This window comes from Bos javanicus, chromosome 7 (assembly GCF_032452875.1).
Source record: "Bos javanicus breed banteng chromosome 7, ARS-OSU_banteng_1.0, whole genome shotgun sequence".
NCBI lineage: Eukaryota > Metazoa > Chordata > Mammalia > Artiodactyla > Bovidae > Bos > Bos javanicus.
In genome coordinates this window covers 98241032-98313120 of record NC_083874.1, presented here as the reverse complement: position 1 = coordinate 98313120, position 72089 = coordinate 98241032, and positions in this window count along the sequence as shown.

The window sequence follows — 72089 nt, the reverse complement described above, 5'->3', positions numbered from 1 at the left end:
AACTGTGGTGTTGGAGAAGACTCTTGAGAGTCCCTTGGACTGCAAGGAGATCCAACCAGTCCATCCTAAAGGAGATCAGTCCTGGGTGTTCATTGGAGGGACTGAGGCTGAAGCTCCAACACTCCAAAGTGTTTACTCCAACACTTTGTCCACCTGACGCAAAGAACCGACTCATTGGAAAAGACCTTGATGCTGGGAAAGATTGAAGGCGGGAGGAGAGGGGGACGACAGAGACTGAGGTGGTTGGATGGCATCACCGATGTGATGGACATGAGTTTGAGTAAGCTCCAGGAGTTGGTGAAGGACAGGGAGGTCTGGCGTGCTGCAGTCCATTGGGTCGCAGAGTCGGACACAACTGAGTGACTGAACTGTGGCCAGATGAGAGAGCTAAGGGAGAGGGGTGGATGAATGGAAGTTGCTGAGGTAGACAGGATCTGAAATAATACGTGGAATAAAATACCCACATATGGGAATTAGTGCAACTGTAATATATGCATTTATATACTACAGATATTTTAAAGCTGTTCACCAAAATTTTAGTAGGAATTATTTCGAGAAAGTATAATTCTAGACAGTTTATAATATCTTCTGAGCTCCTTTTTTTTTTTAACCAATGAATGTACATACTTTTTATAACAATACTATTGAAGCACAAGCAAAATCATTGGTCTGAATATATACTCCTAGAAAACTTGCAAAGAGGATCTAATGTAAGTAGTACCATAAATGAGAGAAATTCAGTGAATTAATTTTGAAAAAAATCTTTATTTTTTTTAAACAGGACTAAACTCTTAAGTTCCTTTATTTCTTGCCTCAGATGCTATTTAAACATAGGTTTATTATCCAGGAACATAAACTGTGTAATTATAAACTGTTTATAAATTATATATACCCCTGAAATTCAAATAAGGAACTATGGTCAGAATTCATGCCTGAATTACTGAACACTTGACCAGGAAAGACATTCCTGTGTAATCAACCTATGCTCTAAAATTAAAAGAGAAATTATATCATGGTAAGCATCTTGAATGGCACAATTACCTATGGCATCATTAACCAAAAAGTGTTTTATAGGTTCCAGAGTACACTGGTTACACAGGATGTTAACAGTTACTTCTTACAATGAGTTTATGGCCAAACAATGAAATACAATTCTTTTAACCATAAGACTTCTTCCTTGAAATATTAATAATGAGCATTTAAATCTGTATGAGGGAGATGTAATATGTAGAATTTCCAAAATTGTTTTATAATAGGGCCTGCTGTTAAATTATCATCTTGCATTGTTGTTTTGGAGAGGTATAATTTAAAAAATCCTTCTGGAATAGGTAGTTCATCTCTGTATATGTACATGCACGTAGACTTCAATAAACCTATAGCTTCGGACTTGACACAAATAGGAAGCAGCTTTAAAACAATTCGTATGTCCTAGACATTTCACTCATTCATTCAATCATTCAGCAACTATTTTCTGAGAGCCCACTCTATGCAAGTCCTATTCTACATTCCAGAGACACAGTATTGAATGAATCAAATCCCTAATCTTGGGGAGCTTACACTCAAATTGGAGAGTCAGACTTTAAGTCAATGCTAAGGCTCAAGGCAATGCTTGACAGTTTGTCTAAAATTTGCACCTATAATTCTACCAGGATGGCCATTGTATACCTATTAATTTATATTTTCATTCATGTATGTGTGTGTATTGTTGTTTACTTGCTAAGTTGTGTCCAACTCTTTTGTGACCCCATGGACTGTAGTCCACCAGGCAACTCTGTCCGTGGGATTTTCCAGGTGAGAATACTGGAGTGGGTTGCCATTTCTTTCTCCAAGTGATCGTTCCAACCCAGGCATCTAACCCATGTCTCCTTTGTGTGGAAAAGACCTGCATATTTTATACTCCACTTTAAAAATTAAAAACAGGTTAACAAAAGTATAGGATCTAACAGTCAAATTATACTGCCTTAAATTCTGTCACCTTCTAAGGCTGTAAGTTCAAGTAGTTCATGCAACATCTTTCTGTCTCAGTGTTACCCACTGTAAAACAGGAATGACAACATTATTCATATTCCGTTAATATGAAAATAAGAAAATTATAAACATAAATTTGGAACAATGTTTTATACACAGTATATGTTTAATATATGCTAATAAATACCAAGATATATTCATTTGATTACAATATTAAAGCTTTTGGTGAATGTTTTAAGTGACCAGTTGCATTATATTACTGTTATATCAGTGGATGATTAGATTATTCCTATGCATTTATTATTATGAAAAGCACCAGAATAAAACTTTTCTCTGTATAAATAGTTATTTTCTTTTTAATTATTGTTAAAGATATACTATTAGAAAGAAAGCTGTGGTTCAAAGTATATGAGGGTTTTTACATATTAAAAAGTATTTATTAAATTTTTTATTTTATTAATTTATTAAAAGTATTTATTAATACTTTTAGGGAAGTATTAATAAAATTGCCTTCTATTAAGGTTGTACAAATTTCTCTTTCCCCAAAACTTCAAGAGCAGATTCTTTTCACAATACTATATTTTAATCTTCAAACTCTTGCTAGATAAAAAATTTTGTTGCTTTCAGTTCAGTTCAGTCGCTCAGTCGTGTCCAACTCTTTGCAACCCCAAGAAACACAGCATGCCAGGCCTCCCTGTCCATCACCAACTCCCTGAGTTTACCCAAACTCATGTCCATTGAGTCGGTGATGCCATCCAACCATCTCATCTTCTGTCGTCCCCTTCTCCTCCTGCCCTCAATGTTTCCCAGCATCAGAGTCTTTTCCAATGAGTCAGCTCTTCGCATCAGGTGGCCAAACTATTGGAGTTTCAGCTTCAACATCAGTCCTTCCAATGAACACCCAGGACTGACCTCCTTTAGGATGGACTGGTTGGATCTCCTTGCAGTCCAAGGGACTCTCAAGAGTCTTCTCCAACATCACAGCTTAAAAGCATCAATTCTTCAGCACTCAGCTTTCTTTATAGTTCAACTCTCACATCCATACATGACTACTGGAAACTACTGTTGTTTTCGCTTGCATTTTTTATTTCAAGCAATATTGAACATTTGTCTGTCATCAGTCACTTGGGTTTCTCTGTTAAACAGCTAATCTATGTCAGGCCTTGGGCAAAAATTGGAACATGAAGCAGACCAAAGATCTAGCATCCCTGGCTCTTAATCTTTTCTTTATTGACTTTTGTGAGCTCTTCACACAGTCTTCAGCATCTAACACATTTGACTTAGAGTTGTGTTTAGTAAACAGTTGCTGAGTGATCATATAAAATATTTTCTGTCATGTTTGCTATAAATTTTTTAATTTGTCTTTTTTCTTTTAAATTTTTGAAAATGATTCTTTGATCACTTTGAAATCCTCTTGTTTAAAAATCATTATTTTATAATATTTGTTATCTTAAGGTAATACTTAATACTGTATAGAATCCTTGAAATTTAGGCAGAAAGGCATAAAAAGACCATTATATGTGAATATACATATTTGTTTAGATACATATGCTCCTGGGTATACATATCTACAGTAAAAAAACGTAAAGATACTATAATTCAATGGTTTGTGGAAATTAAAATATTAAAAAGAATACTATTAAAAGGAGCAAACTGTTAAAAAGGCATTCATTTGTATGAATTTACCCCATTTTCTAGGTTTTTGGTGTAACAAGATGGTTCGTTTTTCTCAGGTTTCACCAGGTACTTAAAATCTTTAATCCTGTGTTTATTAATATTTAATGCCAATAACTGATGAGCATGTTAATGTAGGAAAAATACTGAGCTGTCACAGATACACTGGATCAGTTGCATTTTAATACAGCACTTGTTTTCATATGTTTAAATGATCTAAATTTAGTGGCTTTTTCTATTTCTTTAATTCATTCCACTTTTGAGAAGCTTTTTTTCCTTTAAACTGAGAAACTAAACTTTTGTATTATAATTAGAAAAAATATTAATCTTTATTAACTATTTTGTACATATTTATAGTATTCCAATAAAAAATGGAAGAAATTTAAAATGATCTGTCATATTAAAATACTTATTAGCCAAGTAGAATAGAATATTCTTTAAAATAACAAGATGATTTTGTTGAAGAAAAGGTTTTCTTTCTACATTGTTCCTTCCTTTCTTCCTCCTTCCCTCTCTCTCTCCTTCCCATTTTTTTGTGCTGGTTTATTTCAAATATGTTTTTACGTTGCCTTGATATGTGTATTTGAGCAAATAACTCCACTGGATATAACTCCTTTAAAAAAAAGGAAGGAGACTTCATCTCAACAAAAATCAGGCTTTTTATACACTTACACTGCTTCTTACTTGGCTCACTCATTTTCAAAAGAAGAAAATGGTAATAGGATAAGATAACTTAGGGAATTAAATTGGATATAATTCATGCAAAGTAGCCTTTAATCAGGGAAAAATTTATAAGCACTAGAATTAGGTTTCCATAAACAGTCAGGCATATATATTTACTATGAATACTTCATATTTATGTTTATAAAAAACATTAAAAATTATCTAAGAATCATACATAAATGATAAGAAAACCTATCATTACTTTACTACTATCATCACTGTTATTATTCTACTGAGCACCTGACTTTTTACTACGACTTGAAACGATTAACCTGTGAATATATTCATAAATCCTTTATCTTTTTATTTTAGGAAGATGAAGGTTCTATCATCTGTTACCACAAATGGACAAATATCAGAAACAAACTGATGTTTGTGATATCAGCCTTAGGAAGCATTACTATGAACAAAGCTAGTAGAAGTAATGGAATTCCAGATGAGCTATTTCAAATCCTAGAAGATGATGATTCTATAGTTGTGCACTCAATATGCCTGCAAATATAGACAACTCAGCAGTGGCCACAGGACCAGAAAAGATCAGTTTTTATTCCAATCCCAAAGAGGGGCAATGACAAAGAATGCTCAAACTACCACACAATTGAACTCATTTCACATGCTAGAAAGGTAATGCTCAAAATCCTTTAAGCTAGGCATCAACAGTATGTGAACAGAGAACTTCCAGATGTACAAACTGGATTTAGAAAAGACAGAACTGAATATCAAATTGCCAACATCTGTTGAATCATAGAAAAAGCAAGGAAATTCCAGAAAAACATCCACTTCTGTTTCACTGACTATGCTAAAGCTTTTGACTGTGTAGGTCAAAGAGATGGGAATACCAGACCATCTAATCCACCTCCTGAGAAACCTTTATGCAGGTCAATAAGCAAGAGAACCAGACATGGAATAATGGAGTGGTTAAAAATTGGGAAAGGAATATGTCAAAGCTGTATACTGTCACTTTGCTTATTTAACTTATATGCAAAGCACAATGTGAAATGCCAGCCTGGATGAAGCACAAAATGGAATTAAGATTGCCGGGAAAAATATAAATAACCTGACGTGCAGAAAATACCACTCTAATGGCAGAAAGCGAAGAGGAACTGAAGAGCTTTTTGACGAAGGTGAAAGAGCAGAGAGAAATAGCTGGCCTAAAATTCATTAAAAAAACTAAGATCATGGCATCTGGTCCCATCATTTCATGGCAAAAAGAAGGGGAAAATGTAGAAACAGTGACAGACTTTATTTTCTTGGGCTCCAAAATCAATGTGGACAGTGACTGCAGTCACAAAATTAAAAGACGCTTACACCTTGTAAGAAAAGCTATGACAAACCTAGACAGCATATTTAAATCAAAGACATCACTTTGCCAACAAAGGTCTGTATATTAAAAGCTATGGTTTTTCCAGTAGTTATGTACAGATATGAGAGTTAGACCAAGAAGAAGGCTGAGCACCAAAGAACTGATGCTTTCAAACTGTGGTGTTGGAGAAGAATCTTGAGACTCCCTTGGACTGCAAGGAGATCAAACCAATCAAACCTAAAAAAAAAAAAAAATCAACCCTGAATATTCTTTGGAAGGACTGATGCTGAAGCTCCAATACTTTAGCCACCTGATGCAAAGAGCTGACTCTTTGGAAAAGACCCTAATACTGGAAAAGAGGCTAAAGACAGGAGGCGAAGGGGTCGACAGAGGATGAGATGGTTACATGACATCACCACTCGATAGGTGTAGTTTGAACTAACTCGGGAAGATACTGAAGGACAGGGGAGCCTAGCATACTGCAGTCCATGGGGTCACAAAGAGTTGAACATGACTTAGCAACTCAGCAACAACATCTTAATTCATATAATGGATGCTTCAGACATCACTATTTGTAAGCTGTGTTCATTTTTTAAGACATATTTTGAGGAAATATATGAAAGTTTCTCCATGCCTATAAAATTTTCAAAAAGGATGGAAAATGTAATTTCATCTTTTACTGTCTTTTTTTATATCCTCCAGTAAAAGTTCATTAAATTTCAGAAGGTAGTAAGTTTGATATTGGTATTCCAAGCCACACATATTCTCCTTTTTTCTCAAAACTTCTAAAAGTATAGCTGAAATTTCCTAAATGAATTCTGATACATCCTCCTTTAAACGTGTATAAATTGACAGCGTATAAGAAAGTTTAGGTTGGAGAATAAATTCTAACAGTGCAATAACAACAAAAAAACACTGGTTAAGAAGTGCAGGGAACTTGTTTTGGAGGAGGTCATCAAGAAGACATGACTCCTGGATGACCCACGAGCTAGACATGGGCCACCGAGGTTCCTCACCCCACTCCTGACCTTGAACTTTGCATTCTGCTCACTGTCTCTGTGCTAGGACACAGCCTAAGATAGTCGTGCATTGTTGAGACCATCGGGATGATGTAAGTGACTGAACCCAGAGAGGCCTCCACATAAACTTTCTTAAGATTCTGGAAAGAAAGGTGCAGGGATCTACTCATCTTGTGATCACCCAAGACAAGTGTCATGTCTAAGTTCCTTGGTTTACCATCCCTGTCACCTCAAGGGATTTGCCTCTCTGTTCGGTTTCTCCTTGCCTGCCAGTGTGTGGGGGCTGGTTTATAATTTCACCCAGGAAGTTCCTGAGGTTGCAAACAAACAGCTTAACATCAGATCTTAATGAGAACTATAGCAAATGCTTCATATCTGATGGGAAAAGAAAATAGGCTGCATAATACAACCTTACCTAGTACCCGTAAAGACTGTTATTCCTTGAATATGTATGGATCGTAATTCATGGAAGGTATCTCTAAACATAGAAATAAAAACCTAATGATGAGACATAGATAAGAGGAAGATTATTTTTAAATCACTGCTCGTATATTTATGTTATATTTTAAAAGTTAAGAGATATTTAGTTCAAAATGGCACACTTTGAACGTACATTTAATTCTGCTACCTCCCCAAATCTCATCTATATGCCACTGCATCTAAACATCAGAACATCAAAACACAAGCATTCTGGTTGGAAAATGGGCAGAAGACCTGAATAGACATTTTTCCAAAGAGGAAATGCAGATGGCCAACAGGCACATGGAAAGATACTCAGCAGCACAAATTATCTGGGAAATGCAAACCGAAACCACAATGAGACATCGCTTCACATGTCAGAATGGCTATCATCAAAAAGGCCACAAATAGAAATGCAAAGGGAACACTTGTATGCGGTTGAGGCAGCCACTGTGTAATACAGTATGGAGGTTTCTCAGAAAACTAAAAATAGAACTATCATATGACCCAGCAATTCCACTCCTGCATATATATCTGAAAGAAACTAAAACACTAATTTGGAAATACATATGTATTGCATTGTTCATAGCAGCATTATTTATAATTGCCAAAATATGGATGCAACCTGTCTCTCAACAAGTGAAAAACAGATTAAGAAGATGAATGTGTGGGATATATATATATATATATATATATATATATGCATACACACACACACTGGGATACTATTCAGTCATAAAATGAATGAAATTTTGCCATTTGCAACAATGTGGATGGATTTCAAGAGCATTATGGTAAATAAGACAGAGAAAAAAGACCACATGAGATCATGTATGTGTGATACCTAAAAAATACCACAAACTAGTTAATAACAACAAGAAACAAACTTACAGATATAGAAAACAAATTACTGGTAACCAGAGGAGAGAGAGAAATGGGGAGGAGCAAAATAAAGGTAAACCATTAATATTATGTATAAAATATGTTGGGGCTTCTCTGGTAGCTCAGCTGGTAAAGAATCCGCCTGCAATGCAGGAGACCCCAGTTCAATTCCTGGGTTGGGACGATCCCCTGGAGAAGGGATAGGCTACCCACTCCAATATTCTTGGGCTTCCCTTGTGGTTCAGACAGTAAAGAATCCATCTGTACTGCTGGAGACATGGGTTCGATCCCTGGATTGGGAAGATCTCCTGAAGGAGGGCATAGCAACCTGCTGCTGTATACTTGCCTAGAGAATATTCATGGACAGAGGAGCCTGGAGTCCTTGGGGTCACAAAGAGCTGGACACAACTGAGAAACTAAGCATAGCACAGCACATAAAATATGCTACGAGGATACATTGTACAACACAGGGAATGTAGCCATTATTTTATAGTAACTGTAAAATGATTATGTCCTTCAAAAATTGTGAATCACTATATTACACAACTGTAACTTATATAATATGCTATAATACATCAACAATACTTCAATAAAAATAAGTAAAAATCAAAACTACCTTGACACACGTTTTCCCTTGACTCAGAGCCTACAGGCAGTTCTGTTCAAATAAGAGACTATTTGACAAATTGCAAAGGTTACAACAATACTTCATACTCATCACTCTTCAGTTCAGTTCAGTTCAGTCCCTCAGTCGTGTCCAACTCTTTGCAACCCCATGAATTGCAGCATGCCAGGCCTCCCTGTCCATCACCAACTCCTGGAAGTCACTCAAACTCATGTCCATCGAGTCAGTGGTGCCATCCAGCCATCTCATCCTCTGTCGTCCCCTTCTCCTCCTGCCCTCAATCTCTCCCAGCATCAGAGTCTTTTCCAATAAGTCAACTCTTTGCATGAGGTGGCCAAAGTACTGGAGTTTCAGCTTTAGCATCATTCCTTCAAAAGAATACCCAGGGCTGATCTCCTTTAGAATGGACTAGTTGGATCTCCTTGCTGTCCAAGGGACTCTCAAGAGTCTTCTCCAGCATCACAGTTCAAAAGCATCAATTCTTCAGCATTCAGCTTTCTTCACAGTCCAACTCTCACATCCATACATGACCACTGGAAAAACCATAGCTTTGACTAGATGGACCTTTTTTGACAAAGTAATGTCTCTGTTTTTGAATATGCTATCTAGGTTGGTCATAACTTTCCTTCCAAGGAGTAAGGGTCTTTTAATTTCATGGCTGCAGTCACCATCTGCTGTGATTTTGGAGCCCCCAAAAATAATGTCTAACACTGTTTCCACTGTTTCATCACTCTTAGTCATTATTTAAAAATATAAACAAATAATCAAGAATTATCAAATATTTGGAGTAAAGCTCTAACAGAAAAAAAAAAGGGGGGGGGACTAAGATAGATTTAAAAGAAACAGATAATGCAAATAAGAGAATTTTAAAATGCAAATCTTTATTCTCAAAAATGCAATCTCCAAAAAGAAACAATTATGTAATTAAATTAGAGATATTAGGCATTTTAAATTTGACTGCTAAAGGAAAAAAAAAAAAACACTAAACTGGGCACAAGTGGAGAGTAAATTAGTAATCTGGAAGTTTAATCAAAAACAAAGCATTGGACAAATGCATGATAGTAATTATATGTTTTATTTGACTTTTTCTCAGATTAATTTATGAAATTGACATTTTCAGTACACTTTACTAAATAAGAAACCTGGGTACAGACAGTTTTTTTAGCTTGCCTAAAGTCACCCAGTTAACCAAATGTTAAAATGAGAATTTGAAACTTAATGTTGTTCCTCCGAAGATTACCTTCTTAACTACCTCACTATTCTGCTTTTTATTAATGAAGCAAAAAACAGATTCAGAGAAATCAAAAATCTATTGTATTATAAGCTCCATAAAGAATAGAAGGAATGAACCACTTAAACACAACAAAATAAAATTTGTCATTGCTAAAGAGAAATCCCAAAATATCTCATGTATTGAGCCTTTCAAGAACCAATCAAGACTGTTTTTTTTTTCCCCCTGAAAAAGACACATCTAAATCTTCCTGATGAAATTTCAAACCTCCAAGAAAATGAGAGAATTTTAAATCACAAAGAGAAGTGAAAAAAATTTGCTGCATTGGAAGTAAAAGTCGTTTAAAACACTAGAAACTGATACCACTTGAATACTATTAGCAAGGGTTACTAATCTAGGATGACTGGGAGGTTGAGCAGAACTCCTGAAAATCTCATAGGACTGCAAAACCAAATCAGTGCACATCCCCCAGGGAGGTAGAGACCATGGCACGTGTCTGGTCTATTTGCATTTTTGAGGTAGTAGGAATACCAAAGGACTAAACTTTAAGAATAACAGTGAACCAGAAACAGTTAAACTCTACAAAGAATGAAACTTCAATCCTCAGTGAATTCAAGGTGATCTCTTAATCCTAACTACCTGACAGAATCAAAAGTAAATTATTTCCAGTGAATAACATCATTCTGAGCTTCAAAATTAACTCTACAATTTTCACCTATAATGTCCAATATTCAATAAAAGAAATAATCAGTAATAAAAAAGCACAAGGATCACTAAAACTGCAAGAGAAAAATGATAATAAAAACATACTCACAGGAGAGCTGGAGATTAGATTTGTTAGACACATAATGAAACCTCCTAACTATAATTAATTTCTTCAGGAATGCAAATAAGGTGTAGAATTAAGATAAATGACTAAAAGCTATATTAAAAAAAAATAAGTGGAGATGGAGATATACTTAAGATATACTTAAGTATATCTATACTTAAGATATACTTAAGGAATCTCCACACTGTTCTCCATAGTGGCTGTACTTGTTTGCATTCTCACCAACAGTGTAAGAGGGTTCCCTTTTCTCCACACCTTCTCCAGCATTTATTGCTTGTAGACTTTTGGATCACAGCCATTCTGACTGGCTTGAAATGGAACCTCATAGTCTTTTTGATTTGCATTTCTCTGATAATGAGTGATGTTGAGCATCTTTTCATGTGTTTGTTAGCCATCTGTATGTCTTCTTTGGAGAAATGTCTATTTAGTTCTTTGGCCCATTTTTTGATTGGGTCATTTATTTTTCTGGAGTTGAGCTGTAGGAGTTGCTTGTATATTTTTGAGATTAGTTGTTTGTCAGTTGCTTCATTTGCTATTATTTTCTCCCATTCTGATGGCTGCCTTTTCACCTTGCTAATAGTTTCCTTTGATGTGCAGAAGCTTTTAAATTTAATTAGGTCCCATTTGTTTATTTTTGCTTTCATTTCCAATATTCTGGGAGGTGGGTCATAGAGGATCCTGCTGTGATGTATGTCAGAGAGTGTTTTGCCTATGTTCTCCTCTAGGAGTTTTATGATTTCTGGTCTTACATTTAGATCTTTAATTCATTTTGAGTTTATTTTTGTGTATGGTGTTAGAAAGTGTTCTAGTTTCATTCTTTTACAAGTGGTTGACCAGATTTCCCAGCACCACTTGTTAAAGAGATTGTCTTTAATCCATTGTATATTCTTGCCTCCTTTGTCAAAGATAAGGTGTCCATATGTGCGTGGATTTATCTCTGGGCTTTCTATTTTGTTCCATTGATCTATATTTCTGTCTTTGTGCCAATACCATACTCTCTTGATAACTGTGGCTTTGTAGTAGAGCCTGAAGTCAGGTAGGTTGATTCCTCCAGTTCCATTCTTCTTTCTCAAGATAGTTTTGGCTATTCGAGGTTTTTTGTATTTCCATACAAATTGTGAAATTATTTGTTCTAGCTCTGTGAAGAATACTGTTGGTAGCTTGATAGGGATTGCATTGAATCTATAAATTGCTTTGGGTAGTATACTCATTTTCACTATATTGATTCTTCCAATCCATGAACATGGTATATTTCTCCATCTATTAGTGTCCTCTTTGATTTCTTTCACCAGTGTTTTATAGTTTTCTATGTATAGGTCTTTAGTTTCTCTAGGTAAATATATTTCTAAGTATTTTATTCTTTGCGTTGCAATGGTGAATGGAATTGTTTCCTTGATCCAGCAATCCCACTGCTGGGCATACACACTGAGGAAACCAGAAGGGAAAGAGACACGTGTACCCCAATGTTCATTGCAGCACTGTTTATAATAGCCAGGACATGGAAGCAACCTAGATGTCCATCAGCAGATGAATGGATAAGAAAGCTGTGGTACATATACACAATGGAGTATTACTCAGCCATTAAAATGAATACATTTGAATCAGTTCTAATGAGGTAGATGAAACTGGAACCTATTATACAGAGTGAAGTAAGCCAGAAAGAAAAACACCAACACAGTATACTAACGCATATATATGGAATTTAGAAAGCTGCTAACAATAACCCTGTGTACGAGACAGCAAGAGACACTGATGTATAGAACAGTCTTATGGACTCTGTTGCAGAGGGAGAGGGTGGGATGATTTGGGAGAACGGCATTGAAACATGTATAATATCATGTATGAAATGAGTTGCCAGTCCAGGTTGGATGCACGATACTGGATGCTTGGGGCTAGTGCACAGGGACAACCCAGAGGGATGGTATGGGGAGGGAGGAGGGAGGAGGGTTCAGGATGGGGAACACATGTATACCTGTGGCGGATTCATTTTGATATTTGGCAAAACTAATACAATTTGTAAAGTTTAAAAATAAAATAAAAAATTTAAAAAAAGATATGCTTATATAGATATACTTAAGTACATCTATACTTAAGATATACTTATGTATATCTATACTTAAGATCTATTATGTATCTATTACGTATACGTATAGATATACGTAAGTATATCTTAAGTATAGATATACAATAGATATACGTAAGTATATCTTAAGTATAGATATCTATACATATCTATACTTAAGATATACTTAAGAACTTAGTTCAGTTCAGTTGCTCAGTCATGTCCAACTCTTTGTGACCCCATGGACTGCAGCATGCCAGGACTCCCTGTCCATCACCAACTCCCAGAGTTTATTCAAACTCATGCCAATTGAGTCAGTGATGCCATCCAACCATCTCATCCTCTGCTGTTCCCTTCTCCTCCTGCCCTCAATCCTTCCCAGCATGAGGGTCTTTTCAAATGAGTCAGCTCTTCTCATCAGGTGGCCAAACTATTGGAGTTTCAGCTTCAAGATCAGTGCTTCCAATGAACACCCAGGACTGATCTCCTTTAGGATGGACTGGTTGGATCTCCTTGCAGTCCAAGGGACTCTCATGAGTCTTCTCCAACACCACAGCTCAAAAGCATCAGTTCTTCAGCGCTCAGCTTTTTTTATGGTCCAACTCTCATATCCATACATGACTATCAAAAAAACACTTGGCTTTGACTAGACAGACTTTTTTGGCAAAGTAATGTCTCTGCTTTTTAATATGCTGTCTATGTTTGTCATAGCTTTTCTTCCAAGGAGCATGTCTTTTATTTTCATGGCTGCAGTCACCATCTGCAGTGATTTTGGAGTGCAAGAAAATAAAGTTTCCACTGTTTTCCCTTCTATTTGCCATGAAGTGATGGGACCGGATGCCATGATCTTACATTTTTAAATGTTGGGTTCTAAGCCAACTTTTTCACTTTCCTTTTTCAAGTTTCATCAAGAGGCTCTTTAGTTCTTCTTCACTTTCTGCCATAAGGGTGGTGTCATCTGCATATCTGAGGTTATCTGTATTTCTCCCAGGAATCTTGTTTCCAGCTTGTGCTTCATCCAGCCCAACATTTCCCATGATGTATTCTGCATAAAAGGTAAATAAGCAGAGTGACAATATACAGCCTTGACATACTCCTTTCCCAATTTGGAACCAGTCCATTGTTCCACGTCCAGCACTAATTGTTGCTTCCTGACCTGCGTACAGATTTCTCAGGAGGCAGATCAGGTGGTCTGGTGTTTCCATCTCTTTAAGAATTGTCCATAGTTAGGGGCTTATAAGTAACTATATATTAATATTTTCAGAAAATCTCAACCTTAATCTTGCACTCATTAAAGCTTTTTAAGTTATATTATTAAAATTTATCTTCCTTTTTCCTTTCTTTATATTCTTTAAATAGTATTTTCTATTATTTTCATTATTTTCTATTACATTATTTTTCTATATCACTTTCAAATAGTCTATGGCCAGACACTCTTTCTGTACTTTTTTAAACCTTATTTGTATTTATCGTTTGGACTAACAAAAACTTCATTTTGTTTATTTCTATGATAATTTTTCTATGATTATTTTTTGTTTGGTTGTTTATTATGATTATTTTTGTTTCTATGATTATTTTTGTTTGGTTGTTTACTTTTCTGTTGAGATGTTTTCAAGGTCACTAAGCACTTTTGTTTATCACATCACATTTTTGGCAGCAGAAACCCTATCCTGACCTTAATTTGAACACGTATGTTATAGATAGAATTTCACTGGTTCTTTTTCTAACTTATTTGGAGCCTATTTGAAAATTTTCTTCAGAGCTACAGTCATAAGGCTTAATTTTGTAGGTCTAGATAGCATTTTTCCTGTTTCGCCTAGGGGTTTAAGCAGTCACGGTTATGGATTTGGTCTGAAACTTGTTTGTGCTTCTCTTATTTTGTTAAGGGAACTGGCCAGAGTGGACTCACGTGGATGCCCTCAGGTTCTGCTTTGTTTCTCGATCAAGGGTTAGCTATTGAGACTTCATTTCAAATAGAAATGATCAATCCAAGGGACTTTGAGAAATTTTCTCTGTCTTTCCTACCATCCAGGGGAGGGAAAATGAATAGGCAAAGCTTATTGGTTTTGACCAATACTGTTATTTTTTTTTTAATTAAAAAAAAAAAAGACCAATACTGTTATAAATCATCAGAAAAAGAGGCGAATATCATATCAGATTACCTATTACCACCATAGTTTACATATCTACCCCTGTTCCTTTCTATTTTTGTATTTTGTTCTGAATGATCATTATCTAGATCATCTCGTAGGTTCTCACTAGTCAGGTAAAGCAAATGGCTAGTTTTTCTCCCCAGTGTTTGATGAAAGATGATTTCCCTACAGTAGCGATAAAGAGCTCTTAATCTAGAGTGACCGTCTGCACTTCTTCACCCCTGCCAGTTAACACCAAACTCTCTCATTAAGTTCCCCTTCAGTCCCTGTAGTTATAAGGACCCTCTTTTGATGGTGTTAATGGAATCTTATCTGAGATAGCTTGTTCTCCTTCAGGTCAGCTTCTCTCTACAGTGTGTACTCTTCACTCTTTCCCATGGTTAAGTGCTTTACCCTAGCTATATGCCTACAGTTTTTTGTCTACCCTTGATTTTCTTCCCTAATTTGAGGAGCTGGAGGGGGACTGCACAGAACTTTAAAAATGTGGTCAGAATCCCTTATGGTTAAGCCCAGGCACACTTATCAGTGGGATTGGGGAGCTGACTAAGCTACAGTAAGTGTCATCACCAGGATGCTGGTGAAGGTAAATAGCAGAGGAAGTGGTGGTCCTTTTGGGAGGAGACCTGGGATAGTAATAGGGAGGCAGTCAGCAGTGGTGGTATTTTTCATGATGGTTGTCATGAGAGCCGTGTTGATATTATGAGCAATAGTAAGTGGCTATAATTGCAATGATGAGGGCAATTATGGTAGCTTGGGGGGTGTTGGTAATGGCAGAGGTGGTAGGTGTGGGGTGATAATGATGGAATGAGCCTCCTGAAAAATCTTTCCCTTCACCAGTGAATTTATACCTACCCTGCCTGAAACCTTTTCCCTATTTCTGCCATCACAAGTTATTAGGATTAAGAGACGCATCAACTTCTCTTTAAAAGATAAACCTTTACCATCTAACTTGGCTGTTACAACTACAGAGGAAAAGATGTACTCCTGGATTTTATGTGGAACCTGGAAGGTATTCGTTTATGAAAACAAGGATATATATGAGATAAACATATGAAATAATAAATCCATTTTCTCAGCTATAGTATTGGAGTATAAGGATTCTAATAATGCCTCTCCTCTGAATGTGAGGGCTGCATGAGAAATATCACCTGTCAAACATACAGTAGCACTGCCATGTAACTTTTAACATTTTTTTCCCTCGTTTACTCTCTTTTCCTTTAACTTTGTGAGCCAACCTGGTACGCAAACTGTTATTTCAGTTTGAAAATCTTACTTCTACAGAAAAATCAGTTCCAGGTTTTAAGGTTTACTAATTAACTTACAAAACACAACATGATCACAGAAAGGAAAGTGAGATGTGGCTTCAACAACTGGGTAGGAGATCTGTCCAAATGTCAGGGGAGTGACTCGAGGACAACTTCCCTCTCCACTCATATTTTATGGTTTTACAATTGCTCAAGAAGAAGCAGAAGAAAGATCTGTTTTATTTTGTTTTGACCATAGTAGGGAGCATGATGCTTACTACAACAGTCAACACAGATGCGACTAAGAATGCTCAGGTTAGAAGTCACAGCATCACAAAAACACAAGTTTCCTCTAATGAGTAGCTAGGATCACACATTTAGCAGAGAATACTGAGAGAGACAGACATCTTCAAAACAATCTGCAACAACAAAATGTACTAAAGGGGCACTTGTAAGAGTTGCAAATCTAAAAGCTAAGGTGTTTCTTGAAATAGAAAAAGACAAGTTTGGTCTCCACTTCCAATCAGTTCTCCACCCTAATACTAGAGAAATCATCCCCAAAGAAACATTTGATCATTTCACCTTTCTGCTTTTGAATTCTTCTGATGGACACTCAGTACCCTTAGAATAAAGGTAATACCCTTTAAGGTCCAGAATCATTTTGTCCCGACCTACCATCATGATTCCCACCCTCATTTCACACCATGTTTCCCTGTGCTGACTCCACTTCAACCATCTCAAGTTTATTTCATTCCTTCTCAAACCATTTCCTCACTGCTTGGAGTATTATTCTCCTCCAATGATCCTCTTCCATACCCCAGTGAACCAGATCATTTCTTCAGGGAAGCCTTCCCCTAACTTCCTAACCTTGGCCAAATTAGCCTTTTTCATGACTTTTTTTCACATTTATTCACAATGGTAATTTTATATTTGTTTAGAAGATGAGTTGAATGATGTATCATCTTGCAAATTAAAATTTAAGCTCTAAGAGCACAGGGACTGTGGCTCTTTTGTTCCCTTCATTTATGCTTCCAGTACTTTGCCCAGTGCCAATACCTACTAGGTTGATAAACTCTATCATCTGTTAAAACTGATCCTTCCCTATCAAATCAGGTGAGATGAAACCAAAAGTCACATCAGAAGTTATTAAAAGCTAGAGAAAAGAGCAAACAAAATACCTTAGTCATAAGAGCTAAAGTTTCTCACCATGTCCTTATTGAGGAAAGAATTAGTACGTTAGTATATTAGTTCATGCTATAAACTTTGAGAGTTCTTCTGGGATAAAGCTTCCATTTGTTTAAAATTTGGAGGACTTGTTGCTAGACCCACTCTATCCAAGTATTTCCATTAAAGTACCTGAAATTGGTAGATCCTGCATATTTCAGTATTACTGTTGAGTTTCTTTTCTAAAAAAGAGAAAAATAAGGTGCATAATACGCCTTTCTCAAGCAATAGTTCTTAACAGATGGTCTATATCTGTGTTTGATTGACAGCATGGCTTTTCTTGGTGCAATACCATGACAGAATTGCTGCTGCATATACCCACTCACAGTGTTGTGTGCTTTTTTCCAAGAGAAACTGTGGTTTGCATTCTCATGGCCTGCTTTCACACCAGCTTGCCCACCCATCTCACCCGAAGCTATGACCAATACTCTAAAAATCAGAAATAGACCACACAGAATGACTTCACAGCCTATTCCTGGGAAGAATGAAGATTCGAGTACATATTGAATCCAGGCTGATAATATATGAATGAGAGACACTTTATAACACCCCGTCTGATATCCATGCATCACTCACTCTAGCTGGTGGAAATCATCAGTCTGATCAGTTTGCATTTCTAATTGTCATTATTCATGTGACTCCACACGGATGTTCATATCTTATTCCTTTCCACTATGCCCAGGCCACTGAGAACTTAACTTCTGCTCTGTTTCTGAGAGGCCTGCCCTAGTGTTCTGCATTGGAAATGGGTTATGGTGCAAGGAAGGTTCAGAACATATAGTATCACTGTTTATATGTCAGGATCAGATGCAGTAGCTGGTTCACTAGGAAGGGTTTGGCAGGAGGAATCAATGGTAATGGGAATCTAACTGCTGGCACTAGAAATATATATTGTGATCTAATAGTTAAAACTATGAAGCCCTAAACTTTTAGGACATGACTGTGGAAACTGGTCGTTATCAGCTCCATCTTCAACCAAAGGCAGATGCACCACTCCCTGTGAAAATCACCTATATCTCAGCTCCTAGGCTTCAGGGGAATCCACCCATTCTCTGCCTCTGGTATCCTATCAATTTGTTGAGTCATTGTGTCTCCAATTTCAGTACCTCATCTTGGAATTTATACCAGTGTCTGTGAATGCGGAAAGATCCATCAGTTGCACTATTCACTGGGATTTCAATCTGAACTCAGCTTCTGATGCTGCCTTCTGAACTACCCTAGATGCCCTGTCCTAGATTTCACCGGCCAGGTTCACAGCCCCCATGTGGCTCTTAGTTGTCTGCCTTGCTGGGTTCCAGGTCTTGAGCTTCACCTTTTTGGAAAGGGGATTTGAAAAAATATTAAGGACAGGTTTACAGTTCTCTTGGCCTGGTAGATGTCAGTGGAGAGAGAAAGCAGTGGGCGTCCAAAGGGTTCACGTATCTTGGCCAAGGATGCCAAATTTAAGAATCATGCTGTGTAGCTGCTTTTTTAAGTTTCCTCTGTCAGTACTCAGCTCACAGGAATCAGGTCATATCTAGACCAGTCAAACCTGAGATTATAGTCCCCAGCAGCAGATTATACACAGTTTCACTTCTCTTTCCAATTTATTCCCAATGCTCACAGAAGCAACATCTAAAAAGATGCTTACCTTATTATTTACATATATAAGAAAACACCTAAAATTATAATACATTGAGCTAGTAAAAGTGAAAAAGGAGAGTGGTAAGATCACAGTCTTGTGTTTTTTTTCTTTTTAATTTGATCTCAAATGTTTGCTCTCAGAAAGCAATTTCTGACTATTTCAATTCTAGTGCAAGTGTTTTAACAAAAGCTCTGAAAAAGCTTTAAGAAGTTGGGATCAATACTGAGATTATACAGCATGACCTATAAGCAATCCCTGCCTTTTGCAATCAAAAGCTGATGGTAAAAGCCACAGAAAGAGTTTACACTTAACTGATTTTTCTACAAGAGAAAAAACAGAGTGTCTACGATAGAGGTGAACCGTAAAAGAGTTGGGAAACATTAGACTAGTTTTTCTTCTTCAAGATGTTGATTTCCAAATTCTCACTTGAAATATATTGGCGACAAAGTCAGCAAGGATTTAGATGGTACCTGGTGAACTGTAAAGTTTTTTACCTAGGAGTTGTTGCTGTTTAGTTGCTAAGTCATGTCTGACTCTTTTGCAACCCCATGGACTGTAGCCTGCCAGGTTTCTATGTCCATGGGATTTCCCAGGCAAGAATACAGTAGTGGGTTGCCATTTCCTTATCCAGGGGATCTTCTCCACCCAGGGATCAAACCTGTGTCTTCTGAAGCCCTTATCTTGGAATAGTTTTCTTTATTCAATATTTATATTAAACTCATGATGGCTATAGATATTGGGTAGAAATGTCCTCTCAGTGTGACAACTCATCTTTTGTAATAATATAGAAAGTCTATTGCTATTGCTAAGTCAACTTCAGTCGTGTCCGACTCTGTGTGACCCCATAGACGGCAGCCCACCAGGCTCCCCCATCCCTGGGATTCTCCAGGCAAGAGCACTGGAGTGGGTTGCCATTTCCTTCTCCAATGCATGAAAGTGAAAAGTGAAAGTGAAGTCGCTCAGTCATGTTTGACCCTCAGTGATCCCATGGACTGCAGCCTTCCGGGCTCCTCCATCCATGGGATTTTCCAGGCTAGAGTACTGGAGTAGGGTGCCATTGCCTTCTCCGATAGAAAGTCTAGTTCCTCGTAAAGAAAAAAGTATTCCTGTGTACACTTCTAAGAAGCATATAAGCAAAGATATCATAATGGTTACATGTATTAGGCTCCAGCAGCCAGACATCAAGTCCCACAGCAGCTTGGAAGAGCCTTCAGCAAACTTACACATGAGCTTCTATGTCCTGGACAACCGCTCCTCTGTTCCCATGCCTGGCCTCCTCACGTCCCCCACCAGCAAGCTTTCTTCAAATATCCAGGCCACCATTTATTTTCCAGGGGTAGGAACATTTAAAAACAAGAGGAACTGAAGGAATATGTGTTTAAGAATACAGACTAATTCATGGCATCACAGAAGAGCTGAACCACCAGGCCACAGGAAACAGGAACCAGAGCAAATGCAGTGGCAGACGTTCATATCATCCCATTAGCTTGCTGCCTTGGGATGGCTTAGCTGGGGCTACAGCCTCTCCTTGTATCCTTAGAGGGTGTAAGAACTGTGTTTGATAGATGAAAAAACCACCCTGGAGTAGGAAATAAAGAGGGTCTCCCAGTGGAAGAGATGTTGGTGTGGCACACATTGTCTAATACACTGCTCTATGATGCAAAGAGTATTTTTCAAAGGTAAAAACTGGCCAGTACTTACCCTATACATGCTCAGTGTGATACCTGTAACTCCAGTCTGTAAAAGCAAACTTTCTCCTCCAAAGTTGATTCCCAGAAAACGAGATAATTGCAAATATTACCCTACTACATGTAGCACTGTTGTTTAAAAGTGTTTATTCTAGTATTCTGATGATGCTATAGTAAAATTTATAAATAAAAATAGAAAATACTTCAATATGTAGTCAAATAAAATACTTAACAAGATGACACACATCCAATTTATCACCTATCAGGGACACTATATTTGGAGGAAAAATATACTTAACCATGGTCTTAAAGTTCTGTTTCTCTACTCTTCTTGTCTTGTGTTTCTTTTACTCTCCATTTAAATTTTTGTTCATTCTTATAAAGTGAATTGAGTACCTAAATCATCCATTTTGATAAATAAAAAATGGGATATATTTGTGATCTTATCTTTTTTATTGTTGCTAGTCATTCTCATAATCTAACAGTTATATAAAAAAAATTATTTTTAGCAAATTATAAATACCACTGCTTCTCTATGTATTGAAGTTAAAAATGTAAGTTAGTTTAAAACATAAGGATTTTTCTTGTTTCATAAAAATTGTCTTTGTTTTCTTTGCTTTTATGCACATCTGCCAGCAGTCTTTTTCTGACATATTTAAGAGACACAGTCATAATTTAGCAGGCATTCTGGAAATACATTTTTATCATTTCAATTCTATTTAACATAAAAAATACAAATTAAATATAAACTAAATACATTCAAAGCAGCTCCTTCATAAGACATTTTCATTTTCATCAATCTATACTATAACTTGCTAATTACTTAAAAAAAATTTTAAAGATGTACCCTAATGATAATGTATTTTTCTAGATGTCTAGTTTATTAAGCAACTTTTTTGCTATTACCTTGGTGCAACAATAATTGTGGTTTTGCATTGTTGAAATTTGCTCTTTGATATTGGAATACATTCTTAAATAAATGCAGTTATGTTATACATCACTTTAATACACAATCCTTGCTTTATGTTCTTTTGCTAATGATATTATTTGATGTTTATCTTATATTTATTACAGACTAGGGAAATGATATTAGACAGAAAGCAAATTTGAGCAATTTTTTATTCAAGTTCAAAATGAGTTGCAAAGCAGCAGAGACAACTCAACATCAACAATGCATTTGGTCCAGGAACTTCTAACAAACATATGGTGTGGTGGTGGTTCAAGAAGTTTAGTAAAGGAGACAAGAGCCTTGAAGACGAGAGTGCAGTGGCCAGCCATTGGAAGTTGGACAGCAACCAACTGACAGGATCATCAAAGCTGATCCTCTTACAACTCCAAGAGAAGTTGCCGAAGAATCCATCATCAACCAACCATTCTATGGTCACTCAGCATTTAAAGCAAATTGGAAAGGTGAAAAAGCTTGATAAGTGGGTGCCTCAAGAGTTGACCACAAATCAAGGGAAGTGTCGTTTTGAAGTGCCCTCTTCTCTTTGAGTTCTATACAACAGTAACAAAACATTTCTCAATCTGATTGTGATGTGTGACAAAATGGATTTTATACCATAACTGGTGATGACCAGCTCAGTGGCTGGACTGAGAAGAAGCTCCAAAGCACTTCCAAAAGCCAAATTGGCACCAAAAAAAAAAGGTCATAGTCACTGTTTGGTAGTCTGCTGCCATTCTGATCCATTACAACTTTCTGAATCCTGAAGAAGCCATTACATCTGAGAAGTATGCTCAGCAACTCAATGAGACGCACCAAGACTGCAAGGCTTGCAGCTGGCATTGTCCACAAAAAGGGCCCAATTCTTCTCCACGACAATGCCTGACCACATGTCACACAACAAACACTTCAAAAGTTTAACAAACTGGGCTACAAAGTTTTGCCTCACCACATTCACCTGATCTCCTGCCAACTGACTACTACTTTTCCAAGAATCTTGACAACTTTTTGCAGGGAAAATACTTCCACAAGCAGCAGGAGGCAGAAAATGCTTTCCAAGAGTTCCTCAAATCCTGAAGCAAGGATTTTTACACTACAGGAATAAGCAAACTTATTTCTCAGTGGCAAAACTGTGTTAATTGTAGTGGTTCCTATTTTGATTAATCAAGATATGTTTGAGCCTAGTTATAATGATTTAAAATTCGTGATCCAAAACCACAAGTATGTTTGCACCAACCTAATAAATACTAAACAGTTCCAAGTAGTTTGTTATTATTATGCCTTGTCCTGGATCAAATTTTTACTTCCATTCTTTGAAACTGGTATGTTCCAATGAGATTTTTTTTTTTTTTTAGCGCCAGAGTTTTGGAGATAACTTTGGTTGAAAAAAAAATAAGGAAAGACAGAAAGATAAAAGACATTTTGTGCATTTTGTGGCAATGGCTTATATTTACATATCACTTCATTGTATTAAAAAAAAAATGTCCAAAATGCTATTGAAATGGCAACCCACTCCAGTGTTCTTCCCTGGAGAATCCCAGGGATGGCAGAGCCTGGTGGGCTGCCGTCTATGGGGTCGCACAGAGTCGGACACGACTGAAGCGACTTAGAAGCAGCAGCAGCAGACAGCATGAGTTCTAACATGCTGTTCCTAACAACAGCAAACTTAAAGTTGGATATCTATTGCCTCTGTGCATGTTAAGTCGCTTCAGTCTTGTCCAGCTCTTTTTGATCCTATGGACTGTGGCCTGCCAGGCTCCTCTGTCCTTGGAATTCTCCAGGCAAGAATACTGGAATGGGTTGCCATGCCATTTTCCAGGGGATCTTTCTGATTCAGGGATTGAATCCACATCTCTTACATCTCCTGCATTGGCAGGCGGTTTCTTTACCATTATTGCCACCTGTCGTTTAAATAAGAAACAGTTTGATTTTTAGGGTCTATTTCTATAAAATGACTTGCCAAATAAATGTTGGTTGTAAGATGATCTCATTAGATTTTTTTTTTCAGATAAATAATGGCTCAGCTGAAATAATGGCAAAAGTCTTGACTGTCATTTCAGTGCATCAGTACTATACACACATGTCATATAAAGATTTCAACTGGACACTAGGTCAATGCAGAGAAAGATCTGGAAGAAATTATAGGTTTTTGACAAAAGAAAATGGTTCCAGAAATTGGAAGTGGCAGGGTCCATGCAAACAAGAATAGAAAAAGAGAGAAGAGACCCGGAAAATTTATAGCAGGGAAGGGTTAAAATAAGACTTAGGAATAAGACTGTTCTATACATCAGTGTCTCTTTTGCTGTCTCGTACACCGGGTTATTGTTACTCTGTGGGAGAGGGAGAGGGTGGGAAGATTTGGGAGAATGGCATTGAAACATGTAAAATATCATGTAAGAAACGAGTTGCCAGTCCAGGTTCGATGCACGATACTGGATGCTTGGGGCTAGTGCACTGGGACGACCCAGAGGGATGGTATGGGGAGGGAGGAGGGAGGAGGGTTCAGGATGGGGAACACATGTATACCTGTGGCGGATTCATTTTGATATTTGGCAAAACTAATACAATTATGTAAAGTTTAAAAATAAAATAAAATTAGAAAAAAAAAAAAAGACTTAGGAATATAAGTAACACCAGATCCATAACAGAGGAGCATAGAGGCCAAGGTGGGAACCATTTAGGCCCTATATGTATATGAAACTGAGGGAGAGGAATACTGAGTGCTCCCTGAAGGACACATTTCTGTGTAGGTTACTACTCTTACTGCCGTGTATATTTCAATGTAGATCTGATTCTCTCTGCCCTAGGGTAATGGAAGCTAGGACTCAGAAGAAAAACTACTTTGAGAGAATATTCTGCCGAAAGAAAAGAACAGACTACAGAGTGGATTTTCTTTAAAGTGGAAATGCTTACCAGTCTCAGACGAACCACCAACATAACCTTAGTTGGTTGCTTCCTACTCCACTCTTTTACATTCATCTCAAATGATTATTTCATGGGTTTATCTCTGTCCTCATATTTCTGATACCTCCTCTCTCTGGCTTTGCTCCCTTGTCCACACTGAGAAAATAAAAACAATCAGGAAAGAACTCCTAAAAGTTGCCACCACCACACCTCTTCCCCTGTATCTTCCTTTCCTTTTATGGACGTCGTCTGTCCTAACTAGAGCCAACAGAAACACCACATTTCTTGTTTTACAGCAAACTCCTTGAAAAAGTCTATTTTCACTGTTGACTTGTTTCACTTCCACTTTTTTTTTTTCCTGAACCCATTCCAGTCAGATTTTTTAAGTCACCAGTGACCTTTGAGTCATTTTGAGTCAGACTTCAAAGATCATTTACTTGATCTTTCAGCAGCCTTTCACACAGATGTTTAATTTCCACTAAGCAGGATCTTTAGTTTGCTAGGTTTTTAGCAGACACATTTGCCTGGTTCTTCCTACTTCTCCAGCCCTTTCTCAGTCTCTTCTGCTATTTCTTTGACTCATTAGAGTTTCCCAAGAGGGCTGGGGTGGGGGGTAGGGGGGCGTCCCTTGATGGTCTTGTTGCTTTCAACACCAACTATGTATTAAATGGGCTTCCCTAGTGGCTAAGTCAGTAAAGAAACAACCAGCAATGAGGGAAACCTGGTTTCGATCCCTGGGCTGAGAAGATTTCCCTCCAGGAGGGAATGGCAACCCACTCCAGTATTCTTGCCTGGAGAATCCCCACAGACACAGGAGCCTGGCAGGCTACAGTCCATGGGGTCACAAAGAGATGGACATGACTGAGTGATTAAGCACAGCACTGCATACCTAGAAATCTAATTGTCTCTGGGTCAAACTTAAATTAAAAAATTTACCGTTAACAATTCCTGTTAACTGAAAAAGGTTATTAATTTAGGCACTCATTTATTCACTCATTTATTCAGCAAAGAGATATTTATTGAAGGCATATTATGTGTCAACACTAAAATTCACCGAAAATCACTGTCTTAGAGGGGAAGAAGACAAAATTTGACAATATGATAAATAAAATAAATAAGAAATAAAAGTGGAGCAGAGGGAAGAAATATTAATTCTGCATAAAGTAAAGCATTTAAAGCAGACCATTATTATTGGCATCTAAAATGGCTTGGGTGAAACCGTAGGTGATTACACTGAAAAATAAGATAAAGGCCACGTCAAGTTCTTTGAAACACAAAGAATTAAAAACTGTTCTAAAAGTTATTAAAGGAGTCAATGTGGTTGATGGTATATCATAGACGCATTTTAGAAAGGTAAAATGCTCTGGGGTATGACGGACACATTGAGGCAAGAGAAAGTGTTAAGGCAGGGGGAACCATTACAGTTAAAAAGAGAATAATGTGGAAGGTATAAATTAAGGCAATGCACTAATTGGCTTAGATATGATCACCAACCCCCATTCATATAGATATAGGCACTGACTTATTGTCATCCACTCTGTCACTATTTTTTAGGAAATTCAGCATCAGTTAAGTGATTCATATGACACCCAGCACCTCTTGGACTTTTGAACTCTTCATCTCCAAAATTTTATATCCTCAGCTATGCAAGTCCAAGGTCTGTATTTACCTGCTAACTGGGCTTCCTCTGATTTATTTTTTCACTCTTGGAACACCACCACTGGGCTCCTTGATTTCCTCCATGAGCAGTATTTCCATAGTCAATGCTTTAATCTCCTCAAAGCCATCAATCCAATGACTTCATACAGAGAGTTCTGTTCCTATAAACCTCTTTAAAACATCCTTCACTCTTTCATACACAAATTCCAAACTTGCACGAGATCAATTTTCTTACTCTTCCAAGGCTGGTTCTGAGCACTTCCTGAATAAAACATGCATATACACTGATTATTTACCACTTAAATACATCAGTCCATTTAGCAAATATGTTTTGGATGCCTCCTATATGCTGGATTCTGCTCTAGGCTTGGGGGATTCAGAGATGAGCAAGACAAAAGCCTTGTCTCACTAGCTTTTCCATTCTAATGAATGAAATCCATAAACAAAAGAGAGAAAGGAAACATTTACATCAAGCAACTTCAGTTGGCAGTAAACATCAAAAATCCACATCAAGGTAAATGGATAGAGATCAGGTTGGAAAGTCAATTGCATTGGATGTTGGGGGAAGTCTTTCTTAGGTGATGAAACCAGAGCTAACAATTGAAAGGTGGAAAGAAAGAGCAAGCATGATGTAGAACCAAGAAAAGAGTCAGCCTGCACTTGGCTCCTGCTTCGTTCAGGGTTGAAGGTCACAGGCTTCAAGGCCTTCCAATGGCCTTCGAGGCCTAGAGCAAGGAAGGTCCCTGTCACCTCTCTGGCCTCAGCTTCTTTTACTCACCTGTTGGCTCACTCTGTTCCAGCCACGCAGGCCTGCTGGACGGACAGAGAGCAGGCAGGCTGCCTGGTGAAGGTGTCCACAGGCTCTGAAATGGCTCTTGTCTCTCCCTAGAGCACGGTTCTTCCTGGCTAACACCCTCAGTGAGCCTACTCACAACCAGAATCGTGCTGGGCACGTAGTCTCTGTTGACTATTGATTTTTTTTTTTTTTAACTAGCTGAATTTTTATTTTGGTTTCCACCTAGTTTCATGGGGAAGTTTACATAGGCCTTTTAAGGAGTCCCCAGCCCTATTTCCGTGACAACAGAGGCAGGCACAGGGGACTTGCTTTGCCCACATACTTTCTAATTAAAAACTAAAATCAGCAAACACTTTACCAGAAAATATAAAACACACCTCTGGTGTGCTTTTAGTCTGCAGACCTAATTTTGAGGTTTCTGATTTAAGGACTCAGCCTTTGGAAAACCACGGTCAGTCCCAACAATTTCTGCTTTTGTGTTGTATCACATTGCTCTCTTATAGCAGTGAATATAGGATCTATGTACTGTTGGAAGGGAAGTGATGGAAAAGAAGAAAATACAGGAAGAAAAGAGTGGGAAAAAAAAACAAATTGAAATGGTTTTCTCTCTCAAAATATGAGTGTAGATTTTACAAACTGTTTCAAGCACCGAAAGGTTTCTCTGAAAGTTCTTTGAAATGTTTGTGTATCAGCAAAAGACTGGTAAAGGGACTTTGTATTTCATCAGGAAAATTTAAACTCTCTGATTCATATTCTTTTTTCACTAAGAGAAGTGTAGTTAGAGCAGTGCTTCTCCAACTTTATGTACAGTGAATTACCCGGGGATCTTGTTAAAAAGCAGAATTTAAGCACTTAAGGTGTGGTGCCTGTGGTTTCACATTTCTAACACACTCTCAGGAAATGCTGATGCTGCTGGTGCTAGGACTATAATTCAAATTTGGCTCAGACTATGTTTCACTTAAAAGAGTCTATACAGTTGTTCTATATAACGTATTTTGATGTGTGCAGGTTAAAGCATTTCGCAGAGGTTAAAACTTATTTCACAGAGTAATAAGAAAATTAAAAAGTTCAATAATTTTATTTGGTTTATTGCTTTATTCAGGGAATGAGTTATCAGTACAGCACATCTAGAATCTTAGTTAATGGTCCTTAGTATTACACACTAGATTATTCACTTCTAAATTTTTAACAATACCTAGAATTTGAATTTTTGCTGTATATTTTTAAGAAAAAAATTTCATGTGTATTTTTAAGAGAAAGTGTTTAAATCTTGTATTAATAAAAATTGATTAGTAACATTTCCTCTCTCATACATACAGAGACACAATTTTTAATGGAAGAAAGAACATAAATCGTCTTTAAGTAACTTGAAATCATCTATAGTATTTTAACTTTATACATTTAAATGTTAGTAAAGTATCTGGACTCATCACTTCATGGCAAATAGATGGGGAAACAGTGGAAACAGTGTCAGACTTTATTTTGGGGGGCTCCAAAATCACTGCAGATGGTGACTGCAGCCATGAAATTAAAAGACACTTACTCCTTGGAAGAAAAGCTATGACCAACCTAGACAGCATATTAAAAAGCAAAGATAATACTTTGCCAACAAAAGTCCATCTAGTCAAAGCTATGGTTTTTCCAGTAGTCATGTATGGATGTGAGAGTTGGACTATAAAGAAAGCTGAGTGCTGAAGAATTGATGCTTTTGAACTGTGGTGTTGGAGAAGACTCTTGAGAGTCCCTTGGACTGCAAGGAGGTCCAACCAGTCCATTCTGAAGGAGATCAGCCCTGGGTGTTCTTTGGAAGGAATGATGCTGAAGCTGAAACTCCGGTACTTTGGCCACCTCATGCGAAGAGTTGACTCATTGGAAAAGACTCTGATGCTGGGAGGGATTGGGGGCAGGAGGAGAAGGGGACGACAGAGGATGAGATGGCTGGATGGCATCACTGACTCGATGGACGTGAGTTTGAGTGAACTCTGGGAGTTGGTGATAGACAGGGAAGCCTGGCATGCTGCAGTTCATGGGGTTGCAGAGAGTTGGACATGACTGAGCAACTGAACTGAACTGAAAGTAGAATATGAAAATTGAAATGAAAGAAATAGGCCTCTTAAATGAGTTTTTTAAAATTACATTTGTTTCAACATATTGACAAAGTTATCAAAGAGATATTGAAATAAAATTTACCTCAAAGAAATTTCATGAATATGTGATTATATTATATAAACTCATTAATGCAGAAACTTCAGAACACAAATATCTGGTTTAAAGAAAAGTGTTTCAATCAGCCCTTTATTCTGTTTAATTAATTCCATAAGAGAGACTATTTTTTCCCCTTTACTCTCCCCTTCTTACATGACCCTGGAGATACAGAATTTACTTCCATAAGGACTGACCTCCAAGTATACTTGGGGAAAAAAAAACCGTTATCACTATGCAAGAAAATATTTTAAAATTAAATGCAACTTGAACAAATCTTTACCATCAAAACACTATGTATCATTAGTAAGTTGCTAGAACAAAGTAGGAAATATGAATTTTTCCAATGTTAAAACCATAGTACTCTTTTCTGTAAACTCCCTTGGCAATCTCAAGTTTCTTACCTTAAATATCACATAAAGAAGATAAAGGCCATCAAGTAAAAAGGGAATGCAAGATTAAGGTATAGAATCCTCAAAGCCCACAGATACAAAGCAATAACAACACAATTAAATATTCCTCAGTTCAGTTCAGTTTAGTTTCTCAGTTGTGTCCAACTCTGCGACCCCATAGACTGCAGCATTCTAACCTCCCAGTTCATCACCAACTCCCAGAGCCTACTTAAACTCATGTCCATTGAGTCAGCAATGCCATCTAACCATCTCATCCTCTGTCGTCCCCTTCTGCTCCCACCTTCAATCTTTCCCAGCATCAGGGTCTTTTCCAATGAGTCATTCTTTGCATCAGGTGGCCAAAGTATTGGAGTTTCAGCTTCGGCATCAGTCCTTCCAGTGAATAGTCAGGACTGATCTCCTTTAGGATTGACTGTTTTGATCTCCTTGCAGTCCAAGGGACTCTCAAGAGTCTGCTCTAGCACCACAGTTCAAAAGCATCAATTCTTTGGTGCTCAGCTTTCTTTATAGTCCAACTCTCACATCCATACGTGACTACTGGAAAAACCATGGCTTTGACTAGGCCTTTGTTGGTAATTCCTGCTGTGTGTTTATTTAATAACAGGCTCAGTAAAATTATAAGTAGGAGGTACCTTTTTGGCACTTGAAAGAGATATAGCAAAGTACTTATCAATTTATACAGCAATTAATACATTTACTGGACCTATCACCTTTTTGTAGAATATAGGAAACCATTTTTTAATTAAAAGTAAGATTTATATAAATACCTTTGTGAAAACTCTATGATAAGTTAAGAAAATTATTTATTTTGTGAAGTTTATGATCACAGATAGAAGCTATGCCTTATGCCAACACACCTTTGATTGCCATGGCCAAAACAGAGTATATTCAGCAAATATTTGCTTACTGGAACACAGTGTCCACTGAGACTGACAAGTATTACACATTTTTCCTTACATCAGTTCAGTTCAGTCGCTCATTCACGTCCGACTCTTTGCGACCCCATGAATCGCAGCACGCTAGGCCTCCCTGTCCTTAATTACAGTTGTTTGCATTATTTTAGAGGACTTCTTCATAGGCAGAAGAAATAAACATTCTCATACCAGCTAAGAGTTGGCCCAGGTTATAAATCTGGGAGAAACTGATTTTCTTTACAGTTTAATGGAAATAACACTAATTGTCCTTTTTTTTTTTTTTTTTTTAAGTCCTACCTATCCAGTAGAGATCTCTTTTGGCCATGGGAAAAACATTTAGCATTCTCCAAGCTCAACAAAATTTTAAGTATCAGTGGCATTTGATAGCTTGTTATTTGTCAAGAATGACCAGGATACTCCAACCCCTTGTTTACCTGATTTATTTCTTGTCAACAGTTTAGACTCAAGAACCATCTTTCCGCGAGAGTTTTCTGAATTGTTTGTTTATACTTCAGCTGACATTTCCTTCTTCCTGGGGCCACACTGGCATTTCATATGGATCTCTCAGCGCCAGGCCCACTGTATTATAACAGGTTGATTTCACTCCCATCTCCTCTATTAACCACCAGCTTCACCAGGGAGGGGACTGGGGCCAGCCCAGATTTCCCTCTCTCATGCCTAATATACTACCTGAGTACAATAGAGACTCTACCAAGAAGCTTGATAGATTAGATAAGGGGCTAGATGAATCATGAGTACATTTTCTCTTCAATGTATGGGCTTATTAAACACTTAAAATATGGCAGCATCCAAGTTTCAAACACCACCTGTATTGTAACATATAATCCCCACTACATTTCCAAGAGGAGGGAACAATTATTAATTCTATGAAAGTAATGAGGAAACCAAGGCTCGAAAGGTTAATATATTCAAATGCCATGTAACTAGCAACTGATAAGGCTAAAATATAAATTCAGGCCTCTTGAGTTGCTTACTGCATGAAACCTTGAAACAGGACAGGAGCAGAGGAGAAAGACTGGAACATTTCAGACAAATCTGAGCCTGTGACATAGCAAAAGCTACTATCCACAGAAATGTTCAATCCTTATATTTTAGCTATGAACTCACCATGAAACATTGCCCTCATGTGGATTTGGGAATTTCCAACCTTGGCCATGCTGTATTACATCATACCCCACAAACAAGGTTTTAAGTTCTTTTTCTGGGTCTTCAGAATTCACAAATCATTAATCTACCTCCACTTTCAAGTCTATAGCACACAGTGAGCCAGGGCAGTCCAGATAAGAGAGCAGAGAGGCCAAGGGAAAACAAGAGAGGGAGGAAACATACAATAATCGAAATACTTTAACTCTATTCCATGCTTTTTTGTTAAATCTTTATGTCAGAAATGTATTTGTAACCTGGCAAACCACAAGTAGCAGTTGATAAATACATGCCACTTAATAAAAAAGAGATTAAATAAAAATTACAATTAAAACAAGCATCATATATAAATCATATGTTACTATTTCTACTTCATGATATACCATGTTGAAAAAGAAAATTGAACAAAAGAAAAAAACATGAATTTGCTATTTTTGTTTGTTTTTATGGGGTCATAATCTATTAGAAGTTTTGATTAACTAAAAATCTGACTTATACACACTGGGTTTTCAGACAGTGAAAAAATGGTAGAATAGAATTCAGCTTAACATAGATTTAAGTGATGCTAAGAGTGTATGAATAGAGACCAGAGATCATTCATGTAGAGCTCTAAGTTCCACACAATTAACAAAAGGAGTTACTGATCATCCAGAATAAAGGACATGAGTCAGTAGCACTTTAGCACTTACTTTTTTCAGAAATGGTGATGGGTTTTACTAAGCTTTTCAAACTCATTTATGTGGTGCTTTATTAAAAATACAAGCAAGAATGCTGACGCCATATGTTTTTCTCAGTACTGCTAACCACTGCATCTTCTTTTTCTATGAACTACTGGGTTTATCTTATACTAAAATTTATCGAATAAAAAAAATACATGAAATAAAAAATATGGTTCCCCTTCTCCTTTGCATGACAAGCAAAACTGAAAAAGTTTCTTATGATCAACAACATGCATTTAGTATCCAAAAAAAAGTTATACATGAAGTAAAAAATATGGTCCTGCTTCTCCTTCACATGATAAGGAAAACTGAAAAAGTTTTTAATGATCAACAACATGCATTTAGTATCAAAAAAATTTATACATGAAATTAAAAATATGGTTCCCCTTCTCCTTAGCATGATAAGCAAAACTGAAAAAGCTTCTTATGATCAACAACATGCATTTAGTATATGTATATATCACGAATCCTGAGAGAAACCAGAAGAGATGAAAGGTATGGTGTCTAACCTTGAGCAACCGAGGCTGAGTGAATTGCCATGGACACCATGGGTGAGCAAGACTGAGCTGAAGGAGTTCAGTGGCCAGTGCATGCACATTGTCTAGGTGTGCCTCCTTGAAGCCACTCATTGACCACATTGCTACCTGTGCCTCTGCTTGGTGCTTGCAAGAGCTGTAAGAGTAAGCTTTAAGCATATATTCTTTCAGCATGGAACTTTTCCATGAACTCGGTCATGATCTGGTCTTATTAGTCAAGTATTCTAGGCAACTGGAAAGGAATGCTTTGACTCATTCAGATAATCAGAAAAATGCTTTCTTTCCGAAAACAAGTATGGGAAAGAATAGTCACCAAATCCCTTATTTTTTTTATTTTTGGAAGTTCCATAATACTAAATAGAACTTGACACAGAAAATAAAAAACACAATAATCTGACATTTTAAATTCAATATTTAGTAACAATTTTATGGTAGTGGGCATTGATGAAGACTCCCACTCAGGCTTTATTACTTTAATAAAACAATTTTAGTACACTTACTATTCTACAGTAGCATTTTATTATGAATTACCAATAGCAAACTACCCTTGTCAAAATAAATAAAGCAAGTACATCTCAGGATTCCACATTCCTAATTTTATAATGTTGTCTTTTAACATTCATTGCAACTCATTTGCACAATTTAGTTATCTCTTGGGAATACTCAAGTCTTTAGTGTGAATTACTATAGCATTAAGTATGAAATGACAGATGCTTCAAGAAATTTTAAAAGAAATGCACTCAGGCAAAGATTAATGGCAAATAGTGTATCTCCTTCTACATTTACAGCTCCTACAATGAAAGCAGATGGACCACAAATATGCTTTTTGCCAAGTGGTCATTTTTAGTAGCAGAACTGCTAACACAGCAATATTCTAAGTCCATTTTTCCAACACAATCCCACATAGAAACTCAACATCCTATAGCATAAAGAACCCTGAAGAGACATCAGATAAGATTCTATCCAGCCCTTGAATGACTCCATGCATCATATGGGTCCTTCATCTGTCCTGGAAGGCTGCCTTCCACACTGCACATACTTCTGAGTCAAGAATATCTGGTGTTGTTCAGGGAGTTGATAAAGTAGTTTGTAATTTATATAGCTCTTTCTTCTCTACATTATTTCATTTTCACCTCTCCATAGTACGGAGTCTAACAGGTAGGGAAACTGCTGCACCTATAAGAAGTAAATTATAAGAGCATTCTGCTACAAAGTGCCAAAATCAGTACCATAACCTACATATTCTAAGTCCTTGTGGGTTTATTATTAGATTAGAAAGCTCTCTCGGTTCATGACCCCATAAAGATTTCATATACCAAAAAGACTGGTCAGAGAGAGCAAGGCACATGAAAAATTTGCTAATGTGCACTTCCGTCTAAATTAATAAATCCCCACCCAAATTAAATAATCTATGTGCCCAACCTTTGAGGGAATATGGTTATCTTTTATGAGTAACAACTAGAATCACCTTGAGCTAGTGTTTTTTGAGCTCTTGCTAACTCTCAGAAGGAATCATTGATAACATCTCTTTGGAGAAACCATTATCCCCACATTTAACACACCATGGCTATACAAATACTAAGTTCTTAATGCATTCCATACCTGCTTTAGCTTAAATTACAGCAATTGAAATTATGTAAAAACTAAGAAAAATGCCAACGCTGAACATATATGTCATCAAGTACATGGTAAACTATTGTTGTAAGTCTAGTTGGTATGAGAGAGGAAATACAAAATGGAACTTTAAATTAAACCTAGTTATAAATATTAAATACAGAAACGATGACTATCATATTCTTGTTATTATTCTTATACCCCCAAAGAAATCCCTATGCTATTTCTTCTTCGGGGATTCTTTATTCTCAACCCATCCTCCAATCCACTTTTTTGCCTGAAGAGTTCCTGCTTACACTGCTTGGACCCCAGTTCTCAGTCTTTAGGTGTGGCTTTCCTAGACAATTTAAACACATCCTATCTACTCCTCTTCTATGATACCCAATTTAACTGTATTTCTCTTTCAATATTTCTCATTTGCATTAGTTATTACTTGACACAGTTATTACTTTACACATTTATCCTACACTTGAATTATAGAGTCCCTCACATAAAGGACCATATATATTTATTTTTTGGTGGGTAGGGTATACTGAACACCTAGAACAGAGACTCAATAAAGATCTAGAATTACTGTATAAACAAAGTGAGAAGACATAAAGTACTGAACTGTGATGACTAAAAGTCAGTAAACCACATCATAAAATTAAGTGTAATATTTCCTTATAGTCCATATATAACTTACTGCAGTAGCAGGTGTAAAAACAATTTAATAAAAGTCAAGAGGGAAAAGCATTTGTATCTTTCCATAGCACTGGAAAGAGAGGAGGGACAAGTTTAAGATTATCATAGTCCATCAAATTATCTCTTATCTCTTCTGGACATGAGTCAAATGGGTTCACTAATTTGTACTAATGAACAGAAATCCTTAGGTAAATCATCGACTTCCTTTTGAAAGGAGGCCAAATTAATATTAGGATAGGTCAAAGTTAGATTCAGAATCTTTAGAAATGACTATATGAGTGGATTTAACTTACCTTCCCATGATAACTGATAGCAGAAGCAGTCATTTAATTGGAAAGCTTCATGAAATAAAGCAGGACATACTGAAATCCTATTCCTCAGTTTTCCATGAACCACTTATCTCTAAAGAAAAATGAAGTTACCTTTGTATTTAGCAATTAGTTTTTAGTTAAATGTCACACAATCTCAATCTTTGATCAAAAAATTAGACAACTTTGACATTTTACTTCTAAAATTAACAAACAATGCCAAATGTATGTGATAGTTAAAATGTTCACTGTAAATATACAAACTCTTTACCATGAATAATTCTTAATAGTAACACAGAGTTCCCCAAGACAGAATTGCAAAAGAGCATCCTTAGATTTGGGGGTTGTTGTCACAAATGTAGATGTTAAAAAAAAAAAAAAAAACCTATTTCATCAGTTCAGAAGATCAATGAGCTTTAGTAAAGAGATATAGAAGATAATGAAACACTGTTAAATAAGAAACATAAATTGATCTCAGATCTGCTTTCCTGGTGGCTCAGATGGTAAAGAATCTGCTTGCAAAGCAGGAAACCTAGGTTCTATCCCTGGGTTGGGAAGATCACCTGGAGAAGGGAACGGATATCTACTCTAGTCTTCTTGCTGGAGAATTCCATGGACAGAGGAGCCTGGTGGGCTACAGTCCATGGGGTCGCAAGAGTCAGACACACTGAACAACTTTTTTCATACTTCTTTGATCCTTTATTTAAAAGAAAAAAAAAATAAAACATAAAAACAGGAGGATAAAAATCTACATACTGATTACCAACACAAGGAATCTTGCAGACAGGGGAATCTGGATGATGGTAGAAATGAAACTAGTGACCCTGCTCCCAACCATCAGTCCTGAGATTTAAGATGAAAGGCAGCTCCCTTGCTGCAGAATATATAGGTGGAGTCTTCATATGCTGTGAAACCTTCAGGGGCAGAGTAAGGGAGAGAAGCATTTTTATCCTCAGAAAGTAGTAAAAAAGAGATACCCTCAAAATTCAGGACCCAGGGCAGAACCCTAAGAGTAAAAAGGGGGTTCATATTTCAGAGCATCAGTGGCTGACCTGGGTACTGGGAGTCACTGCAGCCACAGAACAGGAGGGGACAAGGGGGTGGCTCTGCTGGAAGTGAGTGCAAGAAGCCTCCAGAAGGTAGTAGAAATAGCTGCACCAAGACAGACTTGTAGGCTAACGCTCTTCCCTCCTTGCTGGCTTTGCGTACTTGTTCAAGTTCATGACTCACTAAACCTGTCCCTTTAATAGAAGAGGAGAATATGAACACCAACATGTTATCAGTGTTTCCCAGGAAAACAGAAGCCACTTTATGTGTTCTAACTGTGAAGGGATTAATACAAGCAGCAGAGAATTACCCAGCCATTGAAAGAGCTGGGCAGTGAAGTCCAGGCAAGTCACAGCTGACCACCTCGGCCTGAAGCACTGCTAAGGTTTTGTTTTGTTTTCAAGAGCTCACTTGAAGCTGCTGCAATCCATGCAAATACACAGAAGCTCCCATCAACTCTGCAATTGACTCTGCTCCCATTGACTCTGTCTGCAGTAATGAAGGGTGTGGTTCTCAGGAGCTGGCCAGGAAGCCAGTGTGCTCACTCATCTGCACAGCATTTGGCTAAACTCTTTTCAGACAACGATGCCCTACCTTCCTTCTGCCTTTCTATCAAACGGAAATGCGTCTGCTTGGCATAGGCCAACTGCAACGTACAGGGAGAGGAATTCTAAAAAATGAAGGCCTTGGCTTTGGCTTTTCTGCACAGCAGAGAGGACCTTGCAAACAGGTGGTGACTAGGCAATTACCCAGCCTAACTGGAAATAAGGGTTAAAATAAGATTATGCATGATGAGTGTACAGTGAATATTGGCATTACTATTATTAATTTCATCATCACTATCATCACCTCTACAGGGCAGACACAACTGCTGGCAACACCAATTATGTAAAAGAGAATATGTCTCATTTGGTTCCAGGAAGAAGAACTGCACAAGAGAAGCAGAGTTTGATGGACCTTCAGGGAATGAAAACAACCCAGGAGGTTTTTTCCATTGTTGCTGTTGTTGTTGTTTAGTCACTCATTTGTGTCCAACTCTTTGCAACCCCATGGACTGTAGCCCACAAGGCTCTTCTGTGCATGGAATTTCCCAGGCAAGTATATTGGAGTGGGTTGCCATTTCCTCCTCCAGGGGATATTCCCGACCCAGGGATTGAACCCACATCTCTTGCAAGTCTCCTGCATTGCAGGCAGATTCTTCACCACTGTGCCAAAATTTTATCAGTGGACTCATGTAACTTAAACAAGCAGAAATTAAACAATATTATCTTAGGGGAAAACAAGGAAGAAGAAAAGGAAGAGAAGGAAGGAGGGGGGAAGGAAGACTGGTAGTTGGAAGCAAAGGGTGAAAGAACCTTGAATTTCAAGCCAAAAGCTTTTGCTCTTTACTCTAGGTTAACCGTAACTGATGTGTTCTGTTTCTTAGCCTAATAACTGGAAAAACACCTACTGTATCTTGAATCAGCAGGAGACATGACAATGAGAAGGGCAGTTTTAGTTAGCAGGAGTTTAGAAAATAGAATCAAGCACAAGAAACTGAATAATCTAAATGCTAAAAATTATCACTGACATTTCAGCAAATTCACACAGCACATGCCTTATGTGTGACAAATTATAATACAGAGAAAATCAAATGCACTGACACACCAATACAGCAGAGTATCATCAGCAAAACCAACATGTACTGAGCCTCTCTAATACACACAGCTCTGCACTGAGATGTGTGGAGACCATGACCCACAGGCAGAGGCGGGAGACCAGCCAATGATAGACGACAGCACAAATTAGCTCATGCCAAGTGTCCACTGACTGCCACAGTCAAACCGTCAAGACAAGGAGGTCGCAGCTGAAATCAAGACGCAAGAGCAGCTCTCCATCAAAGTGAAATAAAGTAAGAAAGTGGGTTCAAACTTCTCTCTTTGTAAGAGAGTGAAGAACAAGGGAAACAAAAGGAAAGCCGTTGGCAATGTTCCCAGAGTTCCAGGAGCCACAGAGCTGTTCACCATGCTCTGTGAGGTCGGTCACTGCAAGGGGGTCATCAGTCAGTCTGGTCACATGGGGACACTCCCTCAGGCCAACTTAAAAGGAAAAAATAAAGACCTAAACAGTGCCACGGTATCAGTCCCAGGAATCTGGGAACAGGATGGTAAAAGTGGCATTTATGGTACAAATTAATCCAAATGACCAAGGAGGGCAAATGTTTCCGACACGAATGCTGTATGTCATAAAGGACCTTGTGACCATGTGTAAAAGAGTGGTGCACTTTGCCAGAAAGGTCATTTTGTTGACTTCAGCCTTTTTCTTAAGCCTTATCTGCCCAAAACATACACGTAGGTCGGCAGCATGCCAATATACTCAAGAATACATGAAGACATTTTACTACTTCTATTCTCATGCCTTTTGATGAACATTAAAGTGTTTTTTACCTGGCACTTTCTCACATTGGATTGAGTTCAACTACATTGGATTGCACTGGATTGTAACGGATGCTTTAGAAAAAAAAAAAAAATACTAATTCTAGTCATACATTCAGTGGTCACTCAAGAGGTGCCTTCAATGCCCTTGCTCCTCTCTTGGTTACGAACAATGCAATCGTTTTGTGTTCCTCTAAGCAAATGAGGCCAGCTCCCCTTGTCTTCAGAGTTTAAAATACCACATCCCAGTTATAAAGGTGTTCTACAGCATGCCCTCAGTTCATCATTCAGACACATCTTTTATTATAAATCTCAGATAGCACATTCATTTCTCTGTAACTGACTGTGGCCTTTCCCTACCTAAAATATCTTTTCTGCTCTTTTATGGAACATTGCGACTTGTTCCCAGTACGGACTGGCTTGTAACAAACTTCCCTCAAAAATTTAGAGAATAACGATGACCACATTTATTGTTTGTTATGTTTCCAAGTACTGGCGGGGAGGTTCTCACTGATTTTGTCTGTTCTCACTTAAGTGTCTGCACTTGGTTGGAAAGTTCCAAATAGCCCACCCATGTGGCAGGGCAGGCTGCTACCAGCTGGCATGCCTTTGTTTTCTTCAACACGTCCTTTCCTCCTGCTCTAGCAAGACTGACTCAGGTATATCATGGTCTCAGAGCAGAATTCTAAGAGGGCAAAGAAGGAAGCTGCAAGGTCTCTTGAGTCCTAGACTTTGGAGATCCCACATCATTTCATCTGTATTTTTACTAGGGTCAGTGAGTCAAAGCCAGATTTGACTCAAGGTGTGGTAGAGGAGACTCTACTTCTTGATAGAAGAAGCTACGAAGAATTTATGGCCATATTAAATCTACCACCATTCATCATCTGGTCATAATTATTTACATCCTCCCATATGTAAAATATAAGTTAAATAAGTAGGGTGACAATATACAGCCTCGACATACTCCTTTTCCTATTTGGAACCAGTCTGTCGGTCCATGTCCAGTTCTAACTGTTGCTTCCTGGCCTGCATACAGGTTTCTCAAGAGGCAGGTCAGGTGGTCTGGTGTTTCCATCTCTTGAAGAATTTACCACAGCTTATTGTGATCCACAGAGTCAAAGGCTTTGGCATAGTCAATAAAGCAGAAATAGATGTTTTTCTGGAACTCTCTTGCTTTATCCATGATCCAGCATATGTTGGCAATTTGATCTCTGGTTCCTCTGCCTTTTCTAAAACGAGTTTGAACATCAGGAAGTTCACGGTTCACGTACTTCTGAAGCCTGGCTTGGAGACTTTTGAGCATTACTTTACTAGTGTGTGAGATGAGTGCAATTGTGTGGTAGTTGGAGCACTCTTTAGCATTGCCTTTCTTTGGGATTGGAATGAAAACTGATATTTTCCTGTCACAGAGTACATCATGAGAAATGCTAGGCTGGAAGAAGCACAAGCTGGAATCAAGACAGCAGGGAGAAATGTCAATAACCTCACATATGCAGATGAAACCACCCTTATGGCAGAAAGTGAAGAGGAACTAAAAAGCCTCTTGATGAAAGTGAAAGAGCAGAGTGAAAAAGTTGGCTTAAAGCTCAACATTCAGAAAACGAAGATCATGGCATCCGGTCCCATCACTTCATAGGAAATAGATGGGGAAACAGTGGAAACAGTGTCAGGCTTTATTTTTGGGGGCTCCAAAATCACTGAAGATGGTGACTGCAACCATGAAATTAAAAAACACTTACTCCTTGGAAGGAAAGTTATGACCAACCTAGATAGCATATTCAAAAGCAGAGACATTACTTTGCCAACAAAGGTCCGTCTAGTCAAGGCTATGGTTTTCCCAGTGGTCATGTATGGATGTGAGAGTTGGACTGTGAAGAAAGCTGAGCACTGAAGAATTGATGCTTTTGAACTGTGGTGTTGGAGAAGACTCTTGAGAGTTCCTTGGACTGCAAGGAGATCCAACCAGTCCATTCTGAAGGACATCAGCCCTGGGATTTCTTTGGAGGGAATGATGCTAAAGCTGAAATTCCAGTATTTTGGCCACCTCATGCGAAGAGATGACTCATTGGAAAAGACTCTGATGCTGGGAGGGATTGGGGGCAGGAGGAGAAGGGGACGACAGAGGATGAGAAGGCTGGATGGCATCATTGACTCAATGAACGTGAGTCTGAGTGAACTCTGGGAGTTGGTGATGGACAGGGAGGCCTGGCGTGCTGAGATTCATGGGGTCGCAAAGAGTCAGACACGACTGAGTGACTAAACTGAACCGAACTGAACTGTTATGTAAAATACATTTACCTTTCCTAAAGGATCCTACAAGTCTTACCCCATAAGTAGCTGCTGATGATGCTAAGTCACGTCAGTCATGTTCGACTCTGTGCAGCCCCAGAGATAGCAGCCCTCCAGGCTCCTCCGTCCCTGGGATTCCCCAGGCAAGAACACTGGAGTGTGTTGCCATTTCCTTCTCCAATGCATGAAAGTGAAAAGTAAAAGTGAAGTCGCTTAGTTGTGTCTGACTCTCCACGACCCAGTGGACTGTAGCCTACCAGGCTCCTCCACCCATGGGATTTTCCAGGCAAGAATACTGGAGTGGGTTGCCATTGCCTTCTCCACCATAAGTAGCACTGGATTCAAAATCCAATATCTGATTATCTGTATCTTGTCCAGAGATTTCTAAGCTAAAAACACTGATGTAACAAAACACACACCCATACCCACACATACACACACCCATTCATATAACATACATTGGTAACATATGGACAAAATATTCTCAATAGAAATAATGTGAATACATAAGCTCAGTGGGAAGAATGGGAACATATAGAATTTACTGGCTCAGGCTAATTCTGATATGCAGCCCATCACTTATGGCCAGTTACCCTAACACTGAAGGTACAGGATAATCCTTGATCATAACCCATATATGCTCCCAAAGAATGGTTCCCTAATCCATTGTTCTCCTAAATTCTTGGTACTTTCTCTCCATTCATGGGTCTACTCTCAAAGACACTTTTGCCCATGTTTAAGTAGTTCTCATGGTGCACTCTCTGTCCAGAGATCTCTTTTCTATGAACTTCTGTCCCTAAAGGGCAAGTCCAAGTTGGTACCTTTTTCATCAATTCAATACCAAATATTCTTTAATCTAGAAATCACATGGCCTTCTATTCTTCTAAAATTTGCTTTCTAATCAGACATTTCCTTCTCTAGTGCATCTCTAGTTCCCCATACTAAATCATACACAGTTAGGAAAAGCAGATGGGCACCATCAGTCTCTGTCTAGAGACCTTCTTAGTCAGACCCATATGGGCATTTATTTAGTGCAATACCAATCTTTTGAATTACATTTCAGTTCATTTCAGTCACTCAGTCATGTCTGACTCTTTGTGACCCCATGAACTGTAGCACACCAGGCCTCCTTGTCCATCACCAACTCCCAGAGTCCACCCAAACCCATGTCCATCCAGTCGATGATGCCATCCAACCATCTCATCCTCTGTCATCCCCTTCTCCTCCTGCCCCCAATCCCTCCCAGCATTAGAGTCTTTTCCAGTGAGTCAGCTCTTTGCATCAGGTGGCCAAAGTACTGGAGTTTCAGCTTCAACATCAGTCCCTCCAACGAACACCCAGGACTGATCTCCTTTAGGATGGACTGGTTGGATCTCCTTGCAGTCCAAGGGACTCTAAAGAGTCTTCTCCAACACCATAGTTCAAAAAATCAATTCTTTGGCACTCAGCTTTCTTTATTGTCCAACTCTCACATCCATACATGACCACTGGAAAAACCATAGCCTTGACTAGACGGACCAGTAAGTGAATGTTTTAACTACTCTTCAGCCAGACACCATAGCTTCCAACCATGCCTTGTCTACTTTCCTAACCTTTACCTATAGTCAGTCTCCTTGCCTCTGACTGTCACTCGGTCCCAAATATTAAACCCAAATATTTAGGTACCAAACATTTAGGGTTTTGTTACCACAGAACATGTTTCCAGCTTATGTCTGGAAGTTTGTTTCCCACCAGCTGGGGCGCCTCAGTTCCTTGCATGGGGCCCCTCATTCTTCAGTCAGTAATAACAGCTTTTTGACATGATGGTCTCGGGGAAGTATTCCAAGAGCACAAGTCAGAAGCTGCACAATGTCACTCCCATCTCATTCTATTGCTCAGAGAAACTGATAGGTTTGGTTCCCCTTCAAAGATCAAAGAAACAGACTCCACCTTGAGGCAGAGAATGTGAGGCCACATTTCAACCATGCACCTCTTATTAGATACTCTTATTCTTACCAGTCTTCTAGGTTAGGGACTCTATTACCAGGGTATCTCCAGTATTATTTGGCACAGTTTGTTATTTATCTGTACTTAATATTAATCCTACAAAATTTAAGAGTCACCATGGTATTACGTCTTAGTCATATGTCTTATGTTATATCTATGCAAATGTTTAAGACAACATGTTTTTAAAATTGAGGAAATATCTATTGGTCATTAAGCACTCATGAAAATCACCAGCCTTTCTAATATGCTCAGTCTTCCTTCTGCTAACAGAAATGTGAACTATGTGTCCTTGGGGAAAATAGTTAAATTTCTTTTAAAACAATTATTTAGATTTTTTTTTCCTTTTCTAATTTGGATTTTGTACATCAAATGGAATTGCAGTATAAGAAAACTTATAAAACCACCTTCAGAAAGGATACATATTGTCAAATAAGCTTCCAAAAAGTTAGACAATGACTTAAAATTTCTCATTTGAGAATGGATATATTTTTGATTATCAGTTGAACAATTTTCCAACCATATTGACCTTGCCCTCTATGACGGAATTCCATGACGAGAATACTGCATAAAGTACGCTTTGTTGCCCTGTTGATATAATTAATTATTTCAACTAAATGTTTACATTCTTATTTTACTTCCACTTAAGCATACTTTAAAATAAAATTGAATGTGCCTCTGTTTTTCCCCAACAAAAGTAAAGTTTTGTATATGAGGATGTAAATGCATTTCATTAAAGGTTAGATTTTTAATTAGTAATTTTTTCTTACACTAACTATGTGACATTGAGGAAATTTCCTGATCCCTTTGTATTTCTATCTTTAAGATACAAAAGAGGAACTTCTTTCAGGTCTTACAGCTCGAAGACAACTTGTTCTCTACATGCCTCTTTGCTAATGCAATTCAAGGACTCATTCAATTTTTTTCACTACTCATCAGTTTCATTAACAAGAGCTTTAATACTTAGAAGGGAGGCTACAGTAGTAGATGATTAATGAGCCACAGCTTCAGCCCAAACATACATTCCCAAGTTGCTCAGCAAAATATAAACCAGCCAGGAAAGAAACACACATTGAGAGTGTGTGTGCTTGTTCAATTCTCATATGGTGGCTATTTTAATTTGTAGTTAATAAAGTTAATACCTAGGAGATCTAACAAGAAAAAGAGATAATGAACAGATGTCTGCAAAATGAGGAGGAATGCCAAATACAAGGAAAAAGTAAAATTAGAATAAAAGTTTAAATTTAATTTACAGATAAACATTTTTAAGTTATTAAGTTCTCAGTTGTTCCTGTTTTCTTAAAGTATTTACACAAACTACTGTCCTCTGATCATAATGTCCCTTCTTCTCAGTTATTATTTTGACCTCTAAGAAAGGTTAAGATACCACAGAACTTTTAGATTATGGAATTTATAACTATACTTTTCTTACTGAAAGGAACAAAGGCTTCTTAGGCAAATAATTTCAGCTGGATCAGCTAATACATCGTCCACTGTGCTAAATCACTCAGTCTTGTCCGACTCTTTGCAACCCCATAGACTGTAGCCCGCCAGGCTTCTCTGTCCATGGGATTCTCCAGGCAAGAATACTGGAGTGGGTTACCATTTTCTTCTCCAGAGGATCTTCCCAACATCTCTTATGTCTCTTGCATTGGCAGGTGGGTTCTTCACACTAGTACCACCTGGGAAGACTAGAGATGTCTGAGATATTCTATTTTGACAGAAAACAAAGACCACTGGGTTAAAGATACAGGAGCCAACCAGAAGACAGGCTCTTACTGTCCAAAGATCTCCATCTTTGTTTTAGCAAAATATAATAACGATAATAACAGCAACTGTAATATACATAGCTATGTCAAATAAATGAAGTTTTGTAAGTTCATAATGGTATTTTAAAACATAGAGTTTATCATTGGAGGTAATTAGAATACCCACTCACTGTTCCGAAAACTGGTGGAGGGAATAACTGAGCATTCGTTTCATGAATTACATTTAGGGTAAGCAAAGAGTATAAGATAGGACAACAATAAATAAAACTACATAGTATGTAAAGATATAAAAATAGAAATGTTCTTGAAATCTCTTAAGCAAAGTTTTCTTAAATTCTCTAAAGATGAAGACTATCCCTAACTTTCCCTAAGTGCTTATGTGTTTTTTCCCACGCTCCTCCCAACGAACAAGAGCTCTGAGCTCCTCTGGTTCTCTGCTTCCTTCCTCCACGTGAGCACACTCTCTAACCTTGATGTTTCTCAGGGAAGAGCATGGAGAGTCCCAATTTGTTGTAGCCTTATCACACGTGTATTCTTCTCACTCTTTGTGAAAGCAATGAACTTGTTCTCAAATATCATTTCGTAATTTTTCAACCCAAAACAAGTCTTTGTTTTAGCTTAATAAATCTTCACTAATTGTCAAAGAGCTTCCATAGAAATGATCTCATTTAGTCATCAATAATGTTATTCTGAACAATATTACTCACTTGGAATGTTATCAGGAAGAGGGTGCTTCAGTATATAGTGTGGCTGTAGGATAGAAAGAAACCTACTGGAGAAGGAAGAGGAGGAAATAAAAAAGAAATAGGAGTAGATTTGAGTGGGGTATAAAAATAACCTGATGGAGTAGAAGAAAAAAGGATTGGGGAACTCAATGTAAAACAAGAGAAAAGATGAGGAAGAAACACAGAGATAATCTGTTAAAAAAAGGTTTAAAAACTTATGCAAAAAGAGGAAATGAAGATCAAAGAGGAAGGAGTGGAAAAGAAAATGATAGATTCAATAGGTTCTGAAATATGTTCATCAAGTTGAATGCTTACACCTCATTGCGCTGTCCATTTAATCTGTGGCTATTAAAGTAAGTTATAACTCAATGTATTATCTGTCCTTTGAGATGCTAATTAGCTGTCCTACAATTAAATGCTATTCAAGACTCCTCAGCTGTTCTTATCAAACCTTCAATTAGCTATAAACATACAGTCAACGCAGTCTTTGGGGAAAGATGATTCAACTGCAAAACTGTAATTAAAAAAAAAAAAAAAACCTATGAGAGCAGTTTTTCTCAAAGTGTGACCCAAGTCTCTAGCATCAAAATCACCTAGAATCCTTAGTAAATGCAGATTCTTGAGTGCTAGCAGAATACACTAAATCAGAATTTCCAAAGGTGGGACCCAGGAAATTGCAATTTACTAAGAATCTCATCTTTTTTGATATGCAATAATGCTTCTTCTGCTAGAAAAGGAGTTAAGAGGCAGGGCAGGTTAGTCATCTAAAGTGGTGCTTACGTTTATAGCTTACTGGATCAGTATCTTTCAGAAAGAGAAAAACAACAGTTCTCTGCTAGGCTTGATCATCTCAGGGTGAGTTCAAGAAAACACTGGTTGGTTGAGTCGCTATCGCTTTTTAACTTCCACAACTGGTTGACTAAAATAAAAGATGAGTGTCTTTAAGTTAAACAGAAAATTAAACAATACAATTTTAAAGTAACAAACTGCCTATAATTCTGCAGGGTTTGCTTCTTTCTCAAGTATTCATTCCTTATCTTACTTAATGTCTTTATTTCACCCAAACTCAGAGCCTAGGAAGATTAAAATGGGAGCATGAGTTTATTCCAAAAGCCTTAGGAAATTTTGCTTTAGGGTCACAAAGACCAGGGACTTAAGAAAATACGAGCCCATGGTGATAGGGACAGAATAGGGAGTTGTCGATACAGAGGCAACTCTAGGGAGACTGGGGAGGCCACCATAAGACCAATGATCACTCAAGAAAGTAGTGGGAAAATTCTGAAACAATGAGGGCCTACTTGACTCACAAAGCAAAACAAGTCACTTAGCGTCAAAGTTAGATTGGCTTGTTTAATGATAAAATCCAGCTAACTTGCTTAGCAACAAAACCATGCAACAGAAACAGGAGACATGACCCCAAACAATAAAACAATGGTGGCAAGAGACCTACATCTTTTCAGTAAGCTCAGTGAGTTAGTAACCTCCAAAATACGTTCTTTGGTCCCTAAGACATGTTCTTTGCACCCAGGTCCCCAAACAATAGTAGAAAATAAGGCCTACAACCTGTTCAGTGGTGTCATCAAGTTAAAGACTCCCAAAATAGGCTCTGTTGCACACCAAAAAAAACAATCATTTATGGGAAGTTGACTTTTCAAAATGAAAGATCCTCATTGTACTGAGACCTGAAAATATTTTTTCCAAAGTGCTACGACTGTTCTGGCCTGACCGTATAGAGAGGGAAAAATAAACTTCCCGGCCCTATCTGGGGGAGGAACTGATGATGAAAACGTGACATCTACTCAAGAACTCAAGAAAGACAAAGATCATCTCCCCATCCCCTCTCTTCCTCTGACTATAAAAATGTAAACCACTGAGTACCTGGGCAGCGCAATGCCTGCTTGCCCGCTTGTGAACCTTACAAGCATCCTATTCTAATAAATCACTTCTTGTCTATCACTACCTCTTGCTGAATTCCCTTCCACAGTGAGACATAAAGGACTGTGGTGTCAGAGGTCTTTGGAACCCTGGAAATGATTCCTAATGCTTTCAACGAAAGCCCACTTTCAAGGCAGATGGATAGCAGGATTCAGCAGGGACTCATGTTACGCGTGCGCTAGCCTTCCTGTCTAGAAACCTTCAGCTCTATGGAATCAAACACATTTTTGCTGATGTGGGGGTGGGGTGGGCTAAAATTCGTGTGGTTCACTTACTGCTTGTTCTTGGACAGATTCCTGGTGGGAACAACATGAGAGATCAAACAGCTATCCATTTTAGGAAGCCTGGTTGAATAAGATCTCAATAACTGTTTGGAAGCCATACTTGTCACTGTATCAAGTATCTTTGGACAAATGGCCCAGAAAACACCCAATTTACAGAGTCCAATTTTGCTGAAGCCCAGGGTGATTTCTGTTCTACACAAGCTGAAACATCTCAGAGGTTTCATGTAAGATCTCATCGATGCAATATTGAAGAGATGTGAATGGATCTAGAAATTCTGAAAGAGACTGAATTTATCCAGTTCCTAACCAGATCAAGAACCCCATGAAATTATAAATGAGCAATGAGCAAAATGTCCACTACAGGGTCATTACAGGCTCATTTATTTGTTAACCCCAATAAAAAATAGGATTGTCAATATTTGTTCTGCTACCTCTCATGTGGTTATAAGAATTATTTAAGATTTGTATAAAAGTGCTTTTAAAAAGCATGAAGTATAATATAGAATGGGATCATGTGATTGTATTCTAGAAAATTTGTTCTAAGATATTGTGCTCATAGTAATATTCCATTGAGAAAGTAATTTTAAAAATTAATTTGCAAATATGTTTAGGATCACTTACAAAAGTGATTCTGCACAAGAAGCTGGTTACTCTATTAGATAACTGCCTATTGCTTCCTCTTCCCCTTCACACATCTCTCTTGCATGATGGGTATCCTCAGCCTTCAATGATGTCCCACTGAGTTCTGTAACTTACAGACTCTCGCTATTCATATAAGGGGATTAAATACAGCAAAATGAGCCTTTTAAGTTGTGCACGTGGAAATATTTGCTGCAATAATTACTGACATGTATGGAAAACATGAATGTTACTATGTTAATGTGTGACAATGTACGAAAAACTTAAACATTGCTCCTGTGCTCTGCTTTCATTCCTTGACTTCCTTAGATACAGTAATTTTTTTGCAATAAGTATGAATTCAAGAAGTACCTAAAAAAACACTCTGAACAACATCTTTGACAGTTCATACAGGATTTTCTCACCTAGACTTCCATATAGTAAACTGTGTTATGAACATGAGAGCATGATAACAGCCAGCAGGTATTTTTATTTATAATTTTGTTATTCCTTACAACCCCATGTAGTAGATAACCATTACCATTTCCGTATCATGTATGCTAAACTGAAGAACACAGAGGTTAAGTCACTGACCTAGGCCATGCAGCCCATAGATGCCAAGCCCAGGTTTGAACCAGCTTATTTGACTCCACAGCTGAGTTAGTTCAAGTGTTCCCAGAAGCACACAGCAAAATAGGATTAAAAGTGCAAAAATCAGTTTGGGGAGATGCTGATGGGGAATGGAGGAGAAAGCCAGGAAATGATGGGAGAGCTATCAGACCACCACACAGGTCCCTCAGCGTAGAAGAGGAAGAGAGTCAGATGGAAATGACTCAGACACAGGCCGGTCCAAGGAAGGTTTGCCAAGGCTGTCAGAGTCCTCAGGCCAAAGCTGCCATCCAAGGAGCCTCCATCTCCCCGTACCGGGTCCCCCTCTGTCTCCCTGATGTGTTCAGTCATGGACCAGGAGCAGCCATTGGAAGTGTGCCTCAGAGCAACCCACAGCTCTGGGTTTCAGATCACAGCATCTGTGGTCATGGTCAGCTATGCTCCCTGTAGCTGCAGAACTGCATGGCGTGTGCTTAGGACCACCAGCACATAGAACAGGGCTCTATATTGTCCCTTAGTCTAAAGCAGGGCAGGGAGAGGTAGGGGGAAAAAAAACAGAAAGAGCAGTCCTGTGGCTGTTTAAAATTGAATGTAGCAAAGAGGATATAGTATGGCAGTAAATCCTGGTAACACAGATTCTTTAAATCCTTACACATTTTTCCAAGTGAGAATTGGGATTCTACAAGATTTCTCTTTGTGAGCCTGTATAACTTATGAACAAAGGTAATATCCAGTTGCTGGATATATTTCAGATAGATCTGAAACATGGGCTCTCGGGGAGTTTGACACAGCTGACAAATTCATTCTAGGACCTGCCCCCTAGGCACTCTGGACAGTGCTTGGGAGCCCACAGTTACTGTGTCTGGTAAGCAGTCAGGCACTGGAGGAGAGGAGGGGGGGGGGAGGGGGAGGGGAAGACGGGAGCGGGAAGGGGAGCCAGAGCCAGAGACAGAGACTCCCAAGCAACTGGGAAAGGCAAAAAGGGTCTAAAAATCCCTAAAGGCAAATGGGTGTTGAAAACAACCTATTTGGATCTTCACCCCATTAGATGGTAAATATCTGTAACAAATGGTCTTTGGGGGTTTTAAAAGTCAAGAGGAGCGTTCCTCTAATGGAGATTGTTCTTAAATCTGCATTTCACAAGCTCTAAATACAGTAAGATGTATTCTTTGGATACATATCCAAGTATCATGTCTTTTAAATGAGTATATTGACATTTTTCAGTCAACTCCTTTCACTACGTAACACTTGAACTGTGAGTTTTTATACATGTTTACCAGCTTCACTGGAGAAGGAAATGGTGACCCACTCCAATATTCTTGCCTGGGAAATCCCATGGACAGAGGAGCCTGGCAGGTTACAGTCCATGGGGTCACAAAGAGTCAGACATGACTTAGCGACTGAACAGCAACAACAACCAGCTTAAGTGAGATAAGAAAATTCAAAGTTTACACAAGAAATGTCCATGCAGTTAGATATTTCAGAACCCTCATTTTCTTCTACCTGACTTACTATAATATTTACCAGTTATCCCTATTCCAGCTTCACTCCCACTACAATCTATCCTAAACACTGTTGCTGGATGAATCTTCTAGAAAAGCAATGTATCACGAAAACTAAAAGCACACGAGTTTGAATTTCAAGCTTTTTTTGATCACTTGTGTGACTGGGCACACCACAAAAATCTAACAATTTCCAAATATGAATTGCAAACATGACCGTACTTCCAGTTTTCAATTTCCTATCTTTCAGCTTGAAATTTACTTTACGTTACCTGCTCTGTTGTCGTTTAATCATCCAGTGGATTCCTGCCCTTTTCCTGCTACCAGGTCCTAACTGTTTCTCCTTTCCCTGTGGGAATGAAGCTAAACCTTACGGATGGAGGGCATTAGAGGAACACTAGATGTTCAAGTCGTTTCTCTTCCTGGTTCTGCCATGTCTCTTCTGCATGTTCCTGCAGCACTCACGGCTTGGATGCCCAGTTCCCACTTGTGGAAAGCCCATTTTTGGCAAGCAGCACTCTGCATCTCTCCATGAGCAGCTTCCTTGGGCTGGCACTCCAGCAGCTTTGCAGGGGCTGAGATCATCTGCACGTCTCCAGGAATCACTTTCTTCCTGGCTTTACCTGGAGTTCTGAGGCTCAGTCTTTGCCCAGGCACAGCTTCAGTATTACTCATAAGGAGGGTTCCCAGTGAGCCCTGCTTGCAACACCTCAGCCAACTTCGTCATCCACTGCACCATTGGGTGTGTACTTTCCAACAGCATTTGGACCTCAGGTGCCTGGGAAGAAATTACCCAAATATGTCTTTTCCCAGCTAAGAGTAGCAGCTTCTTCCTGTAGTTGCTATTCTAAAATTTCTTTAGTTTTCTTTTCCCGTTCCTGGCCAATCCCATGATATAGTCAGTAACTCTCTATATTTAACTTTCCCTGTTTAAATTACCATGTGATTTCTGTCTCTTAAGTGGAACTTCACTAATATAAGAGTATATATAATTCATTGCCATAGGAGTGTTAATTGAAATGAAAGATGTAAATCACAAAGCACAGAAACATGCTAATGGCGAAAGTGCTCAGAAGATTGTAAATGTTAATATTATTAATGAAACTTAATTCTGACAATAATTCCTAATTGGCCAAACTGGAGAACCCACTATTCTGCAAATGTACCTGTATTTCTTATCTCTATGTCTTGCTTATACTAATACCTTTACTTAGACTGCCTATCAACCAACCCTTCAAGATTCAGAATCACTAGGAAAATAACAGAATTCTAGCCTCTTGGTTATTCAGCCCAAGTACAAAAGAACCTTGATTTCAAAGCAAATGCTCTTGGTGGAAAAATTTATCTCAATCCAACAAACATTGTTTTAGCATTTTCTCTATGCCAAGCATTATGCTCTTCACAACAGATACCAAAGAGTAAGATAACTCTGCCTTCAAGTCACTTACATCCCATTAGTATATACAGAATTGATGACCAAGAACTATAATGTAATCCTAATGGGGTTACAAAGTTATTTACATTGCACTTAAATGTGCACAGAAGATGTATCTTCTTTTATCTATTACTGACCCTACTTTCTAAGCAGTAGGATAGACATAAATATTAAATGTTTGCCCAACATTATGTTGTTTGCCCAACAACATGCCCTTTCACTATACAAAAATAAACTCAAAATGGCTTAAAGACTTACACATAAGACATAACACCATAAAACTCCTAGAAGAGATCATAGGCAAAACATTCTGACATAAATCGTAGCAATGTTCTCTTGGGTCAGTCTCCCAAGGCAATAGAAATTAAAACAAAAATAAACAAATGGGACCTAATCAAACTTACAAGCTTTGGCACAGCAAAGGAAACCATAAATGAAATGAAAAGACAACCTGCAGACTTAGGAGAAAATATTTACAAATGATACAACCAACAGGGGCTTAATTTCCAAAATATGCAAACTCATACAACTCAACAAAAAAAAGGCAAACAACCCAATCAAAAAATTGGCAAAAGATCAAAATAAACATTTTTTTCCAAAAAAGAAATATACATGGCAAATAGACACAGGAAAAGATGCTCAACATCACTAATTATTACAGAAATGTAAAATGAAACTGCAATGAGTACCATCTCACACCAGTCAGAATCATCATCATTAAAAAGTGTACAAATAAATGCTAGAGAAGATGTGGAGAAAAGAAAATCCTCCTACACTGTTGGGTGGGAATATTAAATTGGTATAGCCCTTGTGGAAAAGCAGTATAGAGGTTCCTCAGAAAACTGAAAACGGAATTACCATATGATCCAGCAATTCCAGTCCTCAGCATATATCCAGACAAAACTATAACTGAAAAGCATACATGCACCCTTTATATTCATAGCAGCACTATTCACAATAGCTAAGACATGGAAACAATGTAAATGATACTATAAATGCTGCAGTTATAAACAACATAAATTACCTTCGACAGATAAATGGATAAAGAAGATGTGATACGTATACATAATGGAATACTACTCAACCATAAAAAAGAATGAAGTTGAGCCATTTGCAGCAACATGGATGCAACTAGCAATTATCATACTAAGTGACACCACCCTTATGGCAGAAAGTGAAGAGGAACTAAAAAGCCTCTTGATGAAAGTAAAAGTGGAGAGTGAAAAAGTTGGCTTAAAGCTCAACATTCAGAAAATGATCAGGGCATCTGGTCCCATCACTTCATGGGAAATAGATGGGGAAACAGTGTCAGACTTTATTTTTTGGGCTCCAAAATCACTGAAGATGGTGACTGCAGCCATGAAATTAAAAGACGCTTACTCCTTGAAACGAAAGTTATGACCAACCTAGATACCATATTCAAAAGCAGAGACATTACTTCGCCAACAAAGGTCCATCTTGTCAAGGCTATGGTTTTTCCAGTGGTCATGTATGGATGTGAGAGTTGGACTTTAAAGAGGGCTGAGCACCGAAGAATTGATGCTTTTGAACTGTGGTGTTGGAGAAGACTCTTGAGAGTCCCTTGGACTGCAAGGAGATCCAACCAGTCCATTCCGAAGGAGATCAGCCCTGGGATTTCTTTGGAAGGAATGATGCTAAAGCTGAAACTCCAGTACTTTGGCCACCTCATGCGAAGAGTTGACTCACTGGAAAAGACTCTGATGTTGGGAGGGGTTGGGGGCAAGAGGAGAAGGGGACGACAGAGGATGAGATGGCTGGATGACATCACTGACTCGATGGACGTGAGTCTGGGTGAACTCTGGGAGTTGGTGATGGACAGGGAGGCCTGGCGTGATGCGATTCATGGGGTCGCAAAGAGTCAGACACGACTGAGAGACTGAACTGAACTGAACTGAACTGAACTGAAGTAAGTCAGAAAGACAAAGAACAATACCATATGGTTGCACTTATGTGTGTAATCTAAACTATGACACAAATGAGGGGAGTGGGAGTGGGATGCTGGGACTAGCAGAGGTAAGCTTTTATATATAGAATGAATAATTCCTAGAAATGGATAATTCCTTTTTTTAATATAAATTTATTTATTTTAATTGGAGGCTAATTACTTTACAATATTGTATTGGTTTTGCCATACATTGACATAATTCCTATTGTATAGCACAGAGAACTATATCCTTTATCCTATGATAAACCAAAATGGAAAAGATAATTTTAAAAAAGAATTTGTGTATGTATATGTATATATATATATACAGAAAAATAATGTACATATATATATATAAAAACACACACATTCTTGCTGTATGACATAAATTAACACAACATTGTAAATCGACTGTACTTCAACTTTAAAAACTTTATAAACTTGCCAACATAATAAAATGTTTCCAACAATGTCTTTTAATAAGCAGCCTCTTGTCTAAATGACACACCTCATTCTATATTCAGTCCATTCTGAGAAGGCCTCTAGGTTTGTTAAAGACAGTTTATTTGGCCTCACAGCATCCACAGAAAGCAAACAGCCTCACGCTACACTGGCTGGGGTTTCTGAGGCATCCTTGTCTGAGTTCCCATCCTTGGGCAATGGGAGGGTTCCTGCCGCTCAACTGCTGCCTGGAATAGCTTGGTTTTTGTCTCCATCAAGCCAATTGGGCCTCAGTGAGACCTGCTGTCTGACTGGGGCTCCTGCTGGCATTGTACACAGACTCTGATTTTGCTCCCCACTTTTCATCACGAGGTCCTAGACTGGGTCCATGAGACAGTCTCCGTGGTGAGCACATCTTGATTCATGACATGCACACAAAGGCTCAGGTACCTTCAACATCCCCCTGAGAGGGAACAAGGAGGAAACAGTGGCGCCTTATGACTGAAAAGAACCCAGCGTTACTCATGAGTGCGGAGGAGATCATTACTGAGTACAGTAGTCTAGTCTCCAGAACTGCCGGGCCCCAGACCACAGCATGCTACCAGTTGTCCTTAAAGAATCCCACACAGGAGGAGGGGAAAAGGTGGCTTCTGCTTCAGTGGCCCCCTCTGACATCGGAAATACCTTCTGTTCTGGGATTTCACTGGGGCTAACCCATCTCAACTGGATATCTCTCTTACATCTGCTCCCTTTTGTTCTTCTAATTCCCTCGAGCCAAAAGAAGCAGATTTTTACTTTACTTCCCCATCTTCCTTAACAGTAATTTCATCTGTTGTATTTGTCCTTTCTTAGTTTGTTTTACACAGAAAAGCCAATGGCAGCACAGAAACCGGCTTAACAATAAAGGCATTTTAACCGTTCAACCTATTACATCCCTTTAATTTTCCAAGATAGTTCAATTATGCAATTGCCTTTGCAATATTCCCTGAAAACTATAAAAAGTCTTGAGGCTCCTTGTTTTCTTTACGGAAGGGGATGTCATAAATTGCATCCAAATCCTCTTTTCCTGAGGGCCTACCTCATTAGTTCAACCACAGTCCAGCATCTGACACTTACTCAAGATACTGTTCTGACTCGTGTGTATGTGTGTGTTTGTGTGTGAAAAATATTTAGCATGACTTTTGAGCCAGAAATTGATTTTGCAACCTGTGTTCCCCTCTTAAGATTCTTCTAGCAACAGCATCTTCATTTCTCTGTTGGGACTACATGTACAGACAGAAAATAATTTGGACACAGGATCTAAAAGCAATGTTTCCAATAGTTAAAAATACTGTAGCCCCACTTCAGAGATATACAAACAAATAAAGTGGTACTTGACTCCAATACAAGCCTCATGATGAATCTCACCAAACTATAAAAGGGTACGTATGGTCTAAAAGGACTCTGAAAGATCAAAAGGAAGTATTGAATTAACTTGGGAGGAGGGGAGACTGCCCTGAACTCAGAGACTGTGTCTTGGTTATCTCTGTATTCTGTGTAATACCTCATACAGCTCCTCTTATATTGTAGCAACAGTATTTCTTGAACTGAATTTATGAAATTAATCTGTCATCCTCAGTTTCATACTGAATAGGTGGAAATTAAAATCATTCATGTTTCCTTGATAATATAAAAGCATGTGCCCTGTGTGGTGTACTTAGTGATGTCTGTCTCTTTGCAACCCCATGGACTCTAGCCTGCCAGGCTCCTCTGTCCATGGGGATTCTCCAAACAAGAATACTGGAGTATGTTGCCATGCCTTCCTCCAGGGGATCTTCCCAACCCAGGGATTGAACCCAGGTCTTCTGCATTGTGGGTAGATTCTTTACCATGTGAGCCACCAGGAAAGCCCAAGACTACTGGAGTGGGTAGCCTATTTCTTCTCCAGGGGATCTTTCCAACCCAGGAATCGAACCAGGGTCTCCTGCATTGCAGGCGGATTCTTTACCAGCTGAGCTACCAGGGAAACCCATATAAAAGCATCTTCCTCTGCAAAAAAAAAAAAAAAAACCCTCATGAAATTTCAGGAAGAACCTAAAGTATTTTGGTTTAAGTTGGGCTTATTTTATTTCTACTAAAAGGCCTAAGTGAGCCAGGACATGGAAGCAACCTAGATGTCTATCGGCAGATGAATGGGTGAGAAAGCTAGGGTACATATACACAATGGAATATTACTCAGCCATTAAAAAGAATACATTTGAATCAGCTCTAATAAGGTGGATGAAACTGGAGCCTATTATATAGAGTGAGGTAAGTCAGAAATAAAAATACCAATACATATGTATGGAATTTAGAAAGATAACCCTACATGCAAGACAGCAAAAGAGACACAAAGAATAGACTTTTGGACTCTGCGGGAGAAGGCGAGGGTGGGATGATTTGAGAGAATAGCATTGAAACATGTGTATTATCATATATGAAACGAATCGCCAGTGCAGGTTCGATGCAGGATACAGGATGCTTGGGGCTGGTGCACTGGGATGACCCAGAGGGATGGGATAGGGAGGGAGGTGGGAGGGGGGTTCAGGATGCGGAGCACGTGTACACCTGTGGTGGATTCATGTTGATATATGGCAAAACCAATACAATATTGTAAAGTAAAAAAAAAAAAAAAAGAAAGAAAAACCAAATGGACAATATTAGTATATCTCTCTTAATTCTATGAAACCAAAAGTATGATTGGCTTTTATCAGTGGAATCAATATGTATATGATTTGTGTTTACATCTGTTCAATATGTACCTCCTTGGCCTAGAGCTGTTAGGGGGGAAAGTCTTCAGCAGGCGAGGTAACAAATAAAGCTAATATTACAACCTTGTAAAAAATAAGTAAACAAATAAAAGGCCTAAGTGGTTGCTACTATGTTTGTAGACCCCAGTTGATAAACATTTTCATGAACTATATTGCTTTTGTTTGCCTTCTCTTGAGGGGTGTTTGGGCTATTTCTCTTGACTGGAAAAAGAGGAGAGAAGCTGCTGTTGCATGTACATTTCAAAACAGCCTTCCTCCCTGACTGATTCTGTAGTCAAAACAAGCATATCGCTGCAGGTGCTTGTGAGTCTGAAATTCAGCTTAAGGGAAAGAAATCAATGATTCACTTTAAGGAAAAATAACTAGCTTTAGGCAAAACATTAAAATTCAGGACAATAAATGAAAGCAGTATATATCACGTTCTGAAATTGTTTTAGCGTCTCAGAGAGCTGAGAAATACAACGCTGTTTCAGCCTTGCCTTTATTTTTTTTTAAGTGTTATGGATGCTTTCTATAAAGTCATCTAAGCTTTCATCTAAGCTTTGTCTGATGCAGTGTTGTAAACTTAGTAGAAAAGTGAAATACCCTGAAAAAGAAATTTAGTCAAAATTCTATCACACTGATTAGACCATATCGTCTACATGGGAACACAGGATTTAAGTATATCAGTTATACACCACAGAGATAGACTGAGCTGATTAGAGAGACCCCAAAATGGTCTTTGGAATAACTGAACTCACATATTCAGGTACAAGTTTGAAATACATGAAAAGAACTCAGTATCTATGTGCTTACTTTGGCATAGACTGCCGTAGTGTCTGGGAATAAATGTAGATGCACACTGTTTTTCACAGTATTAATAATATGTTATAAACGATATAAATTAGGTGTAAGAGACGACCATGTAGATTGCCATTGGCTCTTCACTTGGACTACCTTGGGTATGGCAATGCTGTAACTGCCAAACAGCCAAAAACTAAGCAGCATTTCTTGAAGAGGCTGAGGACAAAGGAGCGCTTGTGCATTGCTGGAGGGGGTGCAGAATGCTACAACCCTTATGGAAGGGAATTAGCCAGTATCTAGAGAACCCAGAAATGCTCTAACCTTCAATGTAGCAATCTCTCTCCTAGAAAGCCATCCTAAAATAACATGGGAAAAAGGATAAAGATCTATGCAACTGTCTTTCAGTAAGACCATTTCAGTTTACAAAATAAAAGACTGGAAATAATCATGAACAGAACTTTAAAAAAGTACATCAAAACTTCCAAAACTATGTTGAATAGTAATGGTGAAAGTGGGCACCCTTGTCTTGTTCCTGACTTTAGAGGAAATGCTTTCAATTTTTCACCATTGAGGATAATGTTTGCAGTGGGTTTGTCATATATAGCTTTTATTATGTTGAGGTATGTTCCTTCTATTCCTGCTTTCTGGAGAGTTTTTATCATAAATGGATGTTGAATTTTGTCAAAGGCTTTCTCTGCATCTATTGAGATAATCATATGGTTTTTATTTTTCAATTTGTTAATGTGGTGTATTACATTGATTGATTTGCGGATATTGAAGAATCCTTGCATCCCTGGGATAAAGCCCACTTGATCATGGTGTATGATCTTTTTAATGTGTTGTTGGATTCTGATTGCTAGAATTTTGTTAAGGATTTTTGCATCTATGTTCATCAGTGATATTGGCCTGTAGTTTTCTTTTTTTGTGGGATCTTTGTCAGGTTTTGGTATTAGGGTGATGGTGGCCTCATAGAATGAGTTTGGAAGTTTACCTTCCTCTGCAATTTTCTGGAAGAGTTTGAGCAGGATAGGTGTTAGCTCTTCTCTAAATTTTTGGTAGAATTCAGCTGTGAAGCCGTCTGGACCGGGGCTTTTGTTTGCTGGAAGATTTTTGATTACAGTTTCAATTTCCATGCTTGTGATGGGTCTGTTAAGATTTTCTATTTCTTCCTGGTCCAGTTTTGGAAAGTTGTACTTTTCTAAGAATTTGTCCATTTCTTCCACGTTGTCCATTTTATTGGCATATAATTGTTGATAGTAGTCTCTTATGATCCTTTGTATTTCTGTGTTGTCTGTTGTGATCTCTCCATTTTCGTTTCTAATTTTGTTGATTTGATTTTTCTCCCTTTGTTTCTTGATGAGTCTGGCTAATGGTTTGTCAATTTTATTTATCCTTTCAAAGAACCAGCTTTTGGTTTTGTTGATTTTTGCTATGGTCTCTTTTGTTTCTTTTGCATTTATTTCTGCTCTAATTTTTAAGATTTCTTTCCTTCTACTAACCCTGGGGTTCTTCATTTCTTCCTTTTCTAGTTGCTTTAGGTGTAGAGTTAGGTTATTTATTTGACTTTTTTCTTGTTTCTTGAGGTGTGCCTGTATTGCTATGAACTTTCCCCTTAGGACTGCTTTTACCGTGTCCCACAGGTTTTGGGTTGTTGTGTTTTCATTTTCATTCGTTTCTATGCAAATTTTGATTTCTTTTTTGATTTCTTCTGTGATTTGTTGGTTATTCAGCAGCGTGTTGTTCAGCCTCCATATGTTGGAATTTTTAATAGTTTTTCTCCTGTAATTGAGATCTAATCTTACTGCATTGTGGTCAGAAAAAATGCTTGGAATGATTTCTATTTTTTTGAATTTACCAAGGCTAGCTTTATGGCCCAGGATGTGATCTATCCTGGAGAAGGTTCCATGTGCGCTTGAAAAAAAGGTGAAATTCATTGTTTTGGGATGAAATGACCTATAGATATCAATTAGGTCTAACTGGTCTATTGTATCGTTTAAAGTTTGTGTTTCCTTGTTAATTTTCTGTTTAGTTGATCTATCCATAGGTGTAAGTGGGGTATTAAAGTCTCCCACTATTATTGTGTTATTGTTAATTTCTCCTTTCATACTTGTTAGCATTTGTCTTACGTACTGTGGTGCTCCCGTGTTGGGTGCATATATGTTTATAATTGTTATATCTTCTTCTTGGATTGATCCTTTGATCATTATGTAGTGACCTTCTTTGTCTCTTTTCACCGCCTTTGTTTTAAAGTCTATTTTATCTGATATGAGTATTGCTACTCCTGCTTTCTTTTGGTCCCTATTTGCATGGAAAATCTTTTTCCAGCCCTTCACTTTCAGTCTGTATGTGTCCCCTGTTTTGAGGTGGGTCTCTTGTAGACAACATATGTAGGGGTCTTGTTTTTGTATCCATTCAGCCAGTCTTTGTCTTTTGGTTGGGGCATTCAACCCATTTACATTTAAGGTAATTACTGATAAGTATGTTCCCGTTGCCATTTACTTTATTGTTTTGGGTTCGAGTTTATACACCGTTTTTGTGTTTCCTGTCTAGAGAATATCCTTTAGTATTTGTTGGAGAGCTGGTTTGGTGGTGCAGAATTCTCTCAGCTTTTGCTTGTCTGAAAAGCTTTTGATTTCTCCTTCATACTTGAATGAGATCCTTGCTGGGTACAATAATCTGGGCTGTAGGTTATTTTCTTTCATCATTTTAAGTATGTCTTGCCATTCCCTCCTGGCTTGAAGAGTTTCTATTGAAAGATCAGCTGTTATCCTTATGGGAATTCCCTTGTGTGTTATTTGTTGTTTTTCCCTTGCTGCTTTTAATATTTGCTCTTTGTGTTTGATCTTTGTTAATTTGATTAATATGTGTCTTGGGGTGTTTCTCCTTGGGTTTATCCTGTTTGGTACTCTCTGGGTTTCTTGGACTTGGGTGATTATTTCCTTCCCCATTTTAGGGAAGTTTTCCACTATTATCTCCTCAAGTATTTTCTCATGGTCTTTCTTTTTGTCTTCTTCTTCTGGAACCCCTATGATTCGAATGTTGTAGCGTTTAATATTGTCCTGGAGGTCTCTGAGATTGCCCACTTTCACCATTACTATTCAACATAGTTTTGGAAGTTTTGGCCACAGCAATCAGAGCAGAAAAAGAAATAAAAGGAATCCAAATTGGAAAAGAAGAAGTAAAACTCTCACTATTTGCAGATGACATGATCCTCTACATAGAAAACCCTAAAGAGTCCACCAGAAAATTACTAGAAATAATCAATGACTACAGTAAAGTTGCAGGATATAAAATCAACACACAGAAATCCCTTGCATTCCTATACACTAATAATGAGAAAACAGAAAGAGAAATTAAGGAAACAATTCCATTCACCATTGCAACGGAAAGAATAAAATACTTAGGAATATATCTACCTAAAGAAACTAAAGACCTATATATAGAAAACTATAAAACACTGGTGAAAGAAATCAAAGAGGACACTAATAGATGGAGAAATATACCATGTTCATGGATTGGAAGAATCAATATAGTGAAAATGAGTATACTACCCAAAGCAATTTATAGATTCAACGCAATCCCTATCAAGCTACCAACAGTATTCTTCACAGAGCTAGAACAAATAATTTCACAATTTGTATGGAAATACAAAAAACCTCGAATAGCCAAAGCGATCTTGAGAAAGAAGAATGGAACTGGAGGAATCAACTTACCTGACTTCAGGCTCTACTACAAAGCCACAGTTATCAAGACAGTATGGTACTGACACAAAGACAGAAATATTGATCAATGGAATAAAATAGAAAGCCCAGAGATAAATCCACGCACATATGGACACCTTATCTTCGACAAAGGAGGCAAGAATATACAATGGATTAAAGACAATCTCTTTAACAAGTGGTGCTGGGAAATCTGGTCAACCACTTGTAAAAGAATGAAACTGGACCACTTTTTAACACCATACACAAAAATAAACTCAAAATGGATTAAAGATCTAAACGTAAGACCAGAAACTATAAAACTCCTAGAGGAGAACATAGGCAAAACACTCTCCGACATACATCACAGCAGGATCCTCTATGACCCACCTCCCAGAATATTGGAAATAAAAGCAAAAATAAACAAATGGGACCTAATTAACCTTAAAAGCTTCTGCACATCAAAGGAAACTATTAGCAAGGTGAAAAGACAGCCTTCAGAATGGGAGAAAATAATAGCAAATGAAGCAACCGACAAACAACTAATCTCAAAAATATACAAGCAACTCCTACAGCTCAACTCCAGAAAAATAAACGACCCAATCAAAAAATGGGCCAAAGAACTAAATAGACATTTCTCCAAAAAAGACATACAGATGGCTAACAAACACATGAAAAGATGCTCAACATCACTCATTATCAGAGAAATGCAAATCAAAACCACTATGAGGTACCATTTCACACCAGTCAGAATGGCTGCGATCCAAAAGTCTACAAATAATAAATGCTGGAGAGGGTGTGGAGAAAAGGGAACCCTCTTACACTGTTGGTGGGAATGCAAACTAGTACAGCCACTATGGAGAACAGTGTGGAGATTCCTTAAAAAACTGGAAATAGAACTGCCTTATGACCCAGCAATCCCACTGCTGGGCATACACACTGAGGAAACCAGAAGGGAAAGAGACACGTGTACTCCAATGTTCATCGCAGCACTGTTTATAATAGCCAAGACGTGGAAGCAACCTAGATGTCCATCAGCAGATGAATGGATAAGAAAGCTGTGGTACATATACACAATGGAGTATTACTCAGCCATTAAAAAGAATACATTTGAATCAGTTCTAATGAGGTGGATGAAACTGGAGCCTATTATACAGAGTGAAGTAAGCCAGAAGGAAAAACATAAATACAGTATACTAACGCATATATATGGAATTTAGAAAGATGGTAACAATAACCCGGTGTACGAGACAGCAAAAGAGACACTGATGTATAGAACAGTCTTATGGACTCTGTGGGAGAGGGAGAGGGTGGGAAGATGTGGGAGAATGGCAATGAAACATGTAAAATATCATGTAGGAAACGAGTTGCCAGTCCAGGTTCGATGCATGATGCTGGATGCTTGGGGCTGGTGCACTGGGACGGCCCAGAGGGATGGTATGGGGAGGGAGGAGGGAGGAGGGTTCGGGATGGGGAACACATGTATACCTGTGGCGGATTCATTTTGATATTTGGCAAAACTAATACAATTATGTAAAGTTTAAAAATAAAATAAAATTGGAAGAATAAAAAAAAAAAAAAAAAGTACATCATACACACACAATGAAACGTACAGTTTTATAAAAGTAGTAACTAATATGTGGGGCTATGGAGTGATCCCTGGTATATGTTCCTAAGTAAACAGGCAATGAGAGAAAGTATTATCATTTATCTAAAGCTAGTATTGCTATAATTCCACTTGTCTTTCAAATGAAAAACTAACTGATCGATATTTAAATCTATAAATTTAGAAAAAATTTTTAAAGAATCTCATTGATCACATATACAGCATGTTATAAAATTAACTCAATTTTTCAAAACAGGATAAAAGAAAAAGGTTAAGCATTAATCTGGATTTTGTATATGAACTGTACCTCAGAGGAACAAAATAGTTCATGAGGAAAATTTTCTCTTCCCAAAAGCACTGTAGTCAATAAGTAAAGAAAGATGAGCAGAATTAGAATATCATGATTTTGCAATCCTTAGGGAAATAATCATTTATAGCTACGAAAGGAAAAAAATCACACCATAGGTCCTTATATATATAAGTATTCAATACAACTTAAGAAGAAATCTTTACAAATATAGACTTGTACCTAAGTAAGCCTCAAGCTTTGAACAACCACTTTTTGTAGAACAGGGGACAGCATAATGCTTTAAACAACACAAGAAGGATGCGCTCAGATTGTGGAAAATTCTACCAAACAATCCTGTTATTTCAAGAGCTGAATTGCAAAAAATAAAATTTTTAAAAGGAGAAGGAAGGGAGCTTTAGGTTAATGTAGAACAATTACATCAACCAATTATTGGCCTATTTTAATCATAATTCAAAGTGAGAAGAATGAGGCAGAAGAATTTGAAACCTGTATATTTAGTAACACTAAAGAAATATAATTTTTAAATGTGATGATAGTATTGTTGTCAGTTTCATTAATAATTTTTGAATTTCATATATGAGTAATATGAGGATTTTCTTTGTAATAAAACAGAGAGAAAGTGAGAAGGAGGATCAATAAATAAGATTAGATGAGAACTGATAATTATTTAAACTGAGCAATGGGCACAACACAGCTCAATATACCAGTATGTTCTAATTTTGTATATGTTTGAAAATGTACTAAGAGAAAAATGAATGTTGGTACAATGAGCTCTGTAAAGTTATCAGTCCAGAACTTCCCTGAAAAGCACATATAAAAGGAGGTATTGTTTTCATAGAGGGTTTATCTAGCAGGTTACTAGCTGATGCTGGCTCCCTTTACAACTTAACCAGAGTCCACTAAATCCTTTGGCATCTAACATAAAATGATATACTTCTGCTGGTTAAGTAAAATGTCTATATTACCTGCTACATTAATAGAAAAACAGAAGCATGGAAACTTAAGCACATTTGATACAATCACTTATGACAAGATTCAACATTAAATCTCAAGTCTGAGTATATTTTTATAATAAAAATGTTAAACACTGCAAGTTTACTTTAAAATTACTGAAATTTCAGAGTTTTGCTTTACTTCATGTAAAAATAATCAATAAGCTATATTATTTTTATAAAATACCTACTTGTATTTCTGAGATTTACCTGTATATGAGGCATGACATTTTTTAAGCTTTACTCTTATAGGAGAAAAGGTACTGAATCCATCTTTAACTACAACATACACTTTAACGCTAATTCACTATACCAGCTCTGGAGAAGAATAACCCTGGAGCCTGTTAAGAGGGACTGGAACTGTCAGGAATAAACTTTTTATGGACATGGGGTCAACAGCGAGGCAGGTTGGGGTTCACCTCATGACATTTTCACAGTGGCTCATCATAATTATAGATGTAAAAGGTGCTTGGTCAGTTAATTCCACACATTATTGGCAGAAATGCCAAAAACATCTCCCTGTCCCTCCCTCAAATGACCTGAGGCAGCACAATATTCTGCATTTCCCATCTATCACTTTAATAGACAGTCACAAATTTTGTTTTAAACAAGTATCTGTCCAATTTCGTGCAAGCCACACATGCACACATCCCACTCCATCCTCCAAGAACCAAAGAGTCACCCTTCTAAGGTTTCTTTTTTAAATAATTGAAATAATAATAGCAGAAAACATGATGGTGCTTATTCCATCTATACTGCCAAGACACTTGGGAATTGAGCCATGTAGAAGTAACGGTATGTTGGTTTGCTACTTCTAGGAGAATCTGGATTTTTGAGCATTCTTTGTTTTCCACCACTTTGCACTCTTCACATAGGCTTTTTACTGTAACAAGCAGTTGCTGTTAAGTTTCCCAGTAGAGAAATGGGTTAGGCTACTTTTAGGAATATTTTGTCAGCCTATGGGAAAGAACAGGAGTAAGACATAGAGAAAGATCTGTGCTGGCCCAAAATGTTCTGAGCACAGCAGGTCAGGAGTCAAATTAAAAGTTGGGTTATAACCAACTATACCCCAAAATCAGTTCAGTAGCTCAGTCACATAAAGCTCTTTGCGACCCCATGGACTGCAGCATGTCAGACCTCCCTGTCCATCAACAACCCCTGGAGCTTCCTCAAACTCATGTCCATTGAGTTGGTGATGCCATCTAACCATCTCATCCTCTGTCGTCCCCTTCTCCTTGCACCTTCAATCTTTCCCAGCATCAGGGTCTCTTCCAGTGAGTCACTTCTTCATATCAGGTGTCCAAAGTATTGGAGTTTCAGCTTCAGCATCAGTCTTTCCAATGAAGAGTCAGGACTGATTTCACTTAGGACTGACTGGTTGGATCTCCTTGCAGTCCAAGGCTCTCTCAGGAATCTTCTCCAACACCACAGTTCAAAAACATCAATTCTTTGGCGCTCAGCTTTCTTTATAGTCCAACTCTCACATCCATACATGACTACTGGAAAAAACAGTTTTGACCAGACAGACATTTGTTGGCAAAGTAATGTCTCTGCTTTTTAATATGCTGTCAAGATTGGTCATAACTTTTCTTCCAAGGAGCAAGTGTCTTTTAATTTCATGGCTGCAGTCACCATCTGCAGTGATTTTGGTGCCCAAGAAAATAAAATCTGTCACTGTTTCCATTGTTTATCCATCTATTTGCCATGAAGTGATAGGACCAGATACCATGATCTTCATTTTCTGAATGTTGAGTTTTAAGCCAGCTTGTTCACTCTCCTCTTTCACTTTCAACAAGAGGCTCTTTAGTTCTTCGCTTTCTGCCATAAGGGTGGTGTCATCTGCATACCTAAGGTTATTAATATTTCTCCTGGAAATCCTGATTCCAGCTTGTGCTTCATCCAGCCCAGCATTTCGCATGATGTACTCTGCACATAAGTTAAATAAGCAGGGTGACAATATACAGCCTTGACGTACTCCTTTCCCGATTTAGAACCAGTCTTTTGTTCCATGTCCAGTTAGTTGCTTCCTGACCTGCATATAGATTTCTCAGGAGGCAGGTAAGGTGGTCTGGTATTCCCATCTTTTGAAGAATTTTCCACAGTTTGTCGTGATCCACAAAGTTAAAGGCTTTGGCGTAGTCAATAAAGCAAAAGCAGATGTTTTTCTGGAACTCTCTTGCTTTTTTGATGGTCCAACAGATGTTGGCAATTTGATCTCTGGTTCCTCTGCCTCTCCCAAATCCAGCTTGAGCATCTGGAAGTTCATGGTTCATGTACTGTTAAAGCCTGACTTGGAGAATTTTGAGAATTACTTTGCTAGAGTGTGAGATGAGTGCAATTGTGCAGTAGTTTGAGCATTCTTTGGCATTGCCTTTCTTTGGGATTGGAATGAAAACTGACCTTTTCCAGTCCTGTGGCCACTGCTGAATTTTCCAGATTTACTGGTATATTGAATACAGCACTTTCACAGCATCATCTTTTATGATTTGAAATAGCTCACTTGGAATTTCATCACCTCCACTAGCTTTGTTCCTAGTGACGCTTCCTAAGGCTCACTCGACTTCACATTCCAGGTGTCTGGCTCTAGGTGAGTGATCACTCACACCATCGTGGTTATCTGGGTTGTGAAGATCTTTTTTGTACAGTTCTTCTGTGTATTCTTGCCACCTCTTCTTCTCAAAAGAGAAATACTTAATTCTAGATGAACCTATTAAATTTATAAACACTGGGCTTATAGTATTTACAGATACTATGTTATGTGCTTAATATACATTATATCTTTAATGTTCAATATACATTGTATTTCTAATCTTCCTAATAAATTTATGGATTAGATCCTAATTTTATTCCCATGTTTTGGGGAACATGCAACAAATTCACACTGATTTCAGAATTTAAAAGACAGCTGACTCCCAGGCTGAGCATTAAATCACTTTTTTTGAATTTCATGAAGTTAGGCATTAATTCTGGAGAAGGAAATGGCAACCAACTCTGGTATTCTTGCCTAGAAAATCCTATGGACAGAGGAGCCTGGTGGGCTGCTGTCCATAGGGTCGCACAAAGTTGGACACGACTGAAGCAACTTAGCAGCAAGCAGCAGCAGGCATTAATTCACGATGTTCAAAAGTGCTAACGACATGACAAAAGTTTCTGTAAAGTCAAGAAAGATATTAAATTTAACATAGAACTACAGAATCAACTATGAAATAACATATAAAAGGAGACATAAATTTGTTAAAATATTAATAGTTGTTGCTGTGGGTGGTGATTTTAAGGCTGCTTTTTTTCTTAGTTTACATTTTCCCTGTTTAAAAAAAAATGTTCTAGGTGTCATACCTTACTTTCATAATTAGGCAAAAAATGTGCAGTAATTGGTCCAGTTCCTTCAAATTATATTTACTCAGACCAATTTTAATTGATGTAATGTTACTTCTCAAAAACTTAAATTTGTTAAAGCTCACTACTTACTTTATCCAAAGTCTAGTCAATTTTTCTCTTAAGGCTTTTGGTTAAAATATCATAAAAGTTAATTCCCAAATCTATATCAAATCAAAGAACCTCTTATTCCCTTCTGGAAATTTCCTCTTCTCAAATTCAACATGTCTAAACCCTAAATTAACATTTTGAAAACCAACGTCATCACCTGTCTTGTCCCTATGAATGTGCCTTTTCCTAATGTTTTAGGCAAAACTCTTGGGACAACTTTAAAGGAATGACTTTATTCCTTACACTCCTATCAGTCTCTTTGTAATCCTTACAGAGGCTTCCTCTGAAATATTTGCCACAAGTATCCCTGACTTTCTAGTTTAAATGGCACCACTCTGATTCATGTCCTTGTCAAGTTGGCCTCAAGTATGGACTAGACATATTTCATACGCAGTTCTCAAAATTATGTGAAAGCACTTTCTTCACTGTGCCATTCCTATGCTTTCCAACCATCAGTACTCCCAAATGCCTAGCGACCCTTTACCCAAGTTTTATGCCCCACCTCCTGCCTCACCTATTTTAGTCAACTTTTTGGTTTCAAAAGCTACTACCTGGTTCCTTCATTCCACCTGAACACTGGTTATTCACCTTCCACTCCTCTTACACCTCTGTGGTCAGGTAAGTCTTGTCTGTTCCTTAAAGCCTAATTCACCCTTCCGCTTCCCTAAGCCCTCACCAGCATGGAACCTTCTTAGACACTATAGAACGTTTCTTCCAGAGAAGACTAAGCAACTGAAGAGGGTATTGCTCCATGTCAAGACATAGAGGAGGATTTTGTTACCCTTTTAACAAATGTTTAGAGGCTGAAAAATGGTTTCAGCAAGCTACAGAAAAGATCAGGGTCTACATGGTAAAAAAGAAATATATTGAAAAGCACCAAACTGGTATGAGTAGACATTTTGTAACAAGAATTAATGAAAATAATGGATACTTTGAGTTTCTTTCTCCACATGTTTAGCTTAAAGAGACCATGGAAGATGAAAGATGACAGATACTCTATCTAAGAAATTCTTGTATCTCTAATCCTTGCTCATTTTAGTCACTGCTTTGATATATACCTCAGGAAAAATACACAATATATTATTTGTTTATAATATATTAGGGACAAATAATTCATATGGTGGCTTTTTGGAAAGCCAGTTCCATCAGAGTTACAGACAGAAAACTAGAACAGTGATCTCTAGTCTCTGCTTCTCTCTGTGTCATGAGCTTAAGAAAGTCAGAGCAAATGTATTTTTATTTTCACTCATGAATAAAACAACAAAACTTAACCCTTGTTTTTCATCATCCATGGGAAAATGCTCAGTTTTGTGTTCATAGACAAGTTGTTATCCTTTGCTTCCTTGATTCCAGCAATGAATTTCAATTTAAATAGTTGGTGAGGGATGGTTACAGCTCTAGGTGTTGGGGATTGGGGGAAGTGGAAGGTGAGTGTGTATCTGTGGGTGTGCATGCATGAGTGCACACACTCAGTCATGTCCAACTCTTTGTGACCCCATGAACTACAGTGTGCCAGGCTCCTCTGTCCATGGAATTTTCCAGGCAAGAATACTAGAGTGGGTTGCCATTTCCTTCTCCAGGAGATCTTGACCCAGGAATTGAACCCGAGCCTCTTGGATCTCCTTCACTGGCAGGCGAACTCTTTACCACTGCGTCATCTGGGAAGCCCCAGTCAAAGCTCTAGGAATGCTTAATTTATCAAATACATTTAAGAAAGTAATGAATATTGAATTACTGTAGTGACTTTCATTTTTAAAATACAACACCATGCCATATTTTCCTGCTTTTTGCCTAATACCTGCTTTTATTTGTGTTTCTATTTTCTATTAGATAAATGAATGCAGACAGAGTTAACATGAGTCAAAAATAAAGTATTATGAAATGTTAATATTAAAATTATCTACTTATTATCTCAGCAGGCTTCTACATGATTTCCAAGGAAATATTTAGTCCTTAAGATATTTCAGACTACAAATTTCTAAAAGAATTAAAGAGAAGCTGCCTTTCTTTGCCTCAGCTATTAAACCAAGTGTACATAGTTCTCCATAAAGAATTTTTAAAAAGGAGATCTCATCATTAGTATTATAATTGTTCTTATTAAAAATACTGAAAAACAAAGCATTTAGATACTATATAAAATCGTATATATATGTGATATTCTAATTTGAACATATTTTCTAATTTTTAAGCAATGATTTTAACTATAAATGAAATCTAAAACAAGCAAAATATGCTGTCATATCTCTAAATATCCTTCAGAAAATTCCTCAATAAGTTTGTTCAATCTTATTCATTCAAAGCAATTAAAATTTTGCTATTTAGTTAAATAATTAACAATTTCACATGTAATAAGTCTGATGAAATAGTGCACAATGTATTTTAAGAACCTTTACTTTCATGCCCACCATGAATGCACCTTCCAAGAGATTCCAGTATCTGCAGGAATAGAGTGAGGACCATTTGGTGGGCCTGGAGTCTCATCACCACCGTAAATTCCTAGGAAACCCTAATCAGCAGAATGTTGGAAGCTCACAGAAGATGAGCGAGCCACAGAAAGCAGAAGCATTTGGGAGCCAGAAAGGAAGTACTGATGGCAAACAGGCAGGAGGAAACTTTGGCCGAGACATATGAGTGCCCAGCGGCCTCACAAAGTGCACACTTAGGTTATGAGACACACCTTCTGTTTGAGGCTGTGATTATTTGCCCTGGGGCCCTCTTCCTGTTTTCCTCATTTGCTTCATTTTGTCACTTTTCATGTTGAGATACTTGTGCTTTTCTTGAAAGGTATTTGAAAAGTGTAAAGATTATATGTAGAAACCTTGCAGCTCTTCACAGGAAAAGCGCCATAAAATCTAATACATAAATAATAAATCAGCTCAACAGATGTTGACTTTTTCTTGCTATACAGTGACTTTAAACTCCTGATTCAGAATCTGTGACCGAATAAATAAACTAAAATGAAACTCAATTTGTCTACCTTACCCAAGGACAAAAGATAAAAAGCCTAGATTAAACAGAATTATCTATATCCTATCAAACAAGATGGGACAAGAAGCAACATTCATATCTTCAAAGCAGATCTGGTAATAAAAAATAACACTCAGAGAGGACTTTTTCAAGTTAAATATCTTGTTCATTAAATAGACATTAATAAATCCAAACCCCATATGTTCCTAATTAGATTCTGAAAATAATTTAATGTACTTTTTTAAAGACAGCAAACACTATTAGCTGAGAAATATTAAAATATAAGGAGCAATTGAGATCACCTTGATATTTCATTTCTTTAAAAAAAAATCACTGTTTTCTGGCATTTCAAGCAGAACATCAGTCAAGAAGTAGACCATCTTTATATCAAGAAATGGAATATAGCCCTCTGGAATTTTAAGTTCAGTATCAACAGTCTTTGGAAATTTATCCTCATTAAGTACCTTTCTACTTTTAGCACTACAGTGCAAATATTTATTATTTATATTTATCTATCAATAAAAATTCCACAACTTCAATTGTTACAACTTTTAAGTATCATCCATGGGAAAACCTCTGAACCTCTGGCAGTCACAGTGTAAGGCATGGGCAAGCAGCACAGGCATGACATTTGGATCCTATTAGACACACGGAATTGAGAACTTCACCCCCTCATCTCGATCTACTGAGTCAAAATATGAATTTTGACAAAAATCCCCACGTGATTTATATTCACACTATAATTTGAGAAGCACTCTGTTTGGCCACTGGCACATAATTAAGCCTCCAATGACTATTAATAATCTTTCGGTGATTTCTGCAAATTAATTTTTACAAATCTAATCCTATCTCCCAAATATACTCAAAAGAGTTACATGATGCCATTGAATGAATGGAA